This window comes from Homarus americanus, unplaced genomic scaffold (assembly GCF_018991925.1).
Source record: "Homarus americanus isolate GMGI-L3 unplaced genomic scaffold, GMGI_Hamer_2.0 scaffold19117, whole genome shotgun sequence".
Taxonomy (NCBI): Eukaryota; Metazoa; Arthropoda; class Malacostraca; order Decapoda; family Nephropidae; genus Homarus; species Homarus americanus.
In genome coordinates, this window is record NW_024754704.1 from 1,165,963 (window position 1) to 1,238,051 (window position 72,089).

Consider the following 72,089-nt stretch of genomic DNA (forward strand, 5'->3'; position numbering starts at 1 on the left):
TTTTTGTAATGACAGAGTCCTTTGTGTATTAAATATCTATGTTCATTTGATTATCGCAAAACTAAGTATGGGGACTACAAAGCTGCCAATGGAGCAAATTAAACAAAAATGTGCTCTATGGGAAGCCTTCATTATTCAAGTAATTAATGACCACCTAATCCTATTGAAAATATAAATGTAAATTAATAAAGAATGCACCTTTTTTAGGGAGATAAATGATTTCCTACAACCTTAAGAAAAATGTATAAATATTATACGTAATACTTTTGGTCCGGTCCAGAGCATACACCATGGTAATAATTTATACAAAATAACATGCTGGTTAGTTATTCTGAATTACAATAATAATCACTTCAAATTCAAATAAGAAGGAAGCCCTAATTCCAAAAATATATTCACGCTTATGCACCAGTAACAGTAGAAAATCTGTGATGAAAAGCTGGAAGCCTAAATGTAAATGCTCATCACCTTCATTTTTCATATGCCCAAAAATCATCAAGTTTTGTATACAGTACAGTACATCTTGGACAGTATTCTAGGCTATAGTCTCTTGCAAACATATCTTACCCTTCTTGAAATAAATGGCTTCCAGATTTAAAGCTATGTGCCTGGGGAAGAATCTACCAGGGGCACCTTGTGTCTGTTCACATTCCTATCTGTAGGCAATCCCTGTATTCTCAAAAAACCTGCCTATATATCTTTAAGAAACATTTCCGATGAAAAATTTAGAATACAATTGCCATATGTAGAGATAAAAGAGAGAGCATACTTCAAAGGGGGGATGGAAAAAGAGAAGGGTAAGGAGATGGAAGAATATGGCTTTAGGATGCACTAGGGCTCAGTATCCAGGAGCTAGCAGTGTGTGTGTGAATGAAGAGAGAACATGGTATTAATTGACCTCTAGGGAGGGACATGTGGCTGATTGATGAGGTTAGCATGTGTGTGAAGCACGAAGGTACACCAAATTTGGGACCTAGTTGTGGATAGGGAGTATAGTACTAGAGAACAAATTTATACAGCAATAAGAATACAGTACAGTAAATGAAAGAAAACAAATTAAGAGAAACTGTGTTATCACTGCTTTTCCTTCCAGCTACCTTGTATTACGTGGGAAAAGCCTTGAGAGAAAGAAAATACATCGTCGTTTTACAGCCATTTTCTGCGCTTACATTGGTTAACTGCAGTTACCTGATGGCAGGTATATTTTGTTATATGTTAGCTTGTTATACCTGTACATGTACAGCTCCTCCCTGACTTATGACGGGGTTAGGGACCCAAATCCAGGTCGTAAGTCGAAAATGCTTAAATAATACATAGAAAATCTAAAATGGGTGTCTCTTTTTCTTCTAAGCACCTCAAAACTCTCACTTTTAAGCTTGCCAGCCATTTTAAAGTGAATTACAAACGAAAAGTTTCTATGTGTACTGATGCTGGGACTCGAAAATACGCAATTTGACAAAATTTTGGTACGACTGAAGCAGGTCGTAAGTGCGAGTGGTCATAAGTCGAGTAGGTCGTAAGTCGGGGAGCAGCTGTATTCATATTAATTTTAAAATAAGGTATGTCTGTTGAGTACAGTACTGTACAGTACAGTGATATCCCCATCAGCCGGAACAATTAGTGCAGAGCACTTCCGGGGGATGAGAGATTTCCAGTTAACCAGACGACTTTCTCAAACCCAGAAAATATTCCTTATCCCCGGAATATTTTCCGGTTACTGGGAAAAGTTTCTGAGTGTCTAAACTAGACATCTTGCACACGCAGACACTAGCCCACTTCCCCAGAATGTTTCTGGGTGCTGGAGATGTTTTCCTTGAGTCTAAACTACCGGAGCCTGTAAATGCAGTTCTAATTGAGTTAGAAACTCCATTTCTTTACTATAATAATCCAGAATAGATTATCTAAAAGCTTGGTAAAACTAATATATTTGAAAAATAAAATCTATATGATATGGGCGTGAATGAAACTGTGTGTTACAGCAAAGACTGGTATTTTTCACTCCCTTGGAGCTGTGGGGGATTAGTGGGTTTCATGTACCTGGCCTGATTCAATGTCAGGTTGAGGTAGGGTGGGGGATTAGTGGTCTCATATTACTGACCTTCTGATGGAATGTCAGGTCAGCCTTTCTTGGGTGGGGGATTAGTGGGTCTCATGACCTGAAGATGTCTTGAATAAACACAAAACCTAAAGTATTTTTAGAGAGATTGTGATAAGTACAGATATAAGTATGAATGAATATCCCTTCAACATTACCGGGTATGTTACATAACATTTTAAAATATGGAGTGAGAAAGGTGTGGGTGATTAGAGAGTTGGAGTGGAAATGAGTGTTGCCAAGTGCTCCTCAACAGCTGATATTTAACTTGCTACCATGCAGTCACACACACACACACACACACAGATATGTCTTAATTCCCTTGCTGAGGGTGTGAGAGTGGAGTTGAGGTGTGCCTGTGGTTGTTGAAGGGTGTGTTGACGGACGTAAATCTTTTTGGGGGGCGATGGGGGAGGGTCACGCGGTCACTTCCTCACTCAAGCGTGGCTAATTGTGATAGGGAGATGAATTTGATACCATAATGATCCTAATAAATTCTCTACAAAAGGTTTCCAATAAGATATCCTAAAACAAAATATTTCTATATGATAGTGATGGGAATTCCCTTCTTTTATAAAAAACGTATGTTGATACCAGTCAGTAAAATCAGTTCTAATTTTGTTAGACACGCCATATTTTTATCAAAATAATCCTGTATACTTTATCTAAAAGTTTGGTTAAATAAATATGTTTAAAAAACAAAAGCTCTATATGATACAGGCATGAATACAGGGTAGAGCTGTTACTTTTATCCTCTTCACCACTGATCGACTCGTTAGTCGCATAGGCGATCGTCACATCTCTGGTACACACTTCACTCAATTGACTGTAATACATAACTAATTATGTCTTAACACTTGTGATGAAGGGAGATTATTGGGTCACGTTACTAACCTGACCCAGTGTTGGGTGGGGGATTAGTGTCTTTTTACCTGAATATATTTTGAATGACATTATTCTTTACCTATGAGGTATATACATAGTACTATACTGTATTGTATATGAAGGGTACATGTATTAATAAGCACAGATTATTACAGTAACATATCTGTACTAATTAATGAAAAACAAATAAACAATATTGTATCATGAAGAGCGAGTACAGTAGACAAACAGTGAGACACCCTTGTGGGAGTGGGGTGGCGCAGTCACCCCCCCCCCCCACGGAGGTTAGATCAACACAAAATGTCACTGACTTTACTAACAAGATTATAACTTGTATTGCTGGAATTCTTGTAAGATAGCGATTAATTTGAGTATAAACATCCATTATTTTGCACCATACATAATAATTTTAGTAATTAACTTAGTACATTTGAGTACAGGTTATGATAATTTATGTGGTTGCAGTTTCAAAGCTTTATGACATCACTAATGTATAATGGTCTCCATATTCCCTGGTTTATTCATTGATCAGATGTCTAAGTGCAAAAGTAGCCCTGTTGATCTATCATGTATCAATTAAATTAAAAAGAGAAATTACCCCTTGTATAAAGTAAAATGTTATAAGACAATGGTTTAGTAGTGCTGTTAATGTGTGTGCTGTGTAAGTGTCTTGGCATGTCACCTCGCCACCTGACTCCTGAACAAACTCTTCATCAACTTCTTTAAATCCTATAATGTGCTTGGTAAGCTCAAAACACACACACACACATGGGAATTAAGACAACATTCATCCAGTGAGGGTCTTGTTGTGTGACTGCATGGAGGCAAATTAAAAGATCAGCTGTTGAGGAGCTTATCGCTTGGCAACGCTGGTGCATGTTACCACTCCTTTCCACTCCATCTCTCTAATCACCCACACCTTTCTGCTTTCTCATTCCATATTTTAAAATGTTATGTGATGTAATGTTGAAGGGATACAACTTTGCTCATTTATACTTATACTGTACTTATCACAATTTCTCTAAAATTCAGGTACTTTAAGTTTCGTGTTTATTCAAGACATCTTCAGGTCATGAGACCCACTAATCCTCCACCCAAGAAAGGGCAATCTGACATTCCATCAGAAGGTCAGTAATATGAGACCACTAATCCCCCACCCTACCTCAACCTGACATTTAGTCAGGTCCCCCCCAAAAAATACAAATAAATAAATAAATAAATAAATAAATACAAAATAAATACTTTAACTTTCATCTTTATTCAAGATATTTTTCGAAAATTCTCTTGATTTTCAACCTCGAAAAATTTGTTCCTAAAGCCGGAAATTTTTGGAAAATTCCGGCTTTGGGAATAATTTTCTGAGCAAATTTCAATTCCGGCTATCGGAGATTTCCAGGTTTGAGGGATTCCGGCTAACGGAGATATTACTGTACAGTATACAGTAGAGAACATTACACTATTCTTAAGACAGTGTTAAGTTTTTCTCATGCTGGGCTTCCCAGTACATCAAAACACATGTTTACTGTAAAAATAATGAATTCCTTTCGAATCATGAGGCAAGTGGTAAAAATATTCAGAATTGTATGACTATTTCAATTGTTTGGAAAATTCAATATTTTGCAAAAATTCAATCAACTCACAGCCCTGACAATATCAAATTAGCAAGTGTTCAATTTATATATAAAGGCATGGAAGTAAGAGAAGTGTTGGGCAGAGAGCATGTCGGGGTAATACTCAGATGGTGTGGACATATTGTTGAAAGTAAAGTGAAGGTTTGGTAAGAAGAGTGTCAAATTCAGAGATTCATTGTACGAAGGAGGGGGTGGGAAGACCAAGAAGGATATGGAAGAATGGGATTGAAGGAAGTGTGGGGATGATCATCCAAGTGGTAACAAAGTGATTTAAGGTGGAAGGAAGCATTGTTGATGAGTGATGCTGGCTTGTGTGTAGCAACAGGGAAAAACCAGATTTTGAGCTTCTTGTGGAAGAGGAGTACAGTACCAAAAGAGCACACATCTTTCATACCAGTATGAATGAACCAAGGGCAAATGGAAGTACTGTACATTATTGGTTTTCTTTCCAGCCATCCCACTTTAAGTAGACGCACAATTAATCTCTCTCTCTCTCTCTCGAGTTAGAGCCACATTGCCTGTCTCTCTGAGAATCAGAGCTACAGTCAAAAGGCATTATCTGACTGATCCTCCAGACAGACAAGCAATAAGTGGTTGGTTGACAGATATACAATTACCCGAAAGTGTCTGTGAGCAAAGAAGGAAAACTATGAATAAGCCAATCACTTAGTTATGAGAAAAGATAGATAGATAGATATCTAAAGACAAAAAAGATCAGTACACTTGTCACTAAAATTGAGTTTTGACAGCTGAGCACTGCACTATATTGGACACCCAAAAACTGTCTCACAATGTGACCAAAAGAAGAGATAATATTACCAAGGGTACTTAACAATTATATACAGTACTGCAAATTATATCGGGTGAGATCAGCAACGTGTGCTTAAAGTAGACAGATATGTGTAACTGCTTGCAATAGGGCTCTGTTTCAACTTGTGTTTTATTTATTGGCATAGTAATTAGTTTTAAGAAGACTGCTCCACTTGTGCTGATGCTTAAGACAGAACATGTAAAGAGAAAATAATATACTGTACCACCAAGTGAAGAAATTTATAAAAACAAAATCTTTGTCTTGACCTGAAGGAAGAATTTAGCCCCATTTAATACGAGCATAGGTAGAATGTCTGTTAGCATCTAATAACACCAATGACTTAAACTGCGTTTTTATACAATATCATTATGCAACTTTTTTATAAAAAATCTTATAAAAGTTCTCCTGTATTCAAAAATAAATAAACTGAATTTGACACTATAGCCAGAATCTACAGTCAGCATTCACAAAATGAAGTGAAATTAGTAACACGACTTTCAATTCAGCAATGAACATCTTACTACATTATTGGAATACAGTATTTAATCTATTCTTAAGAAAATAAAAAAATAAAATTTTACAAAAACTAACTCTTTACAAGGACCAATCATGAAACAGTCTAGTTCCATAATATTCCAATTATCACAAGTTCTGATTGTGTGAGAAATACCTTACCCATGTAGGGTTTATTGTTTATCAACTTATGGCTTCCATTGGTTCTGAGGAATCTTGATCAAAATCATCAAAGGTCTGGTCATGCTTTCTTTTAAGCTTTCCTTTTTCTTGGGAACACTGACCATAGAGGAGAGTCTGTTGAGCTTTGTAAATTGCCTCATATTCAATAAGCTGTTGCTTGAAGCCATCATTTGGGTTGATACAATATCTTCTGTTTTGCACAAATTCTAGTGCCTCCCTGAAATCAGATAATAACATTTTAAGTGTAAGAATCTTTATTTGTTCTTTACACAAACTGACTTGGTTATAATAACAATCTTGGAGGTTTAATCAGGCTTCAAAAGGTAGTAGAATAGTTACCTATGTAAACAAACTTTAACCACAGTTTACATCTGCACAACTGGTTCAATTATGAGAGGTGCATAATACAAGTGGGAGCCTTTTCAAATAAAGGCAGATTATAATTATCAGCACACAGAGAGATTTTATGTTGTTAAGTTTACCAGTTCTTTACTCAAAATGGAGGATTGATCCTGAAAACCTATCCATGTACTGCCACCAACAGGTGAACTGCAGGAATTCAGACATTTGAATGTGGGGAAAACAAAACACTGCATGGGCATACAGCACATAGCTTCTGCACACAAGCATCCCCCATAATATACTGTATTTGCTGTGTTAGAATGGTTTTATACTGATCACTTATTGGGTGAAATTTTTTTGTAATTACTGTATTAACTATTAACAATTAGTGAGAAGTGTAAAGTAAGTACCAGTGCATGGTAAAAAGAGGGTACAAAAGAGTTTGTCTCTTCGAGAGAGAGTCGAGACAACTAAAGGTGTTGAAAAGGGGGAAAGCTTAGTTGAAGTTGGCCAATCTTTGGGAGTTAACTGTTCCACTGTTGCAACTGTGATAAGATATAAAGTGGGAATTATGGAACGTGCAACAGGTTCAATGTCAATGCAGTAAACAATTATTGCATCTGGGAACAATTAATTATTTATAGCATTGTTTGAATGGGACTGAATGATCTGGTTTATAGACACATTTTCAGAAACATTCAATTTGTAAATTCAGGGACTGTATGTCTGATAGGGGTTTTTAGGGTCAGTGGTATCTTGTTTACAGTATAAAATATTTCATGTACAATATAGGATAATCGTGTTTATAAAATGATGTACAGTATACACGTACAGGTATCCTTCGCTAAACAAATAAGTTAAGTTGCGTGAATATTGGTAACTGATGGGAATTTAGTTTCAGCGTTGGTAACACTGTTCATAGCATTAACTGTTGTGGTGGTGGTCATGGCCAAGACACATTGGTGTGAATCTGGTGTCTTGCGACAAATTATGTCTAGGATTAAACCTAGTACAGTATTTCTCAAAAGCTGGGGTCAAGCTACATATGAGATTAGTTTATACACGAGTATTTACGATAGAAGTTATTTGTCAGAAGAAAATTGGTGTTTGTGATAAACATTTCACATGCTCTTCAGATTACCAAATATAAATGATAAAATATATAAAAATAATCCTTTTGAATGTTATTCAGTATCTTATGGTCTCATTTAAACCCTATTTCCATTATTACTTATGGCCAGAAATTCCCCACTTTGTGGTGATTTCCAGCCCACAATAGCCTCAGATAACGAGTACCCCTGTATGTGTAAAATTAAATAATTTTTTTTTAAATATAGGATGATGCAAAAACTCATCACAGGTTGAGTGTGGGCCAATGCCGAAAGGGAGTTAAGACTTCTCAAATCTTCCATAAAATAGATTACGTACTTCATAAAGCAGATTTTAGTTGACAGATACCTTTCTGTCTTACTACTAACATGCACTGATAAACAGCTGGCACACCCAGATTTACAATTCATTATCAAAAGAGTTTTTAAATAACTATATCATTGGTACAGTATTTAGAGAAAACACCCAGTTAAGCATCAAATCAAAGACTGATAACTTTTTTAAACATATTTTAATTTTACTCACTTATAAGTTAAAGCCCTTTTCTCCATGACATAAGCAACTACAATGGCTGCACTACGAGAAATTCCAAGGTTGCCATGAACGAGGCATTTTCCACCTGAAGCTAGGCATTCATCAATGAAACTCCGACACTCTGATATGTGAGATATGAGGTTCTGTGTCAAGTTGTCTGCCATATCTAGTATCAAGTACCTGTAAAAAAATGAGAAAAAAAAATTATTTTTGGATAAGCATACAGTTTATACTTATAACATTCATGAATAAGTGGGTGGTAAAAGTGACTGATGCTACCCAAGTAAAGCAGATGCAAGCATTGATTAAGTTTAGGATGCACTACAGAGGATCAACTGGGTTTTATAACTGAAAGGGAACTCTGCAAGATGTCTAAGTCATAACAGGGCTTCTGTATCTTGGGAGAGCATATGTACTAATAAGTATATACAGGAAGAACTAATATATAAGATTACTGAAACAAGTTCCTTAAAATTGTAAATAAATCATTTATTATATAAATATTCAGTATAATCCACAGCTTCAATATTACCTTCAAAGAACTTGTAATATACAGATGAGCCTATATTTTGATTCCTTTCACATCTTACTTCAACATAACAAAATAAAAGACATGTTGAGAAATGGCCTAAAATCAATACTGTATGTAACACAACTTCACCTCACTGTGTTAGACATTTAGGTACACTCTCTCTGAAATTCTTCCAGAGGTTAATAAATTATAAACCGAACACAAATGAAGGGCTGATCTTGAAATCCTATTTTTTGGCATAACCTTGGTCTTCCCCTCACCTTTCTACTATTCACCTCTCAATAATACTGTACAATCTTTGACTTGATATTCTCTCAATAAGTTCATAACACCTAGGCAGACTTTGATCTGCTTTCTGCCCAACACTTCTTGCACTTTCACATGTCATTTCTATATTTTTTATCCACTGTGTCCTATTTACCCCCACACATTACTCTTGGCCAAATCATTTCTCTTGCATCTAATTTGCTCCATCTCCATACATCCAAAACACAGAGCTCTACTACAATATATTGATTAATGTTGATTTAATTCTTAGGTTGATTAACCAAACTAAATTGTACTGTACTGTATTTATATATGTATAAACACACATTTTCATTTTTATTTCTTATGTGCACACAATGTAAAACATGCCTCTAAACTTGAAAGCTTGTATAAGAACAAATGATATGCATATAGTCTCTGTGTTTAAGATACTGTACTTACTTAATCTTGTCAGGAAAATTAGCTCGTACCATGTGCGACTCTATGTTCTGTCTGATGCATATGATGTGTGTGATCCCATGGTCTAGAAGTGTAGTGAACTGGAAAGCCAAAGAAATACATTTCAGTTTTACTTTAATAAACCATCTAGAAGGTTAACTCACAGGTATGTATAGTTCAAGCCACCCCCCCTCCCCTGCCACTTCTTTTGCTTAATTGAAAATTAATCTACAGTATATATATTTTTACTCTTTTTAGATCCTAGCCATGAATTGAGGTCCGAGGGTTACATCACCTAGACTTTCACACTGTAAAGAGTAGCTTCATCTTTCTGTAGGTTATAAGTGGTCAACAAACTCATGTGCTAAGGTAAGCCATTTTTATGATGCTAATACAAACTTAAGGAAACAATATACAGTATGTACAGTGCAAACAAATATTCACCTTACTTAATGTTATAGCACCTAGAAATGTAGTACTGTGTGTCATTATGAGATAACTGAAGCATCTACAATGGGCTTGACACTTGTAGGATATAGGCAGAGCATATTAGCAATTGACCATTCACTTGAACCTTCAACCAGGAACTACGGGTATAGAAAACATTTCTAGGCTGGATCAGATTAACTCTGATTCAAGATGGCAACCACTGGGTTTAACATGTTTAGGCAAGATTGGACAATCACATCTCCAAGACGGCCTTCTACCTTTCAGGCCAAACGCTGTACCAAGTCACCTTCAAATGACACCAACAGTGATGGGTGATATGATTGCCTAGGAAACTTAACACTAGACAGGGCTGATCAAAAGCTTGTAGGTGTTTATAATAATTTTCTAATCAAACCTTACTGGCATATGGAAGTGTCTACTACTAAACTGTACAGTATTTAGTACAGGATTATTGTAGGATAATTAAAAGTAATAGTAAGAAAAACTATACAGTAACATTGAAGCAACCTTACCCTGGATTTAGTAGCAGCACTATATGGGCCAAGAAAAAGCCCTGGAAGAATCTCTTGCATTTCCCGTCTCATGGGATAGAGCCAGTCTACTTCCATTGTCAAAACTTACCACCACCTTGCAATTCTCTGAAAAATAACACAAAAATGAGGGACTGATCCTGAAATCCCATACAAAGTCCAGCACAAACTGGGCAACTCATATATATAATCACCAAGTCTTGGGGTTGAAAACCCAGGGGTCACAGGACCCTTGACATATGTGGCTGTAGCTAAATCAGAACAATATCCCAAAATGAGCAAACTAATTATGAAAATCATTCTTTAAGTTAGTTAATCCTTCCCAAGGCAGCCTTATTCCTTGAAAAAGAAGATCTGGGAGACATAGGTTAACACAAGGCTGAAGGCTGATTCTTTGCTGCCACACTAGCTCATTGTACTTTATGATCATCATGTGTTGGCTACTAAAGAATATCTAGGAACAACAGCCTTAGATCCAGGTCACCTGAGCATCCTAAAGAGAGGATGGAGGGAATCCGAGACGCCCAATCTGTGTTCGTCTATAAAATGGGATATCAGGATCAATCCCTCATTATAGTCCACACACATCTCAGGTGACTCATTTACCTGAAGTTCAGCTTGATAAGTGAGGTAGGAGACAACAGCAGGAACACTCCCTACCCAGTGTAGTGCATAAAACTACACCTTTTCTTCTGCTAAGGGACATACAGCCATGGTCGTTTAATTGTTCACGAGGTACTGTACTGTACCATACTTGTTGATACAAGTTCTCGCCATAACCCAACCCCATCAATTCTGAACTGAAAATTTGGACATGGTGCACAGGAGAGCCATGATAGAAACAATACCCATTAGGTGATGCAATCAAGGAATGCAGTTGAACTACATGAACCTGACTACCACCTTTGTTATACAGTATATGACATACCATACATGTCCTCAAAGCCCTCATCTTAAACCTATATAATCAATGACCAGATACAATTCCCAAAAGTCACAGCGGCCAAGTGAGACCCATCCCTAATAGATCCAGAGTGTTCGAGGAAAACCTGTGATGTTCAGTAGGGTCACATTGGACTACTGGTACAGTATAGCCTTCTCATATCTGAACCAGGCAGGAATTGAATCACAGTGCTGAGGGGCAAGCACACTACTGCAAATCATTGTCAGTGTGTCCCAATCCCCTTGTTGTTGTGTCCTTCAGACTCCCCATTGTCATCATTCCACACTAAAGTGCTAATTTATACAGTATGGCTGGAAGGCTTGCCGTTCAAATTTTGGCCAGCCATTCTTCTGTTTCTGGCTTAAGCCCTTGGTTTTTTATCATAATGAACAATAACAGCCAAAAAAAAAAAAAGTATGCATGTTTACTTTTCTCTCTTCCTAAACAAGTAGAACAGTTGAAAACTTTACCACTATTAACAAAACTCAAGTTTCACCAGGTTATGTTATGTCTTGTTCCCCAAGATGGTGCTCATCATAAAATCACTGAATATTCAATGACATGTGCAAGGAGTTTATACCCAAGTACAGACTATGCTAACCTGATTTACATGTACAGTACTGTACCTGCAATAACAAATTACGAACATTTGTTCTGTGGATTATGATTACAATCAGCCTTGTGTCTGACATAGACAATGTAGGTACAGTATCTATAAAATATAAACAGAAACATAGAAAGTACAGGTAAACAACCAATGACAGTACCTAGTCACTGCAGACATATGAACAATGGTGAACAGTAAGTCATTTTGATCAAGGATTCTGAGCCGCTCTCAGCTATTTCGCGTGATCATCACACCCAATCGTGCAAACTGCCCAGGATGCATCGTGTGGAAGTATAGATGTTTTTCATACTCCACCCACCTCCCTCCTTTATCATGCTAAAAACATCAAATTTCTTTTATTTTACACCTTCATGTAAAGAAGTAGTTCAGGAAGTGAATTATTTTTTAGTGTTACATACAGAATCTCACCATTTTCTAATGTCTATTTTTTTTACTGTAGTTGGGCCTCCAATGTTTAATGTCGTCCCAACTGTAAGTATTTACTGACTTTAAAAATACTTTTATGACCTTGAAATTCTGGGAAAGCACAAAAGCAAAGATTTTCTTGACAACAAGTAATACCATGTATACCCATTTCTAATTTTTAGTTATACCTAGTACACTCACCACCCAACTCAACTGTTGGCCATACACACTAAGATCTGTGAAATATTTCACTGAGAATTTTTGTGTTTATCTGAAGGATCATTTAAGCCATACTTACCTGACTGGTGTAGGGCAGCAGGCAGTGTGGCCCCGAGGTCGTCCCCAGCAAGGACTCCCCACTACAGCTTGGCCTCTTTCTTCCTCGTCCGTTCATCTACTAACAATTGATGATAAGTCAACCTTACAGCTGTGACTTTTTGCTAAACACGTATACAGCCCTTGATACAAACACAATATTCCAAGGCTGTTGTTAATGAGTTAACTAGTGATATATGTCACAAAAATATAACATTGTCCTCTCTTGCACTCACTTGGTTCCAACAATTGTAAACAGTTCCATATATGTATGTGTTTAAATTGTGTTTATAAAATTAATAAACCAAATTGAGTTTATTGTAACAATTAATCATCTTTCAATACAAATAAGTCACTTATATAAATAAATAAAGAGTCTATGTGATGAAGTTTCCTTTATAAGACTTAAAAATATAACATCAAATTTACTTCTGTTTTGTTGACAGTGTTGCCATCAGGTGAAACTCTCAATTTGCTAAATACTTCTTTATGTTTGTTTATATATCTAAATGAATATATATTAACGTGATTTATATACTGTGAAAAATAAACAAATAAAATTCGATATACAAGGCATAATTTATGATTGTCAATAGATTTTTCAATTACGTCTGAGGAAAATAATTTATTAGCACATCTCGCTATACACCCAGCCGTCAGTGTCTGTGCTGTCCTCATGGTCTCGGGTCACACTTAGTTAATAGTGATTTTATAAGTGTATTTCATTAAGTATGGTGAATGTTATGAAAGGAATACTTATAAAATGGTAAGGCTTTTATGTACTGAACTATGGTAGAGGTTGGTAAGGTTTTTATGTACTGAACTATGGTAGAGGTTGTGGTGTAAGGTCGTGGAGATGATCACTAATACCAATGTTATGTTAGGAAATGGGGTTTATGTGTTAAGTAGGGGTAAGTGTTTAGTCATTAATACTGTGTACTAGAAAATGGTGTTACGACGACCTTGGTGACATCTGGAAGAGGCTCAGTTAACTTGGTTCTCCCGTTCGTTAATCTGACCATCACACAGGGTCCAGGGAGTTGGTTTATAACTAAGTACTGGGTAAATATTGACAACCTCCCCGTCACTGTAAATGGTGTTGATGGATCTTTTCGGTAATGTATGAGAACACTGCCACCAGAAGGAGTAGTTTGATATCGTTCATTTTGGTGAATTTATAGTCTTACACGGTTCTTTCTTTCGCTGTTATTAATGTGTATTTCATTATGTTTAGATAATTCTAAGACATTTGTTCAGTCATTTTTCGTTATCCACCCATCACCTTTTTCACACAAAAAATTTATTTTTTTGTTAGTTTTCTTGCTGTTTTAGGCGATTATAAATGTCAGAATCATCTAAAACAGCAAGAAAACTAGCAAACAATATATTTTTCATGTGAAAAAAGGTGATGGGTGGATAACGAAAAATTATCCATTTTTCTAATATGATATTTCCTCCGGAAATTAAGGATAACCGAGATATTAATTTTTCAATATTAATGGATTTGCTCAGTCACAAGCCATTTGTTATTTACATCTCGCGGAGAAGCTCTGACTACCCCCACCCAATGCTTCTTACCTTTGCTTTCGCTTGTTAAGCATCTACAGCGCAGGTGCGGAGGGTGGTGTGGAAGTTTCTTATTGGCTATAGTGATAGGAGACAAGGCGTTAGCTATTCTGTCTGCACAGACGTTGCTGCTGACTTCTGTTGTACATCAGTTATTCCCAAGACGCGGTACGGTCTTATTTTTTTTTGACAGTCCGGGAAAGCTAACGTGTTAGCTATTCCGTGCATCTTAAAACGCCTTACAATAAATGCCTTTATTATTGGGCAATAGTTTTTTGTCTTAGCAAATGAACAATGCGGGGGAGCGTGGATTTGAATTTTCAGTACCAGATATGGCTGAACAGGTGGAAGAGCTGTGCCGACATTGTGATAAAGATTATTTTACATCAATTGTCGAGTTTTATCAGAAAAATAGTGAGGCAATTTCTTTTTTTTTAGAAAACACGGTGTATTACTGAACAATGCTATTTGTCCAAGATGTGAGGGCAGGAACAAAGGGGGTTAGGTTAGGTTTTGTTGGTTGGTTGGTATTTTATTGATTTGATTTACTAAAAAAAAACACTGTTAAGATTGTTAGGCCCCCAAGTAGATGACCATGCCTATTTCCTTTTTAATTTCTTATGTTCTAGTTACCTTCTATTCATTACTAGGACACATTCTGCCCCTTGGTATGTACAGTATTATTGTAGGTGACTAATTTCTTTAATATCTCTTGAAATAAAATATAGTACAGTGCAGTAGAACATTAAGGAAATCCTAATAAGTTATGGTGTTTCTTTTCCAGTGATCCTGTTATGAAACAATTTCTTCTGCACCTTGATGAAACTTTGAAACTGGGATCAAAATTTGTTCTGGTAGACTTGGATGATTGCCACCTGTTTGTGCAACCTGAGGTGTATAACAGTTTAAAGGTAAATCTCAGTGTGTGATCACAGTTTTCATCTTGCTTCTATCATGTTCAAGGTACTGTATGATTATTGTAGGATCAGGAAAGTATCAAATCAACATCCTGGAATACAGTACTGTACTGTACCACAATGGATTAGTATTATTTGTCATAAGTATGGCTTTCAGTCTTTTATGATATATGAGAATGATATAAGCTGAAAATGTATTACAGGTCCACCACCGATTTTCCGGCAACTTTAGTTCCCGAGCCTTGCCGGACCATCCGTTTTGCTGGATTAACAGAGGTCATATATAATAATTAAGCAATACACCTTTGACCCACTAGCTATACACCTCCCGGTATCTTTAAAACACCAAGGCTGCTAGAAACTTAAATTAAACAAATATTTAATATAAATTAAATGATTAAATGAAATACAGGCTGTATAAATGATGCAGGTTTATTAATTACTTACAAAAAATGTTGTAGTACTGCTGCTCCCAGAGTGGCAATTTGTAGAGTTTTACAAATACTGAAGATCTAATTACAAAGGTCTGGAAGCTGGGGGCTGTCAGGGTTGTTCTCTGTTTCATCTTGGACTTGTGGTGTTGCAGGGGGCACATCTGGGGTACCTGAAGTTGAGGCCACAGGTCTTGCAGGTGTGAGCCTACTGCTCTCACATGCATTCTTCTTGGCTAAGTTTTAAACATGTCATTCAGGCGAACTTGTTTCATGTGCTTCGATCTTTTCCTGCGTAATTTTTCATGCAACAAAATACTTTTCAAACCTCTCTGAGGTAATCGCGGTGGTAATCCAGCCCTTCTTATTGGCACGGTATGTCACTGGGTAAATTTTAGCACCTTTCAAGGCTCTAGGGCATTTACTTTTCCCTGTAACCAGTGGCTTACATCTGTGTGTGCCTGCTGCATTTGAGCACCCTAGGATGGTAACTCAATCCTTAGACTACTTGAGTCCTGTGGGCTCTTCATCCTCTGTTGTTAATGTTATTAGTGGTGTACATTGCCAATGTAATGCAGTTTCATCTGCATTATACACCAGCTACAAGCTTGGCAAATTCGTCCACATAGTCAGCAGCTCCTTCCATGTTTGCAGACCATTTTTCACCACAAACCTTATGCATTGCAATTCCATGACTCTTCTTAAACCTTTGAAGCCATCCTTCACTATAGTTACAGTTATGTTCTAAGTTAAGTTCTTTATGGACCACCTTTGCCTGTTCCATCATCATGCTACCTGACAATTCCACTCCTTCAATACAACGTTGTCGAACCCATTCCATCATCACTCTATCATGTTCAGTACTCTTACCGTCTTGCATTGTTTTTCTAATGCACATTTGCTTCTTGGATTCACTTTCTGCATAGAATCTCATTACTTTTTTCTTTGCTTCTTTATATCATGCACAGTTGACGAACCAATACCATACTGATCACACCTGTTGCACCGAAACACCATGGTCAAGTTTTCTCAAGAGTTCCACCTTATCTTGTATCGATATGGATTGGTGATTACGCTTTACACTACCACTGACACTTGTACTTGCCTTTGAAGCCATAGCTGGGGATAAATATGTGCAAAATATGCAAAGAATCACAAAATCAATGGGGCTACCACCAGCAACTGCAGAGTAAACAAACAAAGTGAGCGTGGTTAACACGTAATGCCATCTGTGGCCGCCCAGTAAACTAATCTGGAGGTCGCGGGAATTTCAAATGCCCTTTTGTAATTTTGTCCAGATTAAAAGAGGTGCCGGACTATCCGTTCCCGGAAAATCGATGGTGGACCTGTACCAATTTTATTATATTATCAGGAAATTAAAACTTAGTGCTGAACTTCTTATGGCCATCGGCCTCTCAGCCATGTGGCACAGAGGCTGTAACAACTGCAGTAGTTTTACATACCACTTCAGTACAAAAATTTCAACATTTATTTTGTGGAATTTATGACAATGGTACAGTATAGTGACTCACATTTTCTTTCAGAACCTTATAGATGAGCAGTACGAGAAGGTATACTACAATCAGAAGAGCAGCCTGGAGTAATATACTGTATACTAATTATGACAACACGCGAGTCAGGTGAGACATTGTGTTAGAAAATGGAAATGACAGATGTGCTATCTTATTAAGTACAGTCGCTCAAAAAAGTATCTGAAAAGTGGGGTCCGATGGATGTCAAAATGAAAACTACAACCCCTGTTGTCTGGGCACTGTTGCCTCGGTAGGGTTGGTAAGCGTGAGTAGGCGTAGTTGCCCCAACTGCTTATAACCAGGGTAGTTTATCTTTATAATTACATGTATCCATCGACATGTAAACTGTAAACATTGTATTATAGTTATACCTGTATGAAAGCAGTATAATCACCATACATAGCGTGTTTGATGCCCTATGTGAAACACAGTATCGACGACAGGGTAGAGTTGCCATGTTGCTATGAACCCCAAACTAAGTGTTGTGGATGCAGGAGGTGGTTACAGCAATAAGCGTGAGATGCCATTACTGTTTATCTTGCCTATTAATATAACATACCTTGATATCTAGTACATGTATGCATACCAAATGCTACATATGGATACAGTCAACATATACATTTAGTTGTTGTTGTTGCACAGAGGAACGTTTAAGCATTACCACGCACATATTGTTTACTGTATGTGTCTAACATGGATAATGTCTTTTAGACTGTCATTCCCTGTTAATATAACCATATTAATTATATTCATATGAAACAACTTAATGACAAACGGCAGGAAACGTCTTATATATTACATGGCAACCGTTGTGGCATACAGGGCTACCACCTTTATGCCTGGTCCTCTACCATTTCCCAAAAACATATGTCCAATGTTGAACAATATTTTTTGAGCGACTGTATATGTCCAATAACTAGGTCCACATTATTTGTTTACATCATAACTACTGGCTTTTCAATCTCAGGTCAGCACTATTAAATACAGTACAGTATACGACTCACTAAGCTATACTGTACCTATAAACTGTTCACTGATGAAAACTTGGTATAACTTAACTTATTTAATTTAAACTGTCCAAGTAGAGACCTAGAGGTAAATGTTTTATGTTTATTCTGTAGGTCGGCTGAAGGATGCCTCTACAAGGCGCATCCTGGATGAAGGTGCAAGGAGGAGGCGAGCACGTAAAGCTCTGGAAGCATTGGAGCAGGACAATTTCCATGACGACCCACATGCTAATCTTGTTATGAGTAAGAAGGCGCCCAAATTTGAAGAATCTTTGGATGGCAGTAGAAACAAGGATCGGAAGAGGAAAACAAGAAGTACTGAACATTTTAAACAAAGGTGAGTGGAAAACTGGGGTTAGTTAATTTTGGAATGTAATTCAAATGTCAGAAGGTTGTCATAAAGTTTTAAAGAGAAGCTTTTCTGAAGGTAACTAAACATTGCAACTTATAGATTGTATTTTTTTCTATTATGATTAATCACACACCATAAGAGGCTGATCATACAAGAATATAGTATAATACTATTGAATCAATAAACAAACCAGATGAATGCAACATCCTCCCGCCGTCCCCAGACTGTTTACTGTACATATGCAGTGTCTTAGCTCTCATTCTTAGCACCTCTTTGTAGGTCTACAGCATATCTGATTAGACCACTGTACAGTGCTCAGTTAGCTTGTAAGAGTTCAAAAATGGTTACTGCTTAGCTGCCTCTGAAGAGTTGGGTGTCTGCCGTATGGTTAGTTAATCATCTCAGGTTATCGATTGTACAGTAGCTATAAATCGAGCTTTTATATTTACAATAACTATTTTTTTATTAATTAAAAATAATAATAATGTGATTAAGCAATAACATATTTTTAATTCTGGAGTTGGGTTAGGTAGAATTTAGCCTACTAGAGATAGCAACTGGGGGATTCATTAGCTTATGGGAGACTGCAACTGCACATATAGGAAGCAGGCTGATTTTCTAGCCCTTTTCAGACAAAAAAGTGTGTCTTATATGCCATAAAATATGGTATATACAGTATACATTAAGGAATATAAATGAAAAGTTTCTGAAGAGGAAGAATTTGTTTTCTTGTTTTTATGGATCAAGAAAATGTATATGGGAAGTAATTGTTAAGTGTTGTCCATAGTTAACTTGAAGCATGTACAAGGTATCAGCATTTGTCAGGTCTGGAGGAAGGTGGTTTCTGGTGAAAGTAGGATTGTGTCAAGGTGTCTGGATGTAAGAGGAAGAAGCACATTAGAATTGACATGACATGTAGACATATTGATGAGAGAGTGAATTAAATTTAGTTGCTCAATAAGCCAGTTGTCAAGTTTTCTTATGAATTTATTTCCAGATTTCGAAAGAATTTTCCCATTTTGCTCGAAGAAGAACAAGCTTTATATCCTGAAGGACCAAACTACCTTACTATACAGGCACCTCCTTCTCAACTACCTGAGAGACATATATGTGCAGTTTGTGGATTTCCTGCCCCTTACACTTGTATTCCATGTGGAGCAAGATACTGTTCCACTAAATGTCTTTCTACCCATGAAGATACAAGATGTCTCAAGTGGACAGCTTAGATTTTTATCTTGTCAGCTGGTTAAACAGATCTCTTTGAAATTACAGTATATTGATGGATCAATAGCCAGTTTTTCTTTATTGCATTATGATAATGAATATACCAGGTTGATTATATAATATATTACATTGTGTTTATTTGTAGAATTCAATATTTCCTTACTTAATGTTATTGCAAATGACTAAGTTATAAATAAAACAAATAAGATATAAATTATGCAGCTCGCAGTTTACTTTCCCTCTCTTGGCAAGAGGGACTAGAGCACCAAGTACAGTAAAGGTATGTTGAAGCTGTGCTCTCAATTTTTCAGTAGATGCCACAATGACTATGAGAGGCACACGCGTGATGTCGCAGTGACGTCTTTACCAGTCCACCTCAAACTATCTACCTGACTAGTATTGCCAACGTGCCCTATGCCCGCCGTTAAACGCTCCCGTTTGTTGGAGACGGTGGCAATAGATGACAGTGATGGTGAAGATTTTCATCTTGAGGATAAGACTAAGAAGCAGAAACTGCCCCTGGTAGGGCTCCTGGGGGTGCCACCAACCCTGGTAGGGCCCCTAAGGGAGCCACCGACCCTGGAAGGGTCCCTGGTAGTGCCCCTGGGTGTGCCATTGCCCCTTGCAGGGGCAGGTCTGATACTCCTACTCGCGTTTTTAATTTCGACTTTGCATAGCGGTAAAACGCCTTTGGGTTTGACTTGACCTCGCTTGCAACCAGCCTCTGGAACTCCTTTTCAGCCCATCTACACTCTACCTTTGCTTGGTTCCTGGCTCTTGCATACATCCTCCTGTCCTGCTCATCGTTTGACCCAACCCACGTCTTGAATTTCTGGGTTTTCTTCTTAACTTTGTTGACCGCCGCATGGTTCATGTGTAGGGATCCCCTCGTATTCCTAGAAGCACTGGGTTTGGTCTTGGGTATATATTTATCGATCAAATGGGTCACTTTACTAGTTATGATATTCAGCGTAGTGTCTGCGTTCTTGTGCCTTAATGAGTCAGGCCAGTGGATACCTCTCATCTCTTCCCTCATCCCGTTGTAATTCCCCTTGTAATATTTGCACCTTGGCCTGGCCTTATCTTGAACTAGGTAACAGTTAAATCTGAATGACAACACTATATGGTGAATGGTGGCAACTGGAGCAAGGTGTTCCAGTTTGGCCACCATGCCTTCTTTGTTAGTTATGATGAGGTCTAGTGGTTTGGGTGTTTGCTCCTCTCTGTAATGTGTCGGGTCTCTAACATGTTGGAACAGAAAATTATCTCTCAGAGTTTCTACAGAAAGAGTAGCAGGGTTATTCAAGTCATTTGGGGTGAACTCGTTTCTCCAGTCGATGTCGCCATAGTTAAAAGTCCCCCCCATGATAAGGAGGTGGCGAGGGTTGAACATCGCCACATTGTCTATTAAGGCTCTTAAGTTCCTTTGATTTAATGCCCCACAGTTTGGGGATCTGTAGATACACCCGACAATAAGTGAGCCCCTCCCTTTAGTTTAATTTTACACCACTTGGACTCTTCAAAACATCCTTTCCCTGTACCATCGCCTGGCTGGCTTTAAGGTCTTGCCTAGCATAGATAACCACATCCCTCTTGCAAGTTTCTTGAGAAAGGTTCGTAAATGAGTCATATCCAGCAATACTGAACTCGCATTCCTCTGAGTTGAGTCTCTTGTTCTTGTACAGCAGTTCTACAACTCCTACAATATCTGGTTGGTGTACCTTCAGTAGTGTTTCAAACTCCTCTCTCTTTTCAAGGAACGTGTCAGTATTAGTGTACATGACATTCAAGCCAGAATTTGTTCTCGGTAATGTCTCTGCTCTTAGTAGTAACCCCCCCCCATTCTCAGATGCTGCAGCATTTGCTAAGTATACTGTATTTTGCAGGGTGTGGTTAGAAATGTCATTGTTTACAAGGTGCTCGCCTCCTCCCGGCTGATAGGCGGAGCTGGTGCCACCTCCTGGGTGGGGGGTGCGCTGCTGTCCCCTGGTCCTGTGTCGGCACACTTGCTTCCACTACCCTCTCCCTGAATATAACCCATGTACACTCGTCCCCGTTCCTCCTCGACTATTCCCTTCTCTGCTTCAAGCCTTGCAGGAGCTTCTTGTGCTGTTCCCTCTGCATTACCATGCGATCTGGGTGAATGAATACACTCCAAAATGCCTCGCTCCATGCTAAGTATGATCCTGAGGGGGCGAGGCATGTCCCCCTGCTTTTGTCCCAGCCTCCTCACATCCTGAGGGGTTGATGGCATCTTCAGAACCTCTGTACAAATATTCTTTAACTGCATCTTATCGTGTGTAATCTTATTCTCAGTTCCCTCCGCCTGGCTCTCAGGGACTCCAAAAACTTTTACATTGTTCCTGCGCTGGAAACGTAGAGAATTTCTGTGGTATTTTGGTCATCATCAAAATAAGGAAATCCGGACTGAAGCCGAGCAGAGATGTGAAAGGAGATTTCTATCTTGAAAATACTTTAACCTTTTAGGGGGCACTGCCATACTTACGTATTTTATTCTGGTTAACGCTAGACGATTTTATTCAGCTGAAACCCCTGCCCTCTAAAGGGTTAATGAGATATAAACTGTTTATTGTGGCATAAACATACTCTGTATATTTCTTACGGCCTTTGCTCCCCCTGTGTGGTGTACTCTGCCTCTTACACCATGACTGACGTGCGTAACCACTTCATAAAAGTAAGTCAGATTTGTCTCAATAGCAGTACTGTACGGTACGACAGTCAACACTGCGACGTAGTCACACTTGAGGACGCCGTCACCAGGACTGTGCTTTGATCACTGCTAGATGGGTGTAGCTCGCTCATTGTGTACTCAAAATTATTAATTTAAGTTCCAGTATTGACACTAGAAAACAGTAAAAAAAAATATTTATTTTATTTCTGTTTAAGCTAACAATTTGGAACCAAAGTCACGAATATGTATTTGTTGTACGTATGTATATATGTGATAGTATGCATGTTTATGCCAGTGGAGCCTTGGGTCGTGGGAATACCTACATGTGTGAGTTACATCAATATGATGTCACCCGCCGTCACAACTAACATTTTCTATGATGCACTGCTGTGCTGAAATTTCGTAATACAGAAAACGAATCGTTCATATTTCTGGGAGTAACTATTTTTTTATAGGAAATAAATTTTTTGTATTTTTATCTAACAAAATTTATACACAGTTCATATGTCTATGATATATTTCTAGCTCCTGGAAGCTTTATTATATATATATATATATATATATATATATATATATATATATATATATATATATATATATATATATATATATATATATATATATATATATATATATATATATATATATATATATATATAATCACACGGGGAAAAGGGTGTAGTGGATTTCTCCCCTACAAACGCTGTTTGTCGCTGAGTAGCCGACCCCGCGAATTCCCCAGTGTATGCCTCGTGGTCTAGGTCAACCAGCGCCGCCTTGCATGACGGAGGTCAACTATTAAGCCACGCCTACTGCGGTTATATAAGACCTCACCTGGCCTTCATCGCCCTCTTTCTACCTACACCAACCAGCAAGCAACACCACCTCCTCCTCCTCCTGCCTGGCGGTCCTCGCTCCCGCCGGCGAGCATGGCGACCCACAAGCTGTCCTCCTCTGAGCATCCTCACCACCCAGCTCTCTCTACATCACGCTTGTAACCACGCTGCCACTTCCCAGCACCAAGCTGCACTGTACATCCAATATAATATGTATACAGAGAGCACATTGTGAGTTTCCTTTCTCCATCCCATCCTGAGTGTGAACCAAACATCACGTACCCCACAAATGGTGACCCCCGGAGATTCGCACTCACACAGGATGGAGGAGAAACCGATCACGCTCCCAGTCTTCAAGCAACATGGAAGACTGGCTTATCCACCCAGAAGCAGCTCTCATCGGCTCTACAGCTACTGTCTCTACACCGCAGGTTAGACACCCTAGAGCAGCACGGCTTCTCTAAGCAGACACCAGCTCCTCTTCCTGCCCCAAGCACCACGTCCTACCGACCCCAGCACACCCGTCCTGCCTCAGACGCCGCTCCCGGCCCAGCAGTACCCCCTGCCGCTCCTCCTGATGCAGCCCCTGCTCCCAACGCAGCCCATGTGTCTGAGTGCGGACCTACACGCCCCTCTTTTCTCCCTCAGGTACTCCCTGCTACTGTCCTGCACTCTGCTGCTGTCACGAGCCCTCATCCGCTTCTGCTGACGCAGCCCCTGCTCCTGACCCAGGCCCACACACCCCAGCAGGCGCATCTGACGACTCTGTACCTGACGTGAGGGAAGCACAACATTCATCGCCTCCACACACCCATTTTCTCCCTCTCTACTCCCACAGATATTGTGTATCTAGACAGTTGTCTCCTCTAGTGGCCGGCTCATTCACGCCATTGCCGTTATGGCTCACATGAGGCATGCACCGCCTGTTCTGCCTCACATGTGCCATGAACCCCTGCAGACAACAAGTCTCCTACACCGCCTGGAGGGAAGGAGGGAGTATTGTAGTGGATTTCTCCCCTACAAACTCTGTTTGTCGCTGAGTAGCCGACCCCGCGAATTCCCCAGTGTATACCTCGTGGTCTAGGTCAACCAGCGCCGCCTTACATGACGGAGGTCAACTATTAAGCCACGCCTACCTCCGCTATATAAGACCTGACCTCGTGGTGACCACGCTGCTTCTAGCTCCAGCCGCAGCCAGCAACACCTCCTCCTCCTCCTGCCTGGCGGCCCTCGCTCCCGTCGGCGAGCATGGCGACCCACAAGCTGGTCCTCCTCTGAGCACCCTCACCAACCAGCTCTCTCTACATCACGCTTGTAACCATGCTGCCTTCCCAGCACCAAGCTGCATTGTACATCCAATACAACATGTATACAGAGAGCACATTGTGAGTTTCCTTTCTCCATCCCATCCTGAGAGTGAACCAAACAACCTGTTCCCCACAAGGGAAACAACGGAGCACCTTAGCTTTCGTCTTTATTCAAGCAATTATCACCCTTCCTTCCTCCAGTATAATTTGCATGCCAGAAAATACCCAGACTCCTCCTCCCAGTTACCAAGGTAGTTTAAGAGGTTTTAATGCTGAAGCCCAAGTTTATGTTGTGTCAGGGATGCCTGGGTGGTGGCAGCATAATTACCAGTTAATGAATTAATGAGAAAGATAATAAGTAAGTACAAATTCTCAGACATGCCCAAATGAAATAAATAAAATAGGAATGGGACTATGCAGTATTATAAGACTGAAATAATAGTTGTAAATACAGTAGCTGGGGATGTTGTTTAAATGGCCGAGGGCAATTACTACCCCTAGTTAAGGTTTTATTTATTTTCTTTCATCATGAGGTTGTAGTGACGAAAAAGAGACGTGATAAGGAAGTTAGCATTAGCACGGCTACTACTATCCTGAGACTATTGACTTGGTAATAGTTGATCGGAAAGCCTCGATATATTCAGGTTTGTGTACCATCAGGCGCGTGTGCTGCAGTCCCCCGTGTCCTACCCTAACACACATTGACATTTTAAGAGATGAGGAACCAAAGTTACTCATAAACAGATCGAATACTCTAAAAGATACTAAGGAACAGAAGGCGAGTGAGGAGAGTTAAGTAGATGTGAAGTATGTGATGGTGATGTAACTGAAGCCCAAGCAGGAGACAGGAAGGTTAGTCTTTGGGGGGGTTAACCATCCAAGAGCTTCCCCGGAGGTAGAGCCTGCCATGGGGGTCTCAGGTTTACACTGCGTTACTGAGTACAGGACGGTGAGACAAAACTGAATCATACTAAACCAGCGCAATAGTTAATCAGATTATTAATTTATGAAAAATCGACCGTAAAATAATAAAAAAATGAAAAAAAAATCTCGCGTAAAAGTTGGCAGATTATCACCAATGAGAGTATTTCTTTTTAATTAATTCAATATGTATATACAGTGTACTATAGCCGACTACCCCATACAAGGATCCATTAATATATATAATATTTCGTAATTTTCAGGATAGTCATATGAATTTCATCCAAATTACTGAAAACTTTTGTATGTCTCTCTGACGTGACCAAAGTAATGCAGTACAAGTCTAAACCTGGACTAGAATTCGACTTGCGAATCTTACAAAATTAATTCTTTAACGTGAGAGTTCCATCAGCCCGGGGTGAAGGGCTGCACTGAGAGGTGAGGTGGTGCAGCCGGAGTTGGTTATATCCTAAACCATTCACTGATGCACTTGGAGTTCACGCCACCGGGAGAAATACTTCACCTTTATCCTCACTTATTGTCTTCAGTGTTCGCTGGGACGACCTGTCTTCAACATCCACATTCATAAGACTTCATCCATTTCTCTACTCATCCACATCATCCATTTCTCCACTCATCCACATCATCCATTTCTCCACTCATCCACGTCATCCTTCTTTCCACTCCTCCACCATTTGCTCTCCTCTACATCCATGTATGTATAAATATCTCTGGTTTATCTAGGTGTTCGCTATTTCTGGCTACACTGCCATCAACGGAAGGGAAATATTTCGAGATATCTTTCAGTCGTATATCTTGTTCGTCAGTTACTCTTACCCCGGCAATATTTTTACGGCAGTGCTAAAAATAAATGTATTTTTAACTGAGGTATCGGCAGAGGTGGGCGAGGGAGAGGCGTTTATGATGGTGACCCCGACACCCACGATTGACACTCATACACGACGCTTAAACCCACACACTACCTCGCCTCAGACACACACACTGCCTCGCCTAGCTTCACCCAGATACTGCCTCGCCTTACCCACACATACTGCCTCGCCTAGCCTCACCCACACACTACCTCGCCTCAGACACACACACTGCCTCGCCTAGCCTCAGCCTCACCCACACACTGCCTCGCCTTACACACATACTGCCCACACACTACCTCGCCTTAGACACACACACTGCCTTGCCTAGCCTCACCCACACACTGCCTCGCCTTACCCACACATACTGCCTCGCCTAACCTCACCCACACACTGCCTCGCCTTACCCACACATACTGCCTCGCCTAGCCTCACCCACATACTGCCTCGCCTCACCTTAAACCAAGAGCCATCACTTATATAAAACATAATAGTCTAACAATATAACATAATATGGAATAAATGCCTTTAACTTGATTTTATATTATATACTGTGTCCACCATTACGGTCTCTCTTCGTAAATTATTTGTGATAAAATTCCGCCATCTTACCCCTGGGAGTCACACACTATGTGCCTAAAGTTAGATAGATGTAATGATTAGACAAAATACCTCCACTACACACTAGCCTACAGCAAATACTCAAAATACATTAATACATTGACGTAAATAAAAAAAATATGCAAATGTAACCTAAATCGGAAAATATAAATAAAAGATAGAAAGTTGAAGAGAATTATGAGTAGTGGTTAGGTTAGTGTGGATGAGGAGGGTCAGTATGATCCACGTCTGGTTTACAATTTACTATGTAATGTTATTTGTATTGAAAGGGTCGACCATGTTCTCTTAATAAGAGAAACTGATGGTCGACCTCTAGCGAAAGGCATTCCAGTACAGCTTGAAGCTCTCCTTTGCGATGTTGGGGTGCTTAAACGTCAGGTCGGATATGCTATAGGGGAGGGGCGAGATAAGGAAGAGGTGAGGGACAGTTAAGTGTGGGACTGTTACCATCCTCCTCCTCCTTCCTCTCGCGCCCCGCACCAGTACACAGGATGAACGTGTCTCATATATTGCAAATTTAATATCAGAGAGGAAATTTAGGTGATATTTTCTTCCCCCTGCTGGCTGGTATGGGTGGAGGGGAGTGTAGCTGTGGACCCTCTGTAATCTCTTTTGATGGGCAGCTTATCTGAGAGGTGGAAGTTTTCTCCCTCCACCTCAATTTGACATAAATTCCGGAATTGCCTTGACACAGCCAGCTAAGCATGTCGTCATAGGTGGTGAGACTGGGAGGTCGTGTGTACGTACCACTGTCGCCTCCAGACTCTTGGGGAGAACCAACTGGAGGAGAAGTTGTTGTTGTTGTTGTAGTGGTAGTAGTAGTAGTTGCTGTTGTTGTTGTTGTTGTAGCCTAGAGGTTCAGATATACTGTGACCAATAAATCTTGTGTTTGCTTTACCAGGGTTAGGTTAGGTGGCTGAGAGATACAAGAAACACTATTAAGTTTAACAGGAAGTGAAAGCTTAAGCCAGAGCAGATCCTGAGTTGGGGGTAGTGGAGATGAGAACAGGTAAATACACAAGTGTTCTCTCCGTGACAGGGAAGAATGTATTGTTAGGAACTAAGTCATGAGTTTGTGTGTGTGTGTGTGTGTGTGAAGACGTGGTAACTAAAATATCCCGGATATAGGAACAGTAACAGGATCATAGATGGCGCCACAGAGGCCTCTAGCTGCGGTTCTCACAAGGAATCATTAGCTGTAGTAAGGCTTCATGTGGTGTTATTATCTATCACCACAAGGCTGTATCGGTGGAAAAGAGATGTGCTAAAACCCAGTACAGTACACCCAGCACCTCCCAACTGTACCTATAATCATGGCTGGCTGACTGTGATACTGACCTTGAGGGGGTGGGGGGGGGCTGCGAGGATCCAATTTGCTATTATTATTATTATTATTATTATTATTATTATTATTATTATTATTATTATTATTCCTGAATTATTTGTCTATCATGAATTTACACGAGGCAGTCGCCAGAATACACGTGTTTTGACAGAGTGGCCACATAGTGAGGGGTTGGGCCTCCACCACCCACTCAGTGAGAGGATAGACACACGCCGCTGCGGGTATGAATGGGTGAGCTGAGCCGTGTGGTGACCGGGCCGGAGAGATTATGCATGAACCACCTGCCTCACCGGGACACGGATTACTGGATAAAGACAGGTAAAAATAGAACATAACTGGAGCGTTTGTCACCCAGCTGGCCGTCTCGCACTGGCTCAAAGTTGAGTGAGAGTACTGAAATAATTATACAATCCTAACTGGCAGGTGCGCGTCATAACATAAGCCCCTGACACGAGTGGTAGACCAACATTCACACAGAATTTTATCGCTGTACCTCGGGCAGTACTCAACTCTCCTGCCAACTTCCATTTATATATATTTTTATATTTTTATTTTTTCACGGGTCTGAATTCAATCCAATTATCGACTTCTTATATATAGCGTTAACTGTGTTGGGTAACGGCTGATGCGAGTGTATCTTTGACCCATAATAAAGGTTTTAGATCTTCGTTCTCTGAGGCACTTGTCCAGCTTTCACCAATGTCTTAGGTATTACACACACACAACATGAAGACTACTACCGCCTCCTGCTGGTTTGGGGCGGTGGATTGATGATAAATTCAGTTCATTACAAAATCTGAAGCAATTATTGTAAATTTAGTTAATCTGTTTCAGTTATTACCATAACATCTGTAAATTACAAATTACAGCATTAAAAATTAGCTTTATTACCCAAAATGTTTTAAAATGTACTTGTTCTGTACACACAAAAACGGGAGCCAGTGAGAGCCCATATATCAACACGTGTGATAGATGTGAACCCATCAGTGGACGGGTGAGTCCTCTCTCTCTCTCTCTCTTTCTCTCCACAGTAAAAGACGCCGGACAATATTTAATCATATTTGATGGAATTTCACTGACAACCACAACAGCTTTTGTTCTTGATATTTACTGTACACCGCTGCAAGAAGGCCATTACATGATGTTTGCTTGTTAGTGAGGTCATTAACCATCAGTTTCATACCAGAATGAGTTCTATAGTTGTTCATAACGTACAGTATAATGTACAGTATAACGTACAGTATTTATAAACACTGAGGTGCTTGAGTGTTGGACAATCGGCTGATGCTACTTGGCGCTTGGCGTTAACACTCATATGCAGGTATATATATATATTCTAGTTCACTATATGTATATTAACTTTAACACCGTAAAAGCATTCATGGAGGATGTGTATTGTTTCTGTAATTAGATTAAGTGAAGTGTATTTAAAAACTCCTCAACAATGAACAAATATGCTATTTGAATACAGCCATTGTGAACTGACTAATTAGTGGAGGTGGGGAAGGTGAGGTATAAAGAGGATGGATTCCTAACACCAACACAGAGTTTACGTCACCCAAGGTCCCTGACGCCTTTGATGTGATAACTTTATACACATCTCATAACTGGAAGGTCTGTTTATCTTTCCTTCTTCGTAACACATTATGGTAAACACGGTACAATATAAAGCTATACAATAAATGAGGGCCATCTCGCCCCCATATAGACCTTTGGTGATGTATTGGTATATTCTTTTCTTTTTTTAACTTAATCAAACAGTTAGGTTAGGTTAGGTTAGGTTTGGTTTGGTTTGGTTTGGTTTGGTTTGGTTTGGTTTGGTTTGGTTAGGTTAGGTTAGGTTTGGTTAGGTTTGGTTAGGTTTGGTTAGGTTTGGTTAGGTTAGGTTACAAGAAATATTCATCATAAGACCTTGTGTAACTCTCGACCCTGGCTTCCACATCAGTTAACAGCAGCACAGGAGTCGTGTAGCTTAAGCGACTTATTTACTCTATAATAGACACAGGACTAACAGCCACTCCATTAGCCATTGATTGTCTAAAACCACCACTTCGACGTAACAGATCACCTGAAGATTACTCCCGCAGCTTATTTCAATTTACAATTAACCATCCAAATGCTAACCTAACCTAACCTAACCTAACCGAACCGAACCGAACCGAACCGAACCGCCGCCCCAAAACAGCGTTAGAGTGCTTAATCATCAGTAAAAAAAACCAGCTGGGGTTAATCTTCAGGTGACCCCAGTTTTATGCAGTCTTAACACAGGATCCAGAGTCACTTTACGAGTCATTCCTGATGTGAAACTACAATTTTGACGTAACAAAAGTCCATTAATAAAATTGTACGGAGTGATTATATCGCGACAGCTTTACACCAAGAGGAAATGTGAATAGTCGGGAGTGTGGAGGAAAAGGTCAGTAATGTAGAATTGGCGATTAAAAGTCTGTGATTTTCTTTCCGCGCCAAAAATGTATTTTTTTAGTTTAATTATGAGGCAGACGCAGCTTATAGTCCCTTCTGCCGAATTCATTTTGTCCACAACTGTCCACAGGCAGAAACTAACAGGGAAACTGAGCGGATTTATGAGGAGAACTGTACTGTATTTGTGACCAAGATCCATCACCCGACTGACATCAGTACAGTAGCTGGGAAACTTGGTGGGGACAAAGGCCCAAATTTTCCAACAAATGGGTGTAACAGATCTACTGTTTATCAGCCGTCTATCTCATCAAGCATAATAATTAACAGGCAATATAAATAGTCCATTAAGTGTGAGCTGTAGCGCCCCAGTCAACAAGGGTCAGGAAGTATTGGATATAAATACTGGGACCAAGGAGGGTCGGTCCCTGCAGTCACTAGTACTGTGCTGTAAATCTCACATGGGACCTCTGCTGGGTTTTACCTCAACTGAATAAAATCGTTTACCGTTAGTCAGAACAGTCAGTAAAAGTGGTCTTCAGGTCTCAATGGTTTATATGGTTACCTCTACATCATACTAAAGCATACTAGTAATTGTATGTTACTAATTATATCATAAGTATTGTGGATGTGTTAATATCGAGGGAAAATTTAGTAGTTGTGTCCTGCTGCACAGTAGCCGGAGCCTCACAGCACACCTGCTAAACCTTTCTGTGGCGGCCAACCAAGTGTCACAAAACTCTCCAGCCATTGTACCAGGTGTAAGTGCAGGCGACTGTACGTATTAGATATGAAGGACAATATATGACCTTTAATCTGTATTCATCCAATACATTACACTAAAGGTCACTATCTATTATCCAAATCAACGTTGTTATAAGGTAATGATTGTTAACATAGGATTACTGGCAATACAAACGGTTTACTTGTTGGTGTTATTGACGTTGTGTCGCGACTCACACATTGTTCCCACGGCAGAGCGCTCTTATTGACCTCATAGATGGCGTGTCAATAACATGAAAAATGTCTCATTATACATTGTTTACTGATACAGCTATAATGTGGTGCTTGAATAGTTCTCCAATGATAATACAGGTGGTATAAATTGTTGTAACTCATGTGGTATAATTTGTTACAATACAGGGGTGTGAATTGTTTAACAGCTGGTAGAAATTGTTTAAATAACTAAAATAAATTCTGACACACTTATTGGTGGGTCTGTTCTTACCACAGAGTAACGAGTAGTTTAGTTTGTTTTAAGGTCAGAAATATTACACTGTCTGTAGAGCATCTGTGATATGGGTCGATAAACAAGTTAACAGAGTATATATAATGGATATATTACTGGAGAGATACAAGTGGAGGGCAGAACAGACTGATCACGAAGGCTGGGAGAACGACCAGTAAACACACCTAAAGAACTGTTTATAAAATATTACTTGGAGACGACTGGTAGTGAGTGGGCCCTCCTTCCCCCCCCCTCTCTCCTCTCTCTCTCCTTCCCTAACTCTCTCCACTACAACATTTCTCCTTCTTTCCTACACCATTCACTCAGTTCGTTCATCTCCGGCCATGACACAGACAGGGTCACTATCGCTGATTGCTTCACACACACACACACACACACACACACACGACGCAATATGTTGGTGGGAGCTGTTACATCACCTAACATCATAACAACAGTACTTTGTAAACTTCTGATATATCAACAAATGGAAACGTATTAAATATTTTTTTTCATTTTTTTATTGGACGAGTTTTTGTTTTTTCATTTGTTTCTCTTGTTGCTTACAGTTAAAAGAGTGGAGGCAAACACTGGCGATATTGTCTGTTTATCTTAGTTTAACCAACTCAAGAGCTGCTCTGCCCTCACATGGTACACTACTACAGACAGACTTTGATGTTTCAGAACAATATTATGTGTCTGAGGTTTTTATACAGAATTTCAAGGGTTTGTATTTAGGTCAATTATTACGTAAGTTACATCTCATAAGTAACCACAGTGTCCAGACGTGTGTGTGTGTGTGTGTGTGTCTTCACCGTAAACTATACAATATATCGAATAGAAATGTCTAAGTGATTCTGTCTTTATTATAGAAAACTTTATTCAATATTTTAACGGACAGAAACATATTACTGATTAACACTTGTTAGTTTTGTGAGTTTCCCATCGTGGTGAGAGGAAACGCCAGACGAAGTTTATTGCTCGTGCTGGCGTCATGTATGGGTCACAAAGAGAAACATCAAAACTCCTACTTCGTCTGCCCACATTATCATTAATATTGGTTGATTTTGCGGCGGTCAGCGGCGTGCGGGACGGGTGACCAAGAGGCGGTTTTCTTCTTGTAAACACGTACACACCAAACCACGAGGGAACGACACCCGTAGTTAACGAACCGTGTAACACCGTGACAAGGTATATTGAGGGACCATCACCTGCACCTCCTACTTGCAGCCACACTGGAGGGCGTACTGCCAACACCAGCACCGGGTACAGTGAGGTGATGCGTAGACAACACTGTGATAGAAGGCAAATTACAGACAAGTTACAGCTGCTTATGTAAAATTACTCAATCACCATAAGCTAATAAAAGAAGTAGTTTCGACGGTGCATGACAGGAAGTATTTTTTTGTTTTAAGTAGAATGATAATTTACGACGCCTTCCTGACTGTTGTTGGCGCCTTATAATGCAACACGTGACAGTCTTTTGTTAACCCCCCCTAGAGCTGGGTCCTTACTGGCCACACGGTACACACACCACCACCGAGCACCACTGGCACCTAACTGGGTAAGCAAGACTCTTTATTGTCATGAAAGAAAATTAGATAAATGGATCCAGTTCAAGAATTACCGAGCGTAAGTAGCGATGGTGCCGGAGGAGGAGGAGGAGGAGGAGAGCCGCAGATTGATGAGACCTTTAACTCGTGAAGATGACCAGCGAGCGTGAAGCCTCTTGACCAGTGCCTCAACCCTCATAACAACAGGGGGGGGGGGGTGTCTGTTCACCGTTAGCAGTTTAGGCACCAATAGGCAGTTTCTCTCTCGTTATGAACATATTGGTAACAGCGTTCATGTAAATCAAGTAGACACACTGAAGGATTTCCTGCCTTAACTACACAAAACTTACTGACCTCCAGAAAAATATTAGTTTTTTATAATCTTTTAAGTATAGTTGTGAATATATATATATATATATATATATATATATATATATATATATATATATATATATATATATATATATATATATATATGTGTGTGTGTGTGTGTTTAACTATACTTCTGTCATATATTGTTAAACAGAACACTTGAAGGACTTAGTGGTGTCCCAGCCAGGAAGTTAAGATCTTTACAACACTCGCGGCTCCCAGGTCACCTGTGGGAGGACACATGACGGTCAATTATGGGGAATTATTACCAAACACTCAGACAGGCTGGTGCCAAGGGATCTGTAAATATCTTAGTGTTGTGATATCTTCAGTAAGGCATTAACCGAGGTAACACCATAAACAAGTCTTCTAGTGGTGGACCTGATCCTATGTGATGTTTATGAAGGGTTAAATTACCTGTTAATATAGAGTTCATGCGTCACCTGTGTTGGTGTCATAGTGGCAGGTTAATACATATGTAAATTATGTGTGATTGAACTTAATTGTTGTTCTATTAGTGTTATTTATTTATCATTTCCACCATCAACTTAGGAGTCGTTGGGGTGGCTGGTCTGTTGTTGTCCAGTTAGTTAATACAGGAGGAAGCCAGAGCACAGTACCCGGAGTGAACCTGGTGTGTTTGGTACAGTCAGGCTGGACAACACCCATCTCACATCTGTCCCGGGCTGGAGATTGAACTCAGGACATGATACCGAGAGGCACGAACGTTACCGCTGGACCACAATACACTAAACATATGCAATACCTAATTCCTATACTGTACTGGTTATCATCTCGTGTGTTGGAATAAATATGTGTTACAGTGGTGCCATGTAACGACCTTGTAAGACACACTCAGAATACATCAACAGTTCAGTGTAATACAGTTGATGACAGTTGTAGCTGCAGCTTGTTTGTTATACCTAGGTAAAACTGTCTAATAATTTCTGATTTATAAAAGAATGGCGTATCGTAATATATCTGTGTGCTGTTATGCTTATTTCCTGTGTGTGTGTGTGTCTGTGTGTGTGTGTGCTCGATAACACAGGGCGGGAACTCCACACAGGATGCAGCTGGTAACGGGTCAGCTCTTCGCCCATTTTATTTATTTATATAAAACAAAACAAGCTTACATTACTTGTGAAGGGGAGCTAAAATAATTTGAAATTTCTCTCCAGCTCAAAAAAAAAAAGAAGTAAAATTCATCATGTAAAACAAAACTGTTATTTATGTAGCAGTGGTAGTAGTTGTAATATTAGTGTTTTGATTTTAGTAATAGAATTAATCAAAATTGCATTTAAGAATATGAATAAAATACAAGAACGATGAAAAGTTTACGATGATAATAATGTCAGTGTTGATAATACGGTTACCGGTGAAGATAACAAGGGCAGTAAGTGTAATGGCGACATTTACACTAATGATAACAATTATGAAAAAAATAATGACGTTGATAATGGTGGCAATAAAGCAAATAGTTAATGATAACAATTATAATTAGTACCATTAATTATATACGGAACAAATATTGATGATATTAATAATAATAAATTAATATTAAAATTACTATTATTATTATTATTATTATTATTGTTATTATGAACAATCTATATTTAAATCATTAACATACTTTATATTTGCTATCGCACGTATAATTAATATCATGTTATTATAGTGGTACTGTTTATAAGCCCCACATAATAGTCACGCCACCTTGACAAGCACGTGAAGGTGATGGCCTCACTATTATTTCTTTGGGTTAAGCTTGACAGATATCAGCTGATTTTGTCGTCTGCTTATCTTTTCTTGCCTGCTACAAAATTCTAACATATTTTTATTTTGTTTTTAATACACTAAATTCTCAAAGGTTGTGTAGATTATTTTAAATGTACTTTCTGTCGTATAATGCTAAATGTTATACAATAAATACAGTAAAGGGTCATATTATAGAGGTAAAATATTGGAAAAACAAACTCGGCATAAATGGGCGTCACCCTTGGAGTCTGCGCCAATAGGAGCAGGTGATGATGTTTCAGCTTTGCTATTAACTTTTTATATTTTTTATATCACTAAATTAACAAATATCTCACAAAAAGCACAGCCTAAATATATAAAACATATAATCAGTTTATTTGAGTGGTGTTACTGACTTTTGAAATGAGGAAGAAATAATAATTCTTACACTAGAGAGTGGTGGTGGCGGTGTGTGGTAAGGAGTTGCTCTTCCCGTGAGGTGGCTCTCGCCCTCACTAGTGTTTACAGTTTCCGTGTGTCCTCTGAGGAGTAGGGAGGTGTTCGCGCGCCCTTGTGTCAAACCAAGTGTAATGTGGAAATACCACTTTTATCTGGCAAAAATGTGATGCCCTGATATGTATCTGGTGTTCATCTAATAAATAGGTTTTATCAGAGTCTCCATACTGACACCTTGATAACTTAAAGTGTGTACTCGTATTTAGTGGTAAACCAAATAAGAAATCGTCAAGATGGCCGACCTGGAGGCAGTGTTGGCTGATGTTAGCTATTTGATGGCTATGGAGAAGAGTAAATCTACTCCTGCCGCGAGAGCTAGCAAGAAGATTGTACTGCCAGATCCCAGGTAGGTACCAGTTGGCTTTAAGTTACGGTGGTTAAAGGAGAGATGTAAGAGAGATGACATACCTGGCGAGGTGGACGTAGCGCGAGGAAGACGGTGAGGCAGGCAGGGCCACAAACCTCCCTCACCTACACCCCTGTCTTGCTACTCTCACAACAGACATGTGTATATGAGCGTGTGTGGTAGTGTTGTGAGGCGGCGTCACACTCTACAGTACACAACTACTCTGGACCGTCACCGCTGTCGACTAAGGACAACACGTACCACTGTATAGGGGTTATGTGAGTCACGTTAGTTAGTGGTGGAGGAGAGAAACTCTTCTGATTGGCACCTGAGTGACCCCGGGCCCAGGTGCCTGACCTGACACCACCCTAGACTTAGCTTTACCTGGCACGGATGTTGATCAGTAAACCAGGTTATACAAGGTTCAGGGAATGATGAACTATTAGGCCAGCACTCATTAATTACAATAACCTTCTCCAAAGTTTTAATAGAACCAGCACTGTTTAATAGGTGGACTGGTTGTACAGGTTTGGGCGTGATGATGAACTTGACGGAGTAAGTGACCTCGCTAGCCCGAAGCGTAAGTTTTTGTTTGTCACCGCAGTCTTGCAACATAAACTTAATAGTGTGGTCTCAAACACCAAGTGAACAAAGCTAGAAACGTTTCTCATAGTGAAGAATTCTGTGTTCATTGTGTTAGTGTTGAGAAAAATATAATGCTTGTAAACGGTAAGTGTAGGGAGGGTATGCACACTGTAGTGATGATGGTCAGTGTTGTGTAGCAAGGTTAGCGGTGCTGCAACCTCTAGTGCATACATGATCAACCAGTGGTAGGGGTGGTCGACCAGTGGTAGAGGTGGTCGACCAGTGGTAGGGGTGGTCGACCAGTGGTAGGGGTGGTCGACCAGTGGTAGGGGTGGTCGACCAGTGGTAGGGTGGTCGACCAGTGGTAGGGGTGGTCGACCAGTGGTAGGGGTGGTCGACCAGTGGTAGGGTGGTCGACCAGTGGTAGGGTGGTCGACCAGTGGTAGAGGTGGTCGACCAGTGGTAGGGGTGGTCGACCAGTGGTAGAGGTGGTCGACCAGTGGTAGGGTGGTCGACCAGTGGTAGGGGTGGTCGACCAGTGGTAGAGGTGGTCGACCAGTGGTAGAGGTGGTCGACCAGTGGTAGGGGTGGTCGACCAGTGGTAGGGGTGGTCGACCAGTGGTAGGGGTGGTCGACCAGTGGTAGAGGTGGTCGACCAGTGGTAGGGGTGGTCGACCAGTGGTAGAGGTGGTCGACCAGTGGTAGGGGTGGTCGACCAGTGGTAGGGGTGGTCGACCAGTGGTAGAGGTGGTCGACCAGTGGTAGGGGTGGTCGACCAGTGGTAGGGGTGGTCGACCAGTGGTAGGGGTGGTCGACCAGTGGTAGGGGTGGTCGACCGGTGGTAGAGGTGGTCGACCGGTGGTAGAGGTGGTCGACCGGTGGTAGAGGTGGTCGACCAGTGGTAAGGGTGGTCGACCAGTGGTAGAGGTGTTCGACCAGTGGTAGGGGTGGTCGACCAGTGGTAGAGGTGGTCGACCAGTGGTAGGGGTGGTCGACCAGTGGTGGAGGTGGTCGTCCAGTGCTAGGGGTGGTCGACCAGTGGTAGGGGTGGTCGACTAGTGATAGAGGTGGTCGACTAGGGGTAGGGGTGGTGAGTCGACCAGTGGTAGGGATGGTGGTCGACCAGTGGTAGGGGTGGGGGTCGACCAGTGGTAAGGGTAATTTTTTGTTTAAAGTCTCGCGGATAATTCTATTTTACGTGCCGGAAATACTTAAGAGTTAGACCGATATATATATTTTGTTTTTATTTATTTATTTTTTTAATTCCCGTTTTGCTCACGGCTTCGTTGGCCAACAACTTTTTATCATGTTCTTCTTTACAACCGGACGCCCTACAGTCACCTCATATTAAACGAACCTTCCTAAAAGTGGCTACCATACATGTAATAACAGCGGGGTCTACATGGATTGTTGCTACTTCATTTATCATATGGTTAGTGTTTCTGCTTCCTGCGGTATGTATACATTATAGATTTATAGATTGCATGTTTGTTTTATGAACTGCTATAATGATTTCGTTTAGTAGGTGTCGTTTATTTTTATGATTTTCTATTATTTTTTCATTCCGAGTTACATTTTCCTCATACAGTGGTTCTTGGTTAATTTGTTTTAATATACTGTAGTAGTCCAGGGTTAATATCTAACTTAAAGCGAGTCTTGGTTAATTTGGTTTAGTATATAGGATAATTCTTGGCCAATTTGTTAATCATAATACAGTTATTGGTTAAATTGGTTTGTTTACTGTGTTAGTTTATTGGTTAATGTGTTATAATATCCTATGTGAGTCAGTACCAGTGAAGGAGGGAGTGAGCGAGCGAGCGAGCATGAGAGTAAACGAGAAAGGGGTGTGAGTGAGTGAAAATAAGTTAGAAAGGGAGTGAATGAGAGAGAGAGAGAGAGAGAGAGAGAGAGAGAGAGAGAGAGAGAGAGAAATTTCACTAAATACTGGAGTGTCAAGAGGCCGGGCCGGGTCATGGAGTCCGTCCGTGGCTTCGGTAAAACACTTAACTGACTGACTGCATGGGAGGCACAGACCACACCGCCTCTCTCCACTGATCAAATAAATGCAGATGCGTCCAGGGATTAACTATAGTATATATTTTGGTAACGGTCTTATTATTAGGTAAATACTGTAGTGTTGTTTTCTTCCGTGGGTTAGTTTATTGTAAATTAGTTTGGGCCAGAGAGCACCGGTTCAAAATCATTATTCCTCGCGTTTTCGGGGCTATTACATCATCGGGGGCGTAAATAGACGATGTAAACAATAGATAAATTGTATAAAATTAAGCGTAGTTAATTCACATCCTCAATATTAAATTATTAAAAGCAGAGATTAATTTATGTAACGGCCGACAGCTCAAATTAAAGGATCCGCCGCTGCACACAACCATTGTTAACTACTTCTAACTAACTACCGTACTAAAGTTAGTTTAACGATGAACTAAACACAATTATGTATAAACGGTATTCATGCAGTGTATTGTATTACCATCAGCCTTAGTGTATGAACGAAGTTGTGTGTAGGTGGACACACTGGTGGCCAATGGTGAATCCGTAACGAGGAGCTTCGTGTATGACCTGTTACTGACACACCACACACACTGTCAGCTGGAGTGCTTCTTGGGACAGCCAGATCGTAACTGTCGAGCTTGGTGGTCAGGTTAACGGAGAAATACGTACTAAGAGGGAGGGGGAGGGAGGGAGGTTTGGGGATAAGATTCGTTCGCCAAGTGATTTATAATTTTTCTCTATATTCGTAAAACTAATATATGATTTTCTTAACCACTCTTAATTTATTGTAGAAAATATATCACACACCCTGAGCAGTGGTAAGAGAATGTTTATACAAGGTTAGGTTGGCTTAGGTTAGTGTTAAGTTATTTTAGGTTAGTGTAGGCTAAATTAAGTTAGGTTAGGTTAGTGTTTGGTTAGATTAGTGTTTGGTTAGATTAGTGTTTATTACCATGTTATTGAAAGTCTCAGATGTAATAATATACCTAGTGAATTACATATAATAATCTGTATTTAAAGGTAAACGTATTGATAAGCTCCACCCGTGTTAATATTAAAATAACATGAGTAAATATTATGGGGTCAGCGTTTTATAGTTTATTATTTTATTTTAGGATGAATGAGTCAAACTTTTAGTGGAGAATCGTATTAATAAAACGTATTATTGTATAATCCGACGAGACTGACTGATTAAATGTGTGTGTGTGTGTGTGTGTGTGTGTAATGTAGCGTACACATCAAAGCCAGCCAAGAGACAATCACACTGACAACTATTGCTCTCTCTTATATTGCCTTGCCTTACCGAATGAAACTGGTGCTCGGGAACGTTGACTGACTGTTCGTGTTTGGAGGAGGAAGGATGGTGGAGCTTGTAGTCTTGTTGTAAAGGTTAGTGTAATTAATGGTTCCCGGTGTGTGTGTGTGTGTGTGTAACGAGGCATTTAATCTTGTAATCTAGAAGAAAGTCGTCCAGGGGCCAAATCCTAATCTGATTGTGGGGGTTAGATCCTGACACGCACACACACATACACACACACACACACACACACACACACACACACACACACACACACACACCTAACCTAACCTAGCCTAACCTAACCTAGCCTGAGCTGTTGTCACTGTACAGTAGATGGCATGATAGGTGAAGTATGCTCCAGGACTGTATATGATTTCCAGGTGATCCATTAATTAAACGCCATTGTATTATATAATTATTGGCATATACAAAATAAGAATATGGCCCTGATAATAAAAAATATATATATCCATTAATTAAAATAGAGCTTAATTGAGCTTTATGTAAGATAATACATTTACTAAATTCATGAACACAGGCTGTCTCATAATGCCTCTTGTGTGGAAAAATAATGTTTATTTATTTACTACATGTTTAAAATAGCAACAAACTGATTATTTCCTCATTAATGTCGTAATGTAATGGTAAATGTTATATATATGTAAAACAATGACATTACTAAACTTTAAAAAAAAAATTAAAAAAATAATAACTAAAATATTTATAATCTTTTGTTAAGGTGGAAGGTTATTTGGGAGGCCGGTGTGTGTGTGTGTGTGTGTGTGTGTGTGTGTGTGTGTGTGTGTGTGTGTGTGTTGTTACGTGTTGTACTGAATATAAAATTAATTTATTCTCAGTCTGGGCTTTGTGGTGAAGTGTGTCTCTGGGTCGATTCTCTCTTCACTTAGCGCCCCTGGCCTAGCTGGACCTTGGTGTGTGTGTGTGTGTGTGTGTGTGTGTGTGTGTGTGTGTGTGTGTGTGTGTGTGTGTGTGTGTGTGTGATATCCCTGGATACTGTACAACCACGTTTCCGCTCACCCCGTGTTGAAGGTTACATACAGTATATACATATACATGCATACATACTTACACACACACACACATACACACATACACACACACACATACACACACACATACACACACATACACTCACACATACACACACACACACACACACACACATACATACACACACACATACATACATACACACACCTATCTTTACTCACGGTTATTCACTCACTGGCACGGCTTTTAAATACGTTCTGTTATGTTATGTTGTGAGTGTATGTGCGCCTGTGTGTGTGTGCGCGCCTGTGTGTGTGTGTGTGTGTATGTATGTCAGAGAGAGAGAAGAGGAGGACTGAAAAAGGTCAAATTCTGAGCTGTTATTTATTTGTTTGTTTGTTGTTCTTCTTCCATTCATTATTTTTTTTATTAGTGATTTTTAAGTTTCGTTATTTTATTATTATTATTAGTAGTAGAGAGAGAGAGAGAGAGAGAGAGAGAGAGAGATAATCCCACCCGTCTGAATTAATTTTTATCTCAAATTAAAAGGGATTTACTCGATCTTAATTTCGGGGATTGATTGACTGTGTGTGTGGGGGGAGGGGGGAGAGGGGGTTAATGTCCACTTTGGGGTGATGGGAGGGGCCTTAAGGGGGAGGAGTGGTGCCCCCCTCCCCCACACTCCGCCCCCTTAAGGCGATGTGGTGCTCTTTGATTGGAGGTGTTGGAGTGGGTTAATTAGGGTGGTGAGGAGGGGGAGAAGGGGTGAGGGGGAAGGTGTTGGAGTGGGTTAATTAGGGTGGTGTGAGGGGGAGGAAGGGAAGGATGGTGTCAGGTAGATTATATACTTTTTTAATTATCATCAAGTCCCAGGTAACAGAGGGGCAGGTACAGGTAGGCCATTCATCTCTTCACTAAAATAACATACAACTGGTTTATTGTTCTCGGTGGGGTAAAACACTAGTGATATAAACCTTTGAATAATTCTACTAAAAATACGTGTGGGTTTTTTTTTCGGCGTTGTGTAAATAAGGTTCATTAATATTATAGTGAAGGTTATGATGTGTTATGATGCGTTATGATGTGTGTGTATTATGTTAAGCACCACCTGACCTATGCTGTGTGTCGGGTTGATTGATGGTGTTGCACTTGTGTTGGCTGTCAGGTGATGAAAGCACAGCAACTTGCCAACGACATTAAGGATTTTCGACGGTGTGTGGTAGGAGGGCGGGAGCAGCCAGCCAGATAACTAAGTCACAGACCGTGCAGACAACATTTACTGGCTGGTGGTGTTAGTGTTGTCTCACCTCCACCAGCGACAACGTGACAGTGTGTAGTGGGAGAGAGAGAGTCCGCTATACAACAAACTGCTGCTCTGCTCTTTATTATTCATGTTGTATTTATTATTTTGGACGATAATGGAAAGTCAAGTGATAAATGACAGGTGAAATGATTTATCACATGAGTTGAGAAGATACAAGTGTGTGTGTGTGTGTGTGTATGTGTCCAAGTGTATGTGTCCAAGTGTGTGTGTGTGTCCAAGTGTGTGTGTCCAAGTGTGTGTGTCCAAATGTGTGTGTCCAAGTGTGTGTGTTCAAGTGTATGTGTCAGCTGAGTGTCAATGAAACATAGTTGAAGGTTTAGTACAATCAAAGAAAACGTCTGACACATCCTGGGTGGCGGACTTAGAGTGTCTTACCAGGACAGTTAAACAACTCACCACTGTCACGCACTCACGACACACTCAAGGACTGCCACAATGATCCCCAGGTTTACGTAATCAACAGTGAGTGATGTGAACATGAGGGCGTGCAGGCTGTGGTAGTGTGGGGACAGGCTGGTGAAAGGCTAAGCTGGGGGGAGGGCAGGCTGGTGAAAGGCCAAGCTGAGGGGGAAGGGTAGGGTCAGGCTGGTGATAGGCTAAGCTGAGGGGGAGGTCAGGCTGGTGAGAGGCTAACCTGAGGGGAAGGGTAGGGGGAGGTGAGGGATATATACAGTACAGTCTCTCACCACCTCTGTCTCTTCCCCTCACTAGTCCTACACCTTTCTCGTCACGCTCACTAACTCACACTAAGTATATAACCTACACCCTCCTCCTACGCTACCCTTAACTCACTCACTTACCAGCCTTAACTACGACAACTTTTACAGTGGACACAATCCCTTAAGTATTAGGTGAGTCTCTGTGGACCAATCATTAGGCTTCTTACAATATGTCAAAGGCATTTTTTGTGTTTTCATTGGTCAGGACAGGATCTATAAAAAAACACTATGCCCGGGTTGGTGGGCAGCAGATGAAGGCGAATTTCACTTGACAATGTTGCAATCAGTTAGCTATTTGGTCACTGCAACACCCGTGGGAATGTGGGCGGTTGTGGGCGTGAGTGTGGGTGGGTCGTCGTAGTCAATTGTTATAAACTTCGTCTTCACTTTGATAACATTAGGGTGTCTGGTCATCAGGTGTGTGAATGACTAATGATAAAAAGGACAGGTGTGTAAATGACTAATGAAAGAATAGAACAGGTGTGTGAATGAGTAACCAAATTATTGGGACATATAGTAAATAAGCCGATAACGAAAAGGTGAATTAATGATCAGGTAAACAGACACAGACAGACAGACAGACAGGTAATTATTGTAAGTATTAATTAAAATGTTTTAAAAGTATCACAGTGGATAGTTAGAAGTTGTATTATTATTATTATTATTATTATTATTATTATTATTATTATTATTATTATTATTATTGTTATTATTATTATTATTATTATTATTATTATTATTATTATTATTACTATTACTATTACTATTATTATTATTATTATTATTATTATTATTATTATTCATTCATTCGGTGGCCAGCCATTACTGCAAGGGAAGGGTTGGTGGGGAAATTTAACCCGTCATATTTTCCCCAGCGTTGTAAAAATATTCCTATATTTTGTTGTTTTTTTATGTGCCGGAAAATGCAGTTTGTGTGATTTAGGGAATTTTACGAGCGGGGTGTTTGTTTTAATACAGATGCAGGGAAATGTGTCAGGTTTTTTTTTAATAAAGATGTGTGTCTGGGGGGAGGAGGAGTGAGGAGATCTGCACAAAGAAGAATCTGATGTGTAGAATATGTTTATAATTTTTTTTCTAGTTGGTTAAAATGTAATCTGCGTTTTGCATAAAATTATGGTATTTCTATGCTGAATGTGTGTGTGTGTGTGTGTGTGTGTGTAGTGGCGGCACACTTACTCCACCTGGCGGTCTTGGGGAAGTCTTTTTGAACGAGTAAATAATTAAGTTGTAAAAGGTAAAGGTTCACCTCACCTTTTGTGTCGGCAACACCATCTAAAGGTCAGTTGTAAAATAGATACAAGTGTTGATGGCGACCTTGTGGTGTTTAGTGGAACATTTAAAGCATAGTGACAGTAATGTAAGCGGTGGATACTGTACCCTCTTCCTGTCTCTCAGGGGGTACTGTACCTGTGTTTAAGCTAGTATCTTATATATGCAGTACGCTGTAACCACACTGCCCCTACCTCACCGTCCAGGACCAACTCTTAATATAATTGGTAACAACATTTGGTGTTATTGTACCAGTTGTCTCTTTGTGTTTTACCACACGAGTAACACTTTTTACACAGTTGTAAATCACGGAGTGTTATTTTACGAGTACAGGAACCCGGAACAACAGTGAGTCTTAGTGTAAATGTATAGTATATATCAGGTGCCTCAAAGAGAGCTCAGGTCCTCAACTGGATCAGCCATGTTAATATTGTTATTATTATCCACTCTGTATCTGTATTTTTCTGGCTAAATAAACTGTTTCAATTCAATAGTGAGGAGCATGTGGTGCTTGAGTAGGCCTGCACGGGCACACCTCTCTCTCCTCTCCTCCTCCTCCCTCCCTTCCATCTTTCTCCTCCTCCTCACTTTCTCCTCCGTCCTCCTCCTCCTCCTCCTCCTCCTCCTCCTCCTCCTCCCTGCTCTCCTCCACCTCCCTCTCTCCTAAAACAGAACCAGTTGTGTGGTCAGCTTCACGTATTGGAAGGCCACAAACAGTGATGGTCATGTCATAATTTGCATACACACAACTCGTACAATGAGAGAGTTCCTATGTAAAGTGGGGTGGAGGTGGGGCAGTAAACCGCTAACCCACACACACACTCAACCGTCGTGGTGGGGGGATACATTAATGGGTCATTACAGTGCTAAGTTGAGATGGGGGTGGAGGAGGGGGTTGGGGAGGGGGGTTAAAGAATTGGTTTTATTTTTGTGTGATATTTATTTAGTTATTTTTTCTCTGTGCCGCGCGCGAGCTTTGTCCACTTAACCATTGTCATGCAGAGTGTAATTGGAAAGTTCTCCTCTGCGGACTAAACAAAATACGATTGGAAAAAAAATCCTCCACTGTATACTGTTAATCGACGTTTATAGTGTGTGTGTGTGTGTGTGTGTGTGTGTGTGTGTGTGTGTGTAAGGGACAGCTGGGATGGTAACTGTGTAATATTTCAGTACCATACCGAAGGGAGAGAGGGGGAAGGGAGGGAGGAGGGATGGGGTGCTCACTGTACCGTTGTGTTATTGTTTGTTGTTCCCTAAGTGAGTGTACACAAAGGTGAGGGGTACAGGTGAGGGGTACGACTGACGGATTAGGGATACAGGTGAGGAGTGAAGGGTACAGGTGAGGGATACAGGTGAGGGGTGAGAGGAAAAAGGAGTGACGCATGAAATATTTTTTTATGTATGTATGTATGTATGAATGTATGTGTATGTATGTATGTATGTATTTGTGTATGTCTGTATGTATGTATGTGTGGCCGAGAGAGAGGGGGACTACACTGGGTGAAGGCTTTATTTAGGAACCATTGTCTGTCTTTGACGTGGACCACTAACCTACCTGCCGTAATGCCCACCACGAGTAGGGTGTGGTACGGGGGGGTGGAGTGCGTTGGATGATGGAGTGCGTGGAGGAGGTAGTGAGTGAATAATAGCCTAGGTTATAAGGAAGGGGGGGGGGGGATGGGAAAGGTGGAATAGGTAAATAGTGGTGTTGGAAGGGGCAGTAAAATAGGGTGTAATTTGTATGTTGGTATATAAGGAGCCAATTTAGCAGCGTGGAATGGGTAAGTGTGTAGCTATTGTCATGGAAATGGGTTGAGGAATGGGGGAGAGGAAGAATGGGAGGGATAAGAGGAAGGGAGGAGGTGTGGGCAGGTATGGTGGACTGAGTGACGTGTGTGTGTGTGTGTGTGTGTGTGTGTGTGTGTGTGTGTGTGTGTGTATTTTAAAGGTTTTTCAGTGATACATACACACGTGCCTAAGTGCCTTGTGGTGTGCGGATACCTGATTTGAGTTATAAGGTTCGGCCGGATAAGATCAGTATACCGGCCACACTGTCTCCTTGTTTACCGGAGGCTTAGTATCCACCCTACCCACTTACTGATACCTTTAACAGCTTGACGAGGTTGTTATGAGACATCCTGATTCATGATTGGCCAGAATTATGAACTCTGGAGGAGGAGGTGGCTGCTTAATGGAGGTTATAAGTGGGAGGAAGTATCGGGAGGTGGTGGTGATGATGGTGGTGATGATGATGGTGGTGGTGGTGATGGTGGTGGTGATGATGGTGGTGGTGATGGTGGTGGTGATGGTGGTGGTGGTGATGGTGGTGATGATGGTGGTGTTGGTGAGGGATCGCTGCCAGAAGGGGGTGGGTGAGGTGTGGTGAGGCAGCAGCACGCCCACGCCGCCCCCAGCCCACAATCAATAGGCGGCTGGTGTGTTTCTTTGGCTCTCTATACACCCTCCCTACCTCACGCTGATGATGCCCGAGGTCCCGAGGGTGGGTCTCGCCGGTCTGGAGGAGGTGGGGGTGGTGGGTCGGTGGCGGGTGTATGTGCCGCCCATCTATTACAAGGGTGGTCGGTCCTGGGAGAGAGGTGCTACGGTCCTGGAGAGAGGGGCCATGGTCCTGGGAGAGAGGTGTCACGTGGTCCTGGGAGAGAGGTGTCACGTGGTCCTGGGAGAGAGGTGTCAAGCGTAAGATGGAAGACATAACAAGATCCTTTGGACATCCGGGTGTGAGAGATGACGTCAGAAGTGAGGAAGAAAGGGGATAAAATAAATAAAAAACAAATAAATTAAAACAATGGAATTAAAATATATTCGGGTGTTGTTTTTTCTTGAATTATTCCCTTTGTTAAATTCGACTTATTATTTGTTTACATTGTTATACGTATCTATGTCTGTTTGTCTATCTATCTATCTATCTATCTATCTATCTATCTATCTATCTATCTATCTATCTATCTATCTATTGTGAGGCCCTTTGAAACTGTTAGTGAGGAGGTGGGACGGCCGGGGAGAGAGAGAGCTTCCTGATCGATCATATCCATATGGTGTGTACAAACAGAAGACGCCGCCCCCCTTCCCTCTTCCCCTTCCCTCTTCCCTCTTCCCCTTCCCTCTTCCTTTCTCTGTTTCCCCATTCTTCTTTATTATGGGTCCAGCTCCCTCCTGTGTGTGTGTCAAGTATGGTGTTAATACTGACTGTCTTGGTGTGTTCAGTATTAAAGAGCTTTTATTGAACTTAAAAGCCTCCATGTAAAGCAATTAAGCCAGAGAAATCACTATTCAGTATTCCTGGAATCCCAAGACGGTGAAGTGTGTGGTGTGTGGCGGTGTGTGAGGTACAGTGGCGGTGTGTGAAGGTCGCGGCAGTGTTATAGTGTTGATCATCACAAGTTATGAACGGTTCTGAACAAGCAGTGTGATCATGTCTGGTTGTGTTGTGTGATAAAAGATCAACAGTTGAGACAGGTGTGTGTGTGTGTAATAATAATAATGATAATAATAATAATAATTAACAGTCTATTGAAAGAGCATGGCAGCTGGAAGGCTAAAAATATACAGTTACACAATTGGAGACTGGGTCACTTGATTGACCAATAATATACAAGTAACGTAAGTGATACAAATATGATATATAATAACTAGGTGGGGAGGTCATACTACAGGGCATTTCAACATAGTGACAGTGCAAAAAGGTAAGGTTGACTAGGAGTGAATACACTGGTTGATTACGAGTTGTTGATAATTTTTACAATGGTTGGAACTGGGCTGTTCTTATAGCGATCAGTACGTGCGGACGCGGTTGTGGTGTCGAACAGCTACTCGCGGACGAGGGATCTCGGGTGGAAGTAGGAGCCGGTGTCGAGGATGGTGCAGAAGTTTCTCACCAATTTGCAGATGAGGTCGTGGTGATGGTCAGAGAGAGCCGAGAGGGTCAGTGTGTTGAACGCTTCTTGGTATGTGGAGTAGGAAGGGGAGAGAATAATCTTGCATGCCCTCTTCTGCACTTTTTCTAAGTGTTTACGTTGTGTGGCATTTAGGGAGCAAGACCAGGCAGGGAAAGCAGAGCTTGGGAAGTATGAATGTTGAGTAAACACTGAGGAGCTCGTGCGCAGGAACTCCGAGAGACTTGGGTCGGCGGAGGAGGTAGAGGCGGAAACTGGAGGATTTGATACTGTACTGACGTGTGTTTTCCAATTTAGTTTATCTATAGTGACGCCGAGGAGCTTAGTGGAGTCTACAACCTGGAGTGTGTTGGGGCCTAAAGTAATGGAGGGAGGTGGGACATCGTTGGAGGAGAGGCTGTTGTGCATAACCATGGTCTTTGTATGGTTGATGGTGACGTGGATGTTGGTGGCCCAATTTTGGAGACTTATTCAATAAGTCTTGGAGGGCGGTATAGTCAGGAGCGTTATTTACTGTACACTGATCCCAATGGTGGAGTTGTCAACATATTTCCAGCCAGCAGGGGGTTTCTCTTAGGGCATGATTGATAAGCATAAGGAAGCAGTGCGGTCCCAGCTTGGTGCCTTGGGGAGCGCCACAGGTGAGTGACTGAAAAGTGGAGACAGCCCCTCGGAAGCGTACGGCTAGGCGTCGGTGTGTGTGTGTGTGTGTGTGCCAGCCGTCGCCAAGATCACCTGTTTACTGTTCCCAGGACCTGACGCTCCCCCAGTCTTACATAATCATTATATTTAAACATGTTTCTATCTGTGTTGGTCCACCGAGCCATCTGTCCCTTGGTATTTATAACACACATCTTCTCTCAGTACCCAGATGAGGTGTAGCGGCAGAGTGTATACAGTAGATGACACTACGCTATTATACAGTAGATGACGTCACACTTATACAGTAGATGACGTCACACTTATACAGTAGATGACGTCACACCTGTATTATCAGTAATTGTTCCGTACTATACTGTACCTCGTCTGTTTGTCTATGTTTATGATTAAAGGGAACACCTGATGACAACACTCCCCAGTTTTTTTCACCTGGTGATTAAACAACCTAACCTAACCCAACCAGAGAGAGAGAGAGAGAGAGAGAGAGAGAGAGAGAGAGAGAGAGAGAGAGAGAGAGAGAGAGAGAGAGAGAGAGTGTGTGTGTCATGTTAAACTGTTACACCGCGCACCGGAACCATTATCCCGTGACACAGACGTTAACTGTGTCGTGTGTGTGTGTGTTAAACCCCCATAAATCATCTTTACGGTATTGTCTCTCTCAGTGTTGCCTCATGGATCAACACAACTGGTGGTTTAGCTGTTGTGGGAATTAATGGCGGGAGCTTCATAACGTAACTTTATCGTCCACTTGTTTACATGACGCGACTCATCAGCTGTGACGGGGATATTATTTGGTCACACACACACACACACACACACACACACACTCTCTCTCTCTCTCTCTCTCTCTCTCTCTCTCTCTTTGACGAAGAAGGTAGGGAAGGGAGGAGAGAGAGGGGAGGAGGAGGGGGGGGCTGGGGAATGATAACAAGGGTAAGAGGAAGTTACAAGGGGCGTGAAACTACTCCTCTTGTGAGAGACCTCCACTTAATACCAGGATGTGTATACCACTTGAAGTTGTCGCCCGTCTCCCCAGCCTTACGTGACATTTCCTGTGTTGAGTGTCAAATTAGTCTTAACCTCTTGTCTCTCAAAAGATGTGTGTGTCTGTCTATATGTGTACAAGAGACGTTAATAGTGTGTGTGTGTGTGTGTGTGTGTGTGTGTGTGTGTGTGTCTGTCTATATGTGTACAAGAGACGTTAATAGTGTGTGTGTGTGTGTATTACAGGAATCGTTAATAATGTGTCTATATGTGTGCTACAGACGTAAATAGTGTGTGTGTGTGTGTGTGTGATGTCATTGTTTCGTAACCTGAGACTCATTCACAAGTTCTTCATACTTAAGCTTATGGCAATATAACAGTAAGCTAGACTCTGTGTCATGTTGAAAGGTCACCTGAAGATTAACCACCCTAACCTAACCCTCCCTGGTAATGCTAGGGAGTTAAAGCATCGGGTGATATAAGCTGTAGAAGAATATACAGTACTACAGTATGTCAGTTCAGCCTGTTGTCTTGTATGTATGTCTGTCTGTCATGTCTGGCCTGCAGTGACATGAGAGTAAATGGACCGTGACGAGGTGACTATTTATAAACGGTAAAACAGTGATCAGTTCCTTTAAGTAAGTAAATAATATGAAGCAGCACCATTGGACATAAGGTTTTATTAGCCATTGGTGATCCTTGGTTGAGTCAACTTATGTGAGTCTCATTGTCTGTATACACTGTGGACTTGTATGAGTATAATACTGACCGTTTCTGTCTGACTGTTTATCTATCATATGGTGTTGGGAGCTTATTTGTGAAGGCCAAATGACGGTGTAGGTTGTGTAATGCCGAGAGATGTTAGGGAGGACGGGGAGGGCCCGTGTTGGAGCCGTGGTGGGCCCTGGGCCATCACAAGGGAGGGGAACCTGTTTACTGAGGTGACCCGTCCGACCCTCATTAATAAGAGGTGCTTCTCCTCAGGCCACGGCACAGGGACCCCCCCCAAAAAACCGGTCTTTATTCTGAGACATGGCTGGAGGGCAGTAGAAGACCTCGCTAGTGGCCGTGTTGACTCACACGCAGAGCGACCCGATGATGGTAAGAGGTGAGCTGAACACCCGGCCGCTTTTGTGTGTGTGTTGGTACCTGATGGTGCACACACACACACACACACTTACTTATGTTTTGTAAGTATGGTCATTAACGACATAGCCCAAAAGGTAAAGGAAATTAACCCCCTTCACCAGTGCGAGGCGTGGCTCATAAGTGTTGAGCAGGGCTGTGCTTCCAGGTCGTGACGGCCTTGGCACTGGCGAGCAAAAACACAGGTCCGTGGAGTAGACGTTTCCCTGGACGGTGTGGTGAGGATGGTGTACACACACTGGCTGGTGTGATTGACTAAGATGTCGTCCTGAGGCGCCTGTAACCATTGCCTCAGTCGTTAACTGCCAGTAGCTCGTCGCTCAGGTTTTGCGTCACTCATTCATATGAAACGCATTATGTGTTGATAGTGTTTTTAACTTGGTAATACGTGTGAATGTCAAGCTTGATGTAAGGACACCCTCTGGGCTTAGGTTGTACGTGAGTAACGAGGTAAATTAGACGTACTTAAGGTAAATTAGACGTACTTAAGGTAAATTAAGGAAGGACTCGGAGCATGAGGCAGGAGAGCCGCCCACCAGTGAGGACCAAGTGTGGTAACGTCACCGTCACACAACACACTGCGTCACAGGATGGCGTCACACAACATCAGCAGCAACATTACGACGTTATCAAAGTATTGCTAATTTGTTACAGTATTCTACTCAAGACACGACCTGAATATTTAATGGTACTGTACCCGAGGCCGTGTGTGTGTGTGTGCGTGCTGAATCGTGGAGACGTTACTTCCCCAATAATCGTTGGCGTCAGTGGTGGTGTCAACTGGTTACAGCTCTCAAACACGCACCTCCCACCCCTTACCTGTGACACAGGTGTGCCCTCTGGTTTGTCATGGAGGGATGGGACAGGTGTGCCCTCTGGTGTGTCATGGGGGGGATGACTGGTGTGCCCTCCGGTGTGTCATGGGGGTAACAGGTGTGCCCTCCAGTGTGTCATGGAGGGAGGTGACAGGTGTGCCCTCCGGTGTGTCATGGAGGGAGGTGACAAGTGTGCCCTCCAGTGTGTCATGGAGGGAGGTGACAGGTGTGCCCTCCAGTGTGTCATGGAGGGAGGTAACCGGTGTGCCCTCCGGTGTGTCATGAGGGAGGTGACAGGTGTGCCCTCCGGTGTGTCATGAGGGAAAGTGACAGGTGTGCCTCCTGGTGTGTCATGAGGGAGGTGACAGGTGTGCCTCCTGGTATGTCAACAAGGAGGGAGGCATGTGCCTCTGGTGTGCCGCGAGGGGAGGGGACAGGTGTGCCTCCGGTGTGTCAAGTGAAGGGAGGTGATGTGCTCCTCCGCCAGTGAAGGAGAGGATGCAGCCTCTTGGTGTCAGTGAGGGAGGGTGTGATAGTGTGCTCCCTCCCCAGTGGTAGCCATGGAGGGAGGTGACAGGTGTGCCCTCTGTGAAACATGGAGGAGGTGACGTGTGCCTCTGAGGTCATGAGGGAGGTGACAGTTCTCCGAGGCCATGGAGGGAGGTGACAGGTGCCTCCGGTGTGTCATGTGGGAGGAGGGGACAGGTGTGCCCTCTGGTTGTCATGAGGGAGGTGACAGGTGTGCCCTCCGGTGTGTCATGGAGGGAGGTGACAAGTGTGCCCTCCAGTGTGTCATGGAGGGAGGTGACAGGTGTGCCCTCCAGTGTGTCATGGAGGGAGGTGGCAGATGTGCCCTCCGGTGTGCCATGGAGGGGGGTGACAGGTGTGCCCTCCGGTGTGTCATGGAGGGAGGTGAGGGCACCGGGAGGATGACCTTGGGCCAGGCTGGGGTGCTGAAGGACCTCCTACTTAGCTGGGTATACACAAGTCTCTGGCCAGACAAAGGTCAGGCTATGTGTTGTGCTCTCCACCCCTCCCTCACACACTTACCTCCACACACTCACTCTCCATCACACACTTACCTCCACACACCTCACCTCCCCTCACACTCTCACCCTCACACCCACCTCCCTCACACATCTCTACTCTCCACACACCTCACCTCCATCACACTTACTCTCCATCACACACACCCCACCCTCCCTCACACACTCCCACTCTCCACACCTGCCGCATCACACACCTGCCTCCATCACACACCATCTCCTCACACACTTACCTCCACACACACTCACCTCCCTCACACACCCCTCACACTCACTCTCCCCACACACTTAACACCCTCCTCATGACACCCCACCCACACCCACTCTCCCTCACACTTACTCCCTCTCTCCTCTCACACATTTAGCCCTCCTCACACACCTCACTCCTTCACACATTTAATTCTCACACACTTACTCCACACACTCACTCCCCACACACTCCCTACCCTCCCCACACACTCACCCTCCCTCACACACTTACCTCCACACACTCACTCTCCATCACACACTTACCCTCCCTCACACACACACACCCTCCCTCACACACTTATCCTCCCTCACACACTTACCCTCACTCACACATTTACCTCCACACACTCACCCTTCCACAGTACCAACCACCTCAACCAATGCCTCCTATCGGGTGTAGCACACACTTATCAGTGCTCTGGTCCCCAGCTGCCACTCCCACTCAAGTACAGAGACCCTACATCAAGACCTACAGGCCGATTACTGACTCTACAGTGCGCCTCTTCGGGCAGTGGATAGTTCACCGTCCCTGGACTGAAGTACTTAGCGTGGATGACGTGGAAACCAAATGGATAAATTATACCAACACCACCACGGAAGCTCACCACCACTTCTTCCCCGAGAAGTCCGTCAGATCTCACCCAGCTGACTTGCCCTGGATCACACCTCGGATCAAAAGACTTATGCAACAGAGAGACAGAGCCTTTCATCTCAATGACCACATCCACTACAGGTCCCTTCGCAACCGAGTCATCCGCGAAATACGCACTGCAAAGAAGTCCCACTACCCAACCAAATTACAACACCTGAAGCAGACCAACATCAGTCAATGGTATGGTAAGCTTAAAGAACTCTGTGGACTAAACAATAAGACACACCCCTTCCCCTTCCTTAGCCATCTCACTAATGTTGACGCAGCTGAGCAAACAAATAACCATTTCGCTACTATATGCCAGACGCTCCCCCGGCTTGACACAACCACTCTCCCTGCTTACCTACCAGCCCCCCTTCCCACTGACTTAGTAGAAGAATTTGAAGTAGCAAAACGCCTGGACAAACCAAAATTAAAACGCTCTACCACCCCCATTGACTTACCAATGAAACTCTTCAAGGAGTTCTCCCCAGAGCTTGCTAAACCCCTGTGCTCCATCATCAATGCTTCTCTCAGTCAAGCCAGATGCCCAGCTGACTGGAAGACCTCTTATGTATCACCAGGGCCCAAGTCAACCAGCCCACAATCCTTAAATCAGCTACGACCTATTGCAATCACCCCAATACCCAGCCTAATCTGTGAAAGTTTTGTGTTCGACTGGGCTTATGCTGATATTGCAGGAGTCGTAGACCCTCAGCAATTTGGCAACATGAAAACTTCCTCCACCACTCACTGTCTTGTCAGCTTTCTCGATTACATATACCGCTATCTCGAGAAACGAAAAACGTCTGTAGCTGTCGCCTTCATTGATTTCACTAAAGCATTCGACCTAGTCGACCACAATATAATCATCAACAAAGCTATTGACCTCGGACTTCGGAGAAGTCTTATACCATGGCTTACAGACTTCACCCCCCCCACCCCCAGAGGACCCTCTTCCATCAAATGCCCAAAACTCGCTGGAAATATGTCGACGACTCCACCATTGGGATCAGCGTCAACAATTCTGCTCCCATTACCGCCCTCCAGGATTTATTGAACAGTCTCCAAAACTGGGCCACCAACAACCATGTCACCATCAACCATACCAAGACCATGGTTATGCACATCAACCTCTCCTCCGACATTGTCCCACCTCCTTCCATTACTTTAGGTGAGCACACTCCAGGTTGTAGATTCCACAAGCTCCTCGGCGTCACCATAGACAACAAACTAAATTGGAAACCACATCAGTGAAGTTGTCAAATCCTCCAGTTCCGTCTTCAAGTCCGTCGGAGTTCCTGCACCTGGCTCCTCAGTGTTTACACAACATTCATACTTCAAGCTCACCTGCCTCCCCCACCTGGTCTTCCTCCCTAAATGCCACACAACGTAAACACCTAGAAAAAAAGGCCAAAAAGGGGCATGCAAGATTATTCTCCCCTTCCTACTCATATCAAGGCGCTCACACTCACCCTTTCGACTCTCACTGACCATCACCACGACCTCATCTGCAAATTTGGTAGGCTTCTACACCATCCTCGACACGCTCTTACTACCACCTGAGATCAGAATTGCTATTCGACACCACAACCGCATCCAGCCCATACGTGCACGAACTGATCGCTATAAGAACAGCCCAGTCCCAACCATTGGAAAAATTATCAATAACTTGTAATAAACCAGTGTATTCACTCCCAGTAAACACTACTCCTTACACTGTCACTATGTTGAAATGAACTGTAGTTTGAGCTTTTCCCCATCTAGTTATTATATGTCTTGTGTCACTTATGTTACTTGTATATTATTTTAATTCCAAACCCATTCCCAAAATATGTAACTGTATATATTTTCAGCCTTCTGGCTCCAAGCTCTTTAATAAACCGTTAATTATTATTATTATTATTATTACTACTACTACTACTACTACTTCACACACCTCCTCTCACACTCACCCTCCACACCCTCACCCTCCCTCACACCTCACCCTCCCTCACACCCTCACACACCCCTCACCCTCCCTCACACGTTCACCCTCCTCCTACCTCACACCTCACCTCCCTCCCTCACCTCCCTCACCCCTCCCCACACACCCTCACCCCTCCCTCCACACCCACACACACACACACCCCTCCCTCACACACTCACCCTCCTCCACACTTACCCTCACCCTCTCCCCACCTCCTCCCTCACACACCCTCACCCTCCCCTCCCTCACACACCTCCTCACCCCCTCCCCCTCCCTCCTCACCTCCCTCACACCCTCCCCCACACCCTCACCCTCCTCACACACACACCCTCCCACACACACACACACACACACACACACCCTCCCTCCACTTACCTCCACACACTCTCATTCTTTCTTACACACCCACCCACCCACCACCCACATCCTCCATACAGCTCAGTCACCCCCTCGAAGGTCGTGTCAATTACTTTATTTATTATAATACTGAAAGAGAACGTTAATATAAGAGACATAAGAAGAACCATTATGTGTTGAATTATTATCATCATCCGAGTATCGTTAAGTATCGTTCAGTACCACAATGCATCGTTCGCAATAATAACGCCTAGGATATTGGAGTTATTTTTTGTTTTCTTCAGTTATCGTCGTGAGTTATTGTAGTGGTGGACTCTTGTTGTTTGCTCTCAGGTGTTATCATGTGAAAGGTGGTTGTCTTAGGCTGGTGGTGGTTGTTTGTTGTTGTGGTGGTGTTTGGTGGTGGTTGTTGTGGTGGTTGTTTGTGTTTGTGGTGGTGTTTGGTGGTGTTGTTGTGGTTGCTATTGTTGGTATGGGAGATAGATGGATAGGATATGGAAGCAGGAGAGATAGAACAGGATAGAGATGGATATGGAACGGAGATAGATGTGGATATAGGAAGCAGGAGGATAGATGGATAGGATATAGGAAGCAGGAGGAGGATAGATGGGATATGGAAGCAGGAAGATGATGGGATGAATAAGATAAAAAAAGAGAGATGGGATATAGGAAGCGGAGGATAGATGGATGGGATATAAACGGAGGATAGATGGATGGGATATAGGAAGCAGGGGATGATGACAGGATGATGGGGCAGTGGGTCGGGGTTAGGCAAGGTTTGGACATTGAGCGGTTGTTGGCGTGGTCGATCATGATTGGTGGCGCCTGACCCCCCCCTCCTGCCACTTTATTCTGCTACTACCCATACTGCCACTACTACCCCCTACCACCATTACTAGTACTACCACCACCACTACCCATACCAAAACTACCACTAGCTACTACTCTATTACTACTACCGGTACTATTACTATCACCACTACGACTACGACATAACACCAGTACATAAAGCAGCTTCAAGTACCCTGGCGTGGTAGAGAGGGCGTGGCCGGGGTTAGTGGTTGGAGGGTGGGCGGGGTGCTGGGAGGAGGAGGGTAGGGTGGGCGTGGGTGGTGGCGCTTGTACCTGTATGGCCTTGACCCACCTGCTGCTGTTTTTGCCCCCTCCTCCCGGTCCCCCTTCCTCCTCCCGGTCCCTCCCTCCTCCCGGTCCCCCCTCCCCCTCCACCAGTTCTTCCTCTGAGCCAATACACAACACTACTGACAACCTCGTATATTTCCTCGTCAACTTCACCACCGTCAGTCCACCTGTGTGTGTGTGTGTGTGTGTGTGTATACATTGTCACACAAAACGTACATACACAGGCACGCAAAGGAGACTATACTTAATTTTTTCTTTCTCTCTCTGGACGCACACCATCCACACCATCCACACCACACACCGCTATATAGTTTACCCGAGACACTGACGCAGTATTATTAAACAACATCTTCCCTTGAAGAGGGTCGTCGTGTTTCAACCCGAGTTTTAAAGTAAATGAGTCCTGAGGGACACCGCAGTACAGTACTTAACGGGGAGGTGTGGCGGTAAAATTAACTAATTCCAATATTATAAATTAATTTATAATGTTGGAATTAGTTAATTTTAATTTAGTTTAAAATTCGGGTTGAAACACGACGACGCTCTTCAAGGGAAGATGTTGTTTAATAACACGGGCGTGACAGTCTTGTCCTACTTCTTCCTCCTCTTCCTTATTTCTTCCTTTTCCTCTCTCCTTCCTTTCATCTTTTCTCCCTCCCCCTGTCTTCCCCTCACCTCCTCTCTCTCCCCCCTCCCTTCTTCCCCCTCCTCCTCCCCCTCGACGTGGTTGAATTATTCATGACTAGAGACTTAATGGTATGTATGTATTTATTTAGTGAGCTGATGTCTCTCTCTCTCTCTCTCTCTCTCTCTCTCTCAATTGTTGTGAGGCCCTGGATGGTGATGACGAGTTGAGAGAGCATGTGTGTGTGTGTGTGTGTGTGTGTGTGTGTGTGTGTGTGTGTGTGTGTGTGTGTGTGTGTGTGTGTGTGTGTGTATGCCACATTTTCTATTATTCTCGGTTTATTTCACACCTATCCGCACCACAACAAGAGGAGTCACATTATATCCGCCCATCCACCCACCCACCCTACCCACACCACCCACCTCACCACCCACCGAACCCTCTCAGACCACACCAAGACGCCGCCGCCCCACATATGCCTCGAGTGCTCTCTACCTTATCTAAACAAAACTTTCTCTCTTTAGATTTATCACAAACAATTTAAGTACAAAAATAACATTACTTTTTCACTAACAAGTCACTTCGGTTTTTTTTTATCTTAATTTCTTCTCATTTTATTTTTATTGAATTTTTTATTTCCTTTTTTCATTTCTTATCTTTTTTAGTTTATTTATTTATTTTTTTTCCCTCAAGAATTCGCGAGAAGTTTACTATTTTTTTTTGTTCGCTGTTATCGTTTGACATTTTGTGCTGAGCTGTGGTAAGATTTTTATTTTATTTTATTTTTTTTTTGAGAGGAGGAGGAGGGAAGAAATATGTGAAGTGATATGAGTGTTGAGAAATGTGTCGCTGATATGTGGTGGTAGTGGTGTTGTGGTGGTGTTGTGGTGGTGGTGTGGTGGTGGTGGTGTGGTTGAAGTAGAGGTGCTTGTGAAATTACTCGTGAAGGTAGGCTATCGGTCTTCCTCCATTACCTCCTCTTCTTCCTTCCTCTTCCTTCTTCCTCCTTTACTAGCTATATACATTTTACATCTCTCTCTCTCTCTCTCACTTATTCCCTCCCTCCCCCCTCTCCCACACCCCCTCCTCCCCTCCCCCCTTCTCTCAGTTAATCACCCCCTCTCTATATATTTTGTGGCCTGGCATTATAAGAACCCCGGGTGTTGTACGGGACGGAGGCTGCTCTCCCTGCGCCCCATTAGCCAGGCATTATTTACCCATTATTAATATGTTATGTACAGTATATTGACAACTTTTAAAAGGGGGAGGGGCTATTCTGAGCCTCGGAAAGTTACAACAGCGTCCATATCTTAATAATGATAGTAGTAGTAATAATAATAATAATAATAATAATAATAATAATAATAATACTGTATTAATAATAAAAAATAATATTAATAAACCTAACTACGAGTTTTATAATTACGTTCAGCAGTAGACCGTGGAGAAGAGTACACTAGATTCTCTTTTGCTTACATGTACACATTAGACCGCACCGCCTCGACCGTCCGTCCGTCTGACGACCTCTGGCAACAATGACTCGTGGCGGTGGCTCGTGGTCGCTCGTGTGTTACAGCTCGTACTATACTCGCTTATTGTCGTTTTATGTTGACACGGAGGAGGAGATATTATCATATTTCTTTTAGCATTAGGGAAAATATATAGCGTGTGAAATATATATATATATATATATATATATATATATATATATATATATATATATATATATATATATATATATATATATATATATATATATATATATATATCCATTATTTTATGACTCATTTTATGAATAATTATTATATATCTTGTCCCCCCCCCTCTCCCCTTCTATCATTCCCTCCCTCCACCCCCTCCTTCCTCCGCCATCAACAACAGGAAACCATATAATTGTTCAGATTTTGACATTGGATTAGACTTACAACACTGTATATTACCATTTAAGTGTACCCTTAAAGCGTGGCAAAGTGTGTGATTGTTATTACATTATCCACCTACTCCCCCACCCCAACCCTCCTTCCCTCCCCCCAACCCTCCTTCCCTCCCCAACCCTCCTTCCCTCCCCAGCCCTCCTTCCCTCCCCCAACCCTCCTTCCTCCCCCAACCACCTCCTTCCCTCCCCAACCCTCCTTCCCCCTCAACCCTCCTTCCCTCCCCCAACCCTCCTTCCCTCCCAACCTCATATTCCTCCCCAACCCTCCTTCCTCCACCAACCCTACTTCCCTCCCAAACCCTCCTTCCCTCCCCCAACCATCCTTCCCTCCCCCAACCTCCTTCCCTCCCCCAACCTCCTTCCCTCCCCCGCCCTCCTTCCTCCCGCAACCCTCCTTCCTCCCCCAACCCTCCTTCCCTCCCCCCACCCTCCCTCTCCCCAACCCTCCTTCCCTCCCCCACCCTCCCTCCCCAGCCCTCCTTCCCTCCCCCCACCTCCTCCCCTCCCCCACCCTCCCCTCTCCCCAACCCTCCCCTCCCCCCCCAACCCTCCTTCCCTCCCCCCACCCTCCTTCCCCCCAACCCCTCCCCCCTCCCCAGCCTCCCACCTCCCCAACCTCCCCCCCTCCCCCTCTTCCCCCCTCCCCACCTCCCCCCTCCCCCCACCTCCCTCCCCCCCTCCCCACCTCTCCCTCCCCCAGCCTCCCTCCCCCGGACACGCGAAAATAGACGTTATTGTTAATTTATCGTGAAAGATCTTCAGGGCGGGATTCTTCCACCTTTTGCCGCCATGTTTTAGTCTTGGGTGCCGGGAGGAATGTTTGTGGTGGTGACAGACCGTGGTGGTGACAGGCTGTGGTGTTGAGAGACTGTGGTGGTGACACACTGAAGACGCGGTGTAAACATGAGGTGGTGCTGGTGGTGTGGAGTTAAGGTGGGTGAGTGAGGTAGGTGTGGTGTTGAGGTGGGCTAGTTGTAGTGATGGAGTGGGCTAGTTGTAGTGATGGAGTGGGCTCATTGTAGTAATGGAGTGGGCTCGTTGTAGTAATGGAGTGGGCTAGTTGTAATGTTGGTGCTGGAGTGGGCTACCCCTCGCCTCCACCATCACCACTACCACCACCACCACCATCACCACCACCACCACCACCAACACCACCACTACCACCAGCAAGGAAGGTTGTCATAATTCAGGTCCCAAGGTGTTTGTCCAAAGAACCCGGCCACCTAACACAGTGCCCTGCAAAAACTGGTCCTCCTGGCACACTCACTCTCACTTTCCTCCACCCACCCTCCTACCTGCCCATCCACCCTCCTACCTACCCGCCCGCCAACCTGCCCACCCGCCTGCCCAGGCGCCTCCAGTACAAATACATCTACCCAGAGCCTCTATACTCACTATACTGTAGCTCCATCCCCCTTTGACGCTCACGCGCGAACACACACACACACACACACACACACACACATATATATATATATATATATATATATATATATATATATATATATATATATATATATATATATATATATATATATATATATATATATATACTTTTTTTCTCTCTCTCCTCCCTCTGTTCTTCTCTCTGGGTCACCTCCATCCTAGCCACCTGTGTCTGTCCTGGGGGGTGGTAGGTGCTACAGATGGGGTTGGTGAAGTATCGGTGGCGTCAGGCGAGGTGTGTTGCCTGCGGGAGTGGAATGGTCTTGTGTGTAGCGACTGTGGATGACACTGGTTGCTCTCACTACCTCTAAAAGGATGTATCTGTACAAGGAATCATTCCTCTCTGTTCACTTATCCTTCCTTCACTATATGTAACTTGCTGGCACAACCAGTGGCCCTTCAGGCACTCTCGTCATCTTGGGTCAGAAGGCGGGTGTGTCCCTGGCGCCGCCCTACGAGGGGCGGGTCTGCCTGAGACAAATTGGAAATCCTCTCCATATATATACCCTTGTTGTACGCATGTCGTGATCGCCTCTGTGGCACAGGTCTTTACGGTCGAGTGTGTTATACAAGACCCTCCCCACCCGTCAGGATCGTGTTCTATAGGAGCCAGCGACCCAGGGTGCCAGGTTGGGCTGCACCAAGAGGCACACCAGCGTCAGGGAAGGACACGAGCGACCCGCGGCGCTCAGAGAACCAGCAGCCAGCGTGTGTCCGGGTACAGTGAACCAGATAATGATTTACCAATGACACTTACACTAATATTAGGTGTAGTAAACAGGACAGGTGCTGGAGTCTAGTTCGGCACACACACACACACACACACACACACACACACACACACACACGCGCGCGTTGTAGGATGACCGATTCAACACTTAAATAACAGTGATCAGAGTAGAGCCGGCCGCCGTGCCAGCCACTTAACACCACCATTATCATCACTGGACTTGACTCCCTCTAACACCCCGTAATACTGCTGCGTGATAACAATATAATCAAGAACACGACACGACAGTCACCAGCTGAGAACCTCTCGCTGTAGATGGTGCCTGTCGGGGCGTGTGACCATCACCGGCCTAGACACAGGTGCTGCAAGTGTCAACACGAGAGCCACCGTCAGGCCATGGCGTCTTGGTGTGGCTCCTGTAGAAGGTTCTCCGTCAGTAGTGATGTGTTCCTTCAGGGTGGATGGATGTGTTGTAGTGGAGTGACTGTAAGGTAGAGTGTGGTATTCTTACTGACTGTCTCACACACACACACACACACCATCCTTGTACTTTTCTTCCTCCTCCTCCCTCAATCTCTTCTTACTCCTCTTCCTCTTTCTCCTACTCCTCTTCCTCTTCCTCCTCCTCTTCTTCCTCTACTTCTCTCCTCTTCTTCTTTTTCTCCTCCTAGTCTTCTTCCTCTTCCTCCTACTCCTCTTCCTCTTCTTCCTCTACTTCTCTCCTCTTCTTCTTTTTCTCCTCCTAGTCTTCTTCCTCTTTCTCCTACTCCGAGTCTTCCTCTACTTCTCTCCTCTTCTTTCTTTTTTCTCCTCCTAGTCTTCTTCCTCTTTCTTCTCCGAGTCTTCTTCCTCCTCCTGGATAGCTAGACTCGTCACCCCGACAGGTATCCGGAACTCCAGTCCTGTCGGGGAAACAAGGACGCGACTCACCCAGAACACTGCAGTCACCAGGATGTCCCACCCCCCACCCCCCACACCACACCACACACCCCCACCTCCCTTCCCTCCCCCACCACACCCCCCTCCCCAACACCACACCCCCTCACACACCGCACCTGCAGGAGAACGAGGGACAGCAGCTGACATCTTCATCACTAAGAGAGAAACGAAGTGAACTACTACTACTACTTTTTTTAGCATGGCCTCCAGCCTCCCCCAATAGCCACACCTTCGCCACCATTTAATTACCTTAATATTAAATATCCTAATACATAAGTAGCTATCCTATCTGTGTTAAATTAGTTGAGCCGCAGATCTATGCGGCATTCAGTGACAGTAGCCTCATAGTCAATATCTGCAGCAGTTGTCGGAGTTGGGGCAGAAGCTCTCGTTCCCCTGAGGTAGAGCAAAGCCCACCGAAGGAGAGAGAAGGACAGTCGACATCTCATCCAGGCTGTAACATAACTTCTGGGCTGCTGCTTCTGTTCGGAGATCACCTCCGCGAGTCTGGCGTAGAAACATCTTGCACTTGGTCCCATCCCACCAGAGGTTGTGAACACTAGAGGAGTAAAGCTGCCTTGATCAACGTTTTGAATTCTCTCCCCATATGCCCTTATCTTGTCGTTCTCATTCCTCCTGCGTGCAGCATCGAGAGCTAAGTTACGGTGACATGCAGCCATGGGATCAAAAATCCTGATGTCGAAGAAGGCTCGCTGTCCCCGCGCCCAGAATCCTCGAGTACTGACGTCCACACCGGCTTCGTTGGATGTGTTTGAAATCCTATGTTGAAAATTCTCGCCGTCCAATGGAAGGAGGGTCGGTTCTACCCTGACATCACGGCAGATTTCCTTCAACATATTTGCTGTGAGGTCCCTTACTTCGTCATGCCTCATGCATATGAAGCCCCCTTTCTTGCACACCATGGCGTGATCGACGTCATAGGAAGAGCCACACACGCATTGGGAGGGCAAACCTTCTACTGGCCTACCATACCTTAGAGCAATGGCATCTGTAAATTCTTGTTTATTGAGACTGAAACCATTTGTCCTTATCGGTAACGTAATTAACCAGTTCGAGGCGCCCACCTCCTGCGCTATAGCTATTTTCTTCAAATTCTCTGGTACCTGCAGCAACAGTTGCTGCAACTTATCACTTTGGCCGTGCTGTCGTTCTGTCGTAATGGACCTTCAAATCTTGTTTACTCCAATGGTTTACTACTACCACCACTACTACCACTATCACCACTACTACTACCAAGTCCATGACGACCACAAGTCCATGACGACCTCAAGTCCATGACGACCACAAGTCCAAGACGACCACAAGTCCATGACGACCACAAGTCCAAGACGACCACGACCGCAAGTCCATGACGACCACAAGTCCATGACGACAAGTCCAAGACGACCACAAGTCCAAGACGACCACAAGTCCATGACGACCACAAGTCCAAGACGACCACGACCGCAAGTCCATGACGACCACAAGTCCATGACGACAAGTCCAAGACGACCACAAGTCCAAGACGACCACAAGTCCATGACGACCACAAGTCCAATTAGTAGAAAAATTGATGATTGAGAGACAGTGAGGAAACACAGTCTTATAAGGAAGATAATGAAGAAATCTTTTAATTAGTCTAGTATTAATACACGTCCCTGACCTTAACCCACACTCCACTGTACAGTCACACACACACACACTCACACACACACACACACACACACACACACACACACACCGACCCTCACACACACACACACACACACGCACACACTAACCTCACACACACACACACACACTGACCCCACACACACACACACACACACACACACACACTGACCCCTCACACACACACACACACACACACACACACACACACCAACCCTCACATAAGAAGTGCATTATATATCAGAAGATAATCTCTTATGGTATTACAGTATTAAAACTCTTGTCTACTGATCCAGATAAGTGTCACCAGAGGCCTATACTGACTGGGGGACTTAAGCCTATGACACAGGTGACCCCGAAGTATAGGCCTAGATGTGTGTAGTGAAGATGTAAGTACGACATTAACTGTAGTCAATAAACACTTCCTTTTGACATGTACACCTGCCGATCCGTCTAACTCTCTCTCTCTCTCTCTCTCTCTCTCTCTTGCAACACACTGTCTAAACAACACTCACGCAGACTGTCTATTTTGACGGCTCCCTCAACACCGTCCGTGGGAGTGTGTTATGGTAACTCGGCTCTGATGGTAACTCACTCGGCAAGTATTTTAGTATCAACTGTTGGTCAGTTTGTCTCTCACTTTTATCATCATCATCAAAGTCCCTCTCCTCGTGGCCTGACCTAACCTGACCTAACCTAACCTAACCTAACCTAACCTAACCTAGAATACCACTTACCTGTTACTCAAGTTATTACACAGAGCTATACACACATATTACTGATTCAGGTGATGGCGTTCTGTTGTTCTCACACGCGTCTCTGAGAACATAATACTTCCCTCTGATGTAAAATTTGTTAGAGATTATTAAACTGAAGTGTTCTGTTCTGTTCTGTTCTGTTCTCTTATTTCTTTGAGCTACCTCTTTTAGAATGAGGACAGGGTGCACAATAAACTAGGTGGATTCCGCGGCAAGATTTAAAATTCAATTTCCTTTTCAATGTCATGACTCTCCCTCCCCCCTCCCCCCTCCCCCTCCCCCTCACTCCTCCCTCTCCCCCTCCCCCCTCTGGTGTGTGTTTTCTTGGTGTGTTTCAACAGTACTTCAGCCTCGGTAGGTGAAGGCTGTGAGGCAACAGTGAGCGGGTTGTGGGGGGACGGCGCTGCCAAGGTGAACGTTCACAGTGATTGGTCTAACTCATTCCTAATAAGGCCTCAAGCTCACCTAACCTAACCTGATAAAAAACAAATCGCAGTAGGTAGTATGAGCCCTCTTGTGGGGAGTTATTGCCCCGACTCATGTACTTGTGTCTGTGTGGCCGGCGGGACGATCATTGGTCAGTTCTCACAACTGATGTGTTTCCACGACACTTCACAACTCCCTGTGTACACGAGGTGGTGTTAAAGTTGGTGACTAATGACCAAGAAACCAACGTCCAGCCGCGTGTGTGTGTGTGTGGTGAGGGGCATGTAGGGTAAGGCAGTGGTCTGGTGAAGCAATTGACTGGTGTCGTCGGTGCCAACAAGGCCTTATGTTCAGCCAGAGATTTTGTACGAGCCAGGTGATGAGTGTAGGGCAGGTGTGGAGGAGGTGACGACCTGCCTCACGGGGGTGGTCAGGTGGAAGGTCACCCCACGGCAGGAGTAGCAGCAGCAGATAGGCTGTGTGCAACAAGTACATGTGGCGACGGGTCGATAGTCACTCCTTCCCGCGGCGGCGACCCAGACCCACCACGCGCCGCACGCCCACACCACCACCTACTCCCCACACACTACCTACCACCTATTAATGCTCCTTAAATAAAGAGGAGTCAGGATACAGGTGGTGGTGTGGAGGACAGGTGACGCCGGAGAAAGCCACGGTGAGTAAAATGGCCAAGCGTGGCCACGTGTGGCAACTGTGTGAGGTCAGCGATTACTAATCTCGGGTCCGTCAGCAGTTGAGAAACACGGCCCCCCCTCCCTGCTACTCTCACCCCACCCAGCCCTCTCCTCCGCTCAGGCCGCTCACTGCCATCCTGACACTCCCACATTATCCACCACTGTGGCACTCCCAGGCACCCGTCACTCCGACACTCCTCGGCACCCATTCACAGGTCACCCGGATATACCTTGGCACACTTGCCCCGCCACCGGCGTACCTGTACAGCGTGGCTCTATTGTTCCCCCACACTGAGGGTCGGGAGGAACACACCTCACCATCGTCCAGTACTCGGTGCAGGTGCAGGTGCAGGTGCAGGTGCAGGTGCTGGTGCTGGTGCAGGTGCAGGTGCAGGTGCAGGTGCAGGTGCTGGTGCAGGTGCTGGTGCTGGCCGTTGAGTAGATAGATAGATATTTTATTGACCACAAACTATGAATACAGAGTTTACACTAATTTTGTTTACATAAAATGGTACAAATGCAAATGTTTTAAAAAACCGAGATGTTCCCAGGTGAAGTATATCCTCCAGGTGTGGTATCACGAGGTGTACTGTGCGGATAATTGGTTCAGGTGGTCATAGTTTAGGCTGACATTAATGTTTGTGACGCACACCTGCTGCCTCCACCTGTGTGTGTGTGTATGTATGTATGTGCGTCATTTCCTGCCGTTTTTACATCCCTCGAAACTCATAACTTGTGGCAGTAATGACTGGAGTTCGTGTTTCAATCTCGAGGGAGTGAACTTGTAGGCAACTCCATCGGTGACCAGGAGGAAAGGTAACGAGAAAAAGAGCTATAATTTGGGTTACGTTAGGTTACGTTACGTTAGGTTACGTTACGTTAGGTTACGTTACGTTAGGTTACGTTAGGTTTGGTTAGATTAGGTTAGGTTACGTTCGGTTTTCTGTGACTTCCTAGATTCACTGTTTGTTTCCAGATCACCTGAAGATTACCCACCTCAGCTTATTTCACCTTAAGATTAACTACTCAAACCTAACCTAACCCCCTCAGGCAGCATTAGAGTGTTTAGTCATCAAGTGGAAAAAGCTCTGGGGGGGGCTAATCTTCAGGTGATCCCGGTTATGTTGTGCTTATAAAGGGGGGGGGATTAATTAGTTTGTGGCAGGTAGCGTGTCACTGCTCTTACCTGGTCATTGTCACTGAGGCGAGAAGTGTGTGTGTGTGTGTGTGTGTGTGTGTGTTTCGTGCATTATAATAATTAAGTAAAAAAATGTCTATCCGGTTTGATACTAGAAAATTGTCAGGCCGGATACCGGATAGTGAAAATAACCCACCATCTGGTCCGGTTAATTTTCAAACTGATTCTCCTATTTTTTGTATTGTAATTGTTTTCACCATTGTTCACCTTTTTCACCATTGTTCACCATTGTTCACATTTTTTCACCATTGTTCACCATTGTTCACCTTTTTTCACCATTGTTCACCTTTTTTCACCATTGTTCACCTTTTTTCACCTTTTTTCACCATTGTTCACCATTGTTCACCTTTTTTCACCATTGTTCACCTTATTTCACCATTGTTCACCTTATTTCACCATTGTTCACCTTTTTTCACCATTGTTCACCTTTTTCGGTCTATCAAACTCTCAGGTGTTAAAAAGTACGACCGTTTACAGTGACAAGTGATGCCCCTGTTACCTTTAGCGAGGTGACGGGAGGAGGAAGGGGGTGGTATGGAGGTCGTGGGGGAAGGGGAAAGAAGGGAGATGGGGAAGACAGGGTTCAAGTTATTCGAGGCCATTATATTTTTCATGTTGTGGTGGTCAAAGATTTATCAAAGCTCTCTCGATATTAGGAGGTGGGGGAGGAGGTGAGGAGGGGGAGGTGAGGGGAGGTGTGGGAGGGGAGGAAGGGTCGGTCTTTTAAATTTTCAATCTCCTTGATAGACTGGGAATGGTTTTAAGGGCGATTGGCGGCTACAAATCTTCAGGTGTTCTGAGAATTCTGGTGTGTGTGTGTGTGTGTGTGTGTGTGTGTGTGTGTGTGTGTGTGTGTGTTTCGCCCTACACTGGCTCATAAAGGCTGACATTCCTCAGAAGTCGGAGGTATTGAGATGTTGCGAACTGAGGTGGGTATGTGGGGAAACTATGCTTAAAAGTGCGTTCACTGGCGTCTCTCTCTCTCTCTCTCTCTCTCTCTCTTCCATCCTCCTCACCCTCTCCCTCTCCCTCACCCTCTCCCTTTGCCTCGATTCCTCACCTGTACTCTCCCCCCATCCATCTCCCTCCTCCATCCCTTACCTTAACCTCCCTCACCCTCCTCCCTCCTCCCTCCCTCTCTCCTCCTCCTCCCTCCCTCCTCCCCTCCTCCCTCCCCTCCCTCCTCCTCCTCCTCCTCCCTCCCTCCCTCCCCTCACCACTTGCAGGTTACAACTTTACAGGAGCAAGTTTTACTCCGTCTCTTCATTAAGTCTTTGATATTTTTGACCGCCGTTGTGGAGAAGTTTGTTGCAGGATGTTTTATGGTGTGTGTGTGTGTGTGTGTGTGTGTGTGTGTGTGTGTGTGTGTGTGTGTGTGTGTGTGTGTGGTTCCTATTGTCTCTTGTGTCTAGTGGCACTCATCCACATGCCAGTGCCCAGCCCCCAGACTAACCCCCACCACCCAGACATTACCCAGACCATGACCACACACACAACCCCCAGACTGACCTCCACCACCCCCAGGCCAGATCCCCACCACCCCAGACGGCCCCCACCACCCAGACTGACCCCACCCCAGACTGATCCCCCACCCCAGACCAGCCCCCACCGCTGGCCCCACCCACCCCAGACGGCCCCACCCACCCCAGACGGCCCCACCCACCCCAGACTGACCCCACCACCCCAGACTGACCCCCACCACCCCAGACTGCCCCCACCACCCCAGACCCAGCCCCACCACCCCAGACTGGACAGGAGGAAGATGTAGAGGGTGAGAAGAGAGGGGGGGTGGTGATGTGAGTACACAGTAGGATGTTTTGATGGCAGGCGGAGGAGGACAGGAAGAGGAGGAGGAGGAAGAGGAAGGGAAGGGGGAAGAGGAGGGAGGGAGGGAATAGCTGGGAGGGTAGTCAGGCGTTGTGGTCAGGTCAGGTGTGAAGTGTGGAGGGAGGTGTGGAGTGAGAGGGAGGTGTGGAGGTGAAGAATGAGAGGGAGTGTGGAGGTAGAGAGGTGAGAGGGAGGTGTGGAGTAGAGAGGTGGGGAGGTGTGGAGGTAGAGAGAATGAGAGGGAGGTGTTGAGGTAGAGAGAGTGAGAGGGAGGTGTTGGAGGTAGAGAGAGTGAGAGGGAGGTGTGGAGGTGGAGAATGAGAGGAGGTGTGGGGTGAGGGGGAGGGGGATGTAGAGAAGGATGATCCGTCTGTCAGAGGCAGGAAGCCGAGGGATGAGTGTTGAGGGTGAGGGTGGCTGGTGGAGGAGGGTGGCTGGTGGAGGAGGGGTGGCTGGTGGAGGAGGTGGCTGGTGGAGAGGAGGGTGTGGTGGCTGGTGGAAGAGGGGTGACTGTTGGAGGAGGGGTGGCTGGTGGAGGAGGGTGGCTGGTGGAGGAGGGGTGGCTGGTGGAAAAGGTGGCTGGTGGAAGGGTGACTGGTGGAGGGAGGGGTGGCTGGTGGAGGGGTGGCTGATGGTGGGGTGGCTGGAGGGGTGGCTGGTGGAGGAGGGGTGGCTGATGGAGGGAGGGGTGTGAGAGGGGTGACTGATGGTGTGAGAGGGGTGGCTGGTGGTGTGACAGGGGTGGCTGGTGGAGGGTTGCTGGAAGAGGAGGGTGTGAGAGGGGTGGCTGGTGGTGTGACAGGAGTGGTTGGTGGAGGAGGTGTGAGAGGGTGACTGATGGTGTGAGAGGGGTGGCTGGTGGTGTGAGAGGGGTGGCTGGTGGTGTGAGAGGGTGGCTGTGGTGTGAGAGGGGTGGCTGGTGTTGGAGGGGTGGCTGGTGTTGGAGGGAGGGCGGGCAGGCAGCACTGTACGGACAACACAGCCGCCTGTTGGGTGTGCGGGCGGGTAAGGCAAGGCAGTAGGTCAGCTGGGAGACGGGAGGGTTGTGGGGAGAGGGGGAGAGGAGGGTTGTGGGGAGAGGGAGACCAGCTTTAAGTCACCAGCGGGAGGAGAAATCTTTACCCATTGTGTTAGTCGCCGAGTTGATGTTACTGCACGTTCGGCTGTCCGTCCGTCCGTGTGTGTGTGTGTGTGTGTGTGTCAGTCACCAGTATAAGTAATCAGACAGCATTAAGAGTGTAGTCACCATGAAACAAGTTACAATAATTAAAATAAACACACATACCGCCTTCTGCCTGCCTCCGTGACGTGTGGTCTAGTCTGGCTTCGTAACTATTGTACCGCGGGGAAGATAACGCATTCACTGAACCTTTTATAATATATACTGAGTTACCTTCACTACAGCAGCCACGTCACGGCATGAGGAGGGGTGATAAAGGTGTATTAAGTACTCTCAAGGGTAATGTGTCCAGGTCTGTATTAGGAGAAGGTTCAGTCTACTGCTTCGGGTTCACGAATCTGAATCCCGGGGTTCGGTGATTCATAATGAGAGAGTCGAACGGTCTTTAGTTGACTGTACATGATGATAAAAAGGTATTTGGACTAAAGAATAACATAGATGAAGAAATATAGAAAAATATTAGTAAAATATTAATATCAATGTAGCCTTTATCACCCACTGTTAACTTAGAGAAATATGTTACCTGTTATATATAAAATAAACTAGTTCATAATGCACTATTGAGTGTTATTACTAATTAACTGGGGGACAGGTGAGGAAAAGTGGCTTTGAAGTATTTAATTGATATTGATGTAAAAGAAAGAAATATAAAGAATATTAATGTATTATTTTGTTATAAGTAGTTAATCAGATAAGCATTTGATCCTCTGCTTATTGGCGTCATTCAACAGTAACTGAAATAACTATTGTAATGGAAATCACCCAGTTTGTTCCACTGTTGGTCTATCTATCTATCTATATATCCATCCATCCATCCATCCATACCATCCACCCATACCATCCATCTATCCACCCCACCCATCCACCCCACCCACCCCACCCATCCACCCCACCCACCCCATCCACCCCACCCATCCACCCCACCCATCCCACCCCCACCCATCCACCCCACCCATCCACACCCCACCCACCCCACCCCACCCCACCCACCCACACACCCACCCCACCCCACCCACCCACTCCCACCCACACACCCCACCCACCCCACCCCACCCCACCCCACCCACCCCATCCACCCATTAACTTTTTGTATTCTCAACTTCTCA

General features: G+C 43.5%; 2 protein-coding genes across 2 annotated transcripts; one reads left to right on the top strand and one right to left on the bottom strand.

Annotated features, from left to right (window-relative positions):
- Positions 1–4,219: 4,219 nt before the first annotated feature.
- Positions 4,220–12,848, bottom strand: LOC121855978 (serine/threonine/tyrosine-interacting protein B-like). Its single transcript, XM_042351200.1, has 5 exons — positions 12,596–12,848; positions 10,304–10,429; positions 9,345–9,442; positions 8,096–8,284; positions 4,220–6,335 (listed from the first exon to the last, which is right to left on the bottom strand). The coding sequence occupies exons 2-5, from the start codon at positions 10,397–10,399 to the stop codon at positions 6,119–6,121; spliced, it is 600 nt and encodes a 199-aa protein (XP_042207134.1). The 5' UTR covers positions 10,400–10,429; positions 12,596–12,848; the 3' UTR covers positions 4,220–6,118.
- Positions 12,849–14,962: 2,114 nt separating this feature from the next.
- LOC121855979 (zinc finger HIT domain-containing protein 1-like) lies at positions 14,963–19,862 on the top strand. Its single transcript, XM_042351201.1, has 4 exons — positions 14,963–15,089; positions 17,071–17,166; positions 18,180–18,402; positions 19,415–19,862. The coding sequence occupies exons 2-4, from the start codon at positions 17,148–17,150 to the stop codon at positions 19,641–19,643; spliced, it is 471 nt and encodes a 156-aa protein (XP_042207135.1). The 5' UTR covers positions 14,963–15,089; positions 17,071–17,147; the 3' UTR covers positions 19,644–19,862.
- Positions 19,863–72,089: the final 52,227 nt, after the last annotated feature.

What these genes read in the sequence shown, in the direction of transcription:
- LOC121855978 (XM_042351200.1), bottom strand. Translation starts at nt 10,399, where the DNA reads ATGGAAGTAGACTGGCTCTATCCCATGAGACGGGAAATGCAAGAGATT. An exon ending in AATTTTCCTGACAAGATTAA is followed by an intron (nt 8,285 to 9,344) that starts GTAAGTACAGTA and finishes ATTTTTTTACAG; the next exon opens with GTACTTGATACTAGATATGG. An exon ending in AAAAGGGCTTTAACTTATAA is followed by an intron (nt 6,336 to 8,095) that starts GTGAGTAAAATT and finishes ATCTGATTTCAG; the next exon opens with GGAGGCACTAGAATTTGTGC.
- LOC121855979 (XM_042351201.1), top strand. An exon ending in ACTGAACATTTTAAACAAAG is followed by an intron (nt 18,403 to 19,414) that starts GTGAGTGGAAAA and finishes ATTTATTTCCAG; the next exon opens with ATTTCGAAAGAATTTTCCCA.